Raw genomic sequence first — 72,089 nt, forward strand, 5'->3', positions numbered from 1 at the left:
GAACGCAGGTGTAAAGTCAGGGAGTGTGACTTTCTGCTCAGATGTCATTCTCCCTAAAGGAATCTCTCTCCTCCAAATCAAAACAAAATTGATCACACCTTATTCTCTACCCAATTCCCCATCTTTACCTTTCTTCATAAAAATTATCATTACTAACATTTATATCACACTTATTATGTCTTCCCTACTGGAATGAAAATGTCTGTCCTTTTGCTGTTGCACGAGATGGACATGTATTTGTCCTGAGGATGCTTAAGTTTGTTCTACCACAATAGATCTCTGTCATCTATGGGTCTATGGTTCCAACGACAACACCATTGAAGAAAAACCACATATGCTCAGGTTGTATAGAGTTCCATGCTATGCTGCTGATGCTTGAGTCATTTTTCCTCTAACATTACCCAACCTCTGCTAAAGACATACTGCCTTTCAACAAATCTAAGATTTTTCACTTTATCATGTAAATGAAGCACATTCACTTATACCTTGCTTTTTGGGCATAATTTGTTTTTTGGGAGGCAGCTTTTCACAAAATTAAGAGCAAGGAAACACTCAGCAGATCACACAATTTAAACACAACAGACAGTAACACAAGACTGACCAAGAGCTTCTTTGCATCAACTGAGCTGCCTCATGCATGTGGAAATTTAAAGTTTTGGTTTTTGAAATGTCTTTTGATTTTATTTGTTTATTTATTTTCTCAACTGTGCTTGATCAAAATCAGGTGTAATAAATTTGCAAATAAGGCAGGCTTACTATGCATTCCAGGCCCAGTGATGGTAGGCTACTTGGTCCTGGCTCTTTAGTATCTGGTTTTGGGTTCAGCTGATTGTGGTGTGTGTGTGTGTGTGTGTGTGTGTGTGTGTGTGTGTGTGTGTGTGTGTGTGTGTTTGGTGGGACTAGGATTTGAATTCAGGGCTTTGGGCTTGCAAAGCAGGCCTTTTACTGCTTGAGCTACACCTCTAGTCTATTTTGTTCTGATTTTTTGGAGATGGAGTCTGATGAACTATTTGCCCAGGCCAGCTTCAAAATGCAATCCTCCTGATCTCAGCCTCCTTAGTAGCTAGGATTATAGGTGTGAGCCACTAGCCCCAGCTAGTTTTTGTTTTTGCTGAGTAGTTCTGTCTTGGTGATGTGCAGTACTTGATTAAGATGCCATATGGGATTGAGTCAAATCAGAACATGTCCATACTCTATTGCAGTCCATTGTTGAATGGACATACTATTTGAAAAGTTCTTACTTCCTGTTGCGCTGACATCTACCTTCTTCCTACCTTCATTTACTTTTATTACCTTTATTGTCAGAAATAAAACAGAGTACATCTATTTTTTTCTAAATCCTGTCCTTGTTGCTCTATTAACTGTATTTGTCTCTTTTTTATGTTATAGCCTTTTCTTAACTGTTGCTTCATTTTGTACTCATCTTTGAAGTCAAGATTGCAAGTTTAACATTTTGCTTTTTTGAGAGTAAGTGGCAGGAGTGTTGCTGTGACTCACTTGCCACCTGGTTTCAACTGAGAAGGGCAGGGCCCATGGGAGCATCAGTGAGGCCTCCAGGGTAGTTTCTCACATCACCAGCACCGAGGGATTGCCACATCTCTCTACCTCAAATCCCATATTCCCTGTTCTAACCTCGAAGTCTGTGGGCGCACGCACGTTTGTATGCACGCGCACGCATGTGTGTGTGTGTGTGTGTGTGTGTGTGTGTGTGTGTTTGAGGTGATAAACTCACCTGGCTCAACTGTACTCTGTCCAGAGATACCAGAGGCATTCTGACTACCTCTGAGCACAAACCATTCTTGTTTTCCTGACATTTACAGCTGAGCTTGTCCACAACCATCCCAAACTATAGCTTTCTCTGTAAATTTATCTGTTTCTGTGCCACAAAGTATAGCTACTCTTATGGTCTAATTCTTTGTTTTAATTCTTATTATGCATTTATACATATTATGTGTGTATATTGATATTTTACATTTTAAATATGTAAAATATGAATACATATTTATATTTTATACATAGAAATGTAGGTCAGCTTATCTACAGGTCAGATGACTTCAAAAGCCCATTTTAGCACTGAGATTTAATGATCCTTACCCTTTGTAAGATGCTATTCACTCATACATACAGCTAGAATTTCAAGTGTTTATCTTAATACTATCACTTTCTGTATGAAGTTAGAAGCTTCATTTTTAAGCAACTGAGATTTGGGTGCTGATACATTCCTTCTTTTGGGCTCCTTGATCTCAATTGCTCTGTACATCTCCATTGGTGTATCTAGTTCCCCAACATAATCCCTGTCCAAACAAGCAAATATTCATCTTCCCAACCTTTTTACCTCACCCCTTTCCCATCTTTATCTCAGATTACCTGTCTGAGAATCTGAGAACATTCCTTCTATCCTGTCTTCTAACTGGGAAGGAGGTGCAGTGGATCCATGTATACTGGAGTCTTCTGAGTCTCTGGATAAGAATTAAGCTAATGCTGGATACCTGAGACTCAGACTCTTTCACACTCCAGCTTGTGCTGAGTTTGAGTTCTCGGGATGACATTTGCAGTCTACTCTTCTGTGATATTGAGTCTTTCCTGATTGTTCTGGAGAGTGAGCACACTTAAGGAAATGAGGAGGAAAATCAGGAGGTATGAAGCCTTCTAGTTCACCCCCACTCCTTGCCTTTCATGTTCCAACCCCACCGAACATGCTGCTGGATGTTCTCGGTGCTCTGCAGTCTCACTTTCCCCCACCTGCTCCACACTCTTCAAATCCTCTCTCCTTCTTTGTCTGCAAAAGCTTATTCATACTCTGGGGCTCAGTTAAGAATCACTTCCTGCAGAAAATTTCCTGATTCTCTTATTATAACTCTTACTACTCTGTGGCAACTGTCTGATTATTTATATGATTTCTTGACTTAATTGATGCCATCCTTTTGTCCATTGTAGTAGAGTTGTAGCAGTGTATAGCTGTGCTGACACACAATAGTTGCTCAACCTATTGAATGAATAGCTACTCAGTCTATTGAATGAACTCACTAGGGTGGCAGTCCCCACACTCATGGGGATTAAAATGTTACAGAATGCACAAGATAATCACATCAGTATATAAAATGCCTCTCATTTTACAATGCCCAAAGATCTAGTGGAGATAGCGTTGTTTCTCCCATTTTCCAGAAATGTAAGCTTAGAAGTTATATAATTTCCCAAAGTTATTCCTCAGCCAGAAAATGGAAGAACTGATTTGAACTCCACTCTTCTCTGTGCACATTAAGTATTCTCTCCATAATGCAACACTGTACAGCAAAGGTTGCAAAATTGCCACATGAGTCTATGACACTGCAGAAATGAAACAGTTCACATTTAATTAGGGTGACATTTGACCTTGAATCTGAAAGACAAATAGATTTTTTAAATTATCAAAACAAAACCAAACCCAAGTCTTTATATATTATAATAGTAAATTAAACCAACATAGTCATACTTAGTGTAAGAAGTAAAAGTTTATCCCTGTCTTCCTCTACCTTCTTAAGATACAATTATCATAAACTGTATCTATCTATCTATCTATATGTATTTACATACTATGTGGTTTTGTCTTATTTGGTCTGTAGCCTCCATTTTTTTTAGCTCAATAAAATTTGGACAACCTTCTGGCTAACGTATTTATCTGCCTCCTGATCTTAACTGCTGGATTTTATTCATTTGTAGAAATGTTTCATAATTTGTTTATCCAGTCTCCTGTTATGAGCATTTGGGTGATTTTTCCATTTTCTCCTCTATAAATAATTCTGTAATGACTCTCTCTGAATATATGCCTCTGGGCCCTCATTAAAGATTTTCTGTCCATTAATTCCTAAAAATAGAATGTCTTCTGTCAGGGGTTCTATGCAATTTAAATTGTAAAGGAAACTGACAGAAGTTCACAGAATGTGAAAAAGTTGGAATGAGAGGACAAATACATTCAAGGTGGAAAAAGTCACATAAATAAAAGCACTGAAAAGCTCAAGTCACATTCCTTTATTTTTCCCAAGAAGTTTCAGCATTTTGACCCTTTGTGTGAGCTCTAATGACAAATTCCAGCTTCTGCCAAAAGACCACAAGCTATTTGTCAGTTTGTCTATTTATCCTTCCTCTCATCCCTCCAGTGATGAAGTCTCCAGAGGTTAAACACTCTCATTATTAATCTTACCATAAGAATCCCAGAAAACCAATGTTTGCCGCCCTTTGGTTCTTCATTTTAATGACTCCTCACCACACACAGAGCCCTCATTGTGCTAGTCACAACTTTCCAGATGAAACCAAAGGCTCAATTCAACTCTAGTCAAAGAAAACCAATTCTCCACAATCTCACGCACACACACACACACACACACACAAACATCTCCTCTTTCCACTGGCAACTAAAACTTAAAATTGAATGAACATGACATGAGACATTTCTAAAGAGCTTTCTCCCTGCCATCAGCTTTATTAAAAGCACAAATGTGCAGTCACATTTAATGGTGTTTATTTTGAAACATGCAATGTTTACCCTTGAAAACCTATTATGCATCTCTCACCTTACCACAAACAAAAGGGCATTGTAACTTCAGATAGTCTGACTGCTTGCTTAAATTTAGGTCTGCACTCAAATGAGAAAAGTACTTGAGTATCAGTCATCTTGGAATCTAAGGGACTTATTCATAGAGCATGTGGGACTCTATTCATAAGTGATTTATGTCTTTGCATAAAGGAGAGTGGGGGTTGTGTGTGTTGCCCAGAGAACCATCGTCTGCCTCTCCTGAGTAATTTATACAAGATCAATATTTATCAAGGTGAGCCAAGAATTGTGCCATAACTCTCCAAGAGCCAAATACTTCATTTATGGTTCCTTCACTCATGGAAAGGAGCATGACAGATTGAAATGTTTGTGTAAAATCTACTTAAAGAGGTTCTTACTTGCTTCTTGTTATTTTAGATGCAGTGGAATGCAGATTTCTGTCATGGATGTTTCTCAATGACTAACACATAGTAGATATTTTAAAAAGGTATTCATTGAATTAACCATTGGAGGGAAATAAACAACCATTCCTGTAACTGTACCCAAAGAGAAGGGAGGACTGCCCTTCATATTTTGTTAGCATATGTTAACTAAACACCTGCTAGGCGATTTGCATTGAATAAGGGCACAGTTATTACCCAGAATGATCTCCTAGACATATGGGTAAACATTTAAAAATATGTGAGTGGAAAGTACTTGATGCTCTTTTAAAGTTTCAAGTGTGTTTTGGTGATCAAGAAGATGAATTAACTAATTCTGCTTGTGATGTTGGAGAAAGGATGAAAGAAAGTGTGAGTTAAGCAGGTAGAAATGAATGGGTGGAGATTTGGGGAAGAAGTAGTAGCACAAAGGGATCTTGAAAGGGTTTCAGATTACAGGAATGGGATAAAGAGGTTGCCATAAGAGTACAGAGTTCTTGTGTCAGTAGTAGTAAATAAAGCTCTTAAAAATTCCATTAGAACCGGATTGTAAGAGACCTAATATACTCAGCAGTGAGCTGTTGTCAGTTTATTTTATAAGCAAGAGGAGACTCTCATAGGTTTTTAAACACAAGAGCTACATGGTCAGATTTTCCTTAGAGCTATATCTCTAGTGGCACAATTTATACTATCTTGTACCATTTGGTAGAGTAGTATAAAGAGGAAATGAGAAGTGGGTTCATAATTTTCAACTCTGGTAGTGTCTTATTAGAGCACTGTTTTAGGAAAGATTTTAAAAAAATGTCTGGACTTATCAGGGAAGTCTCCAGTAATAAAGAAGTGATGCTTGTCATAAGTGCCAGGGAGAAAGAAGGGAAAGTGGCACCTGGTATAAGCTAAGCACTTTCCATCCCTGAGTTAGCAAGATGCAAGCAAAGTCTGGGTGAGAAATCAGTACTCTTACTTTAGGACGACCTTAGTGAATGAGTGAGAGTTGATGGGAGGAGATATATATAAATATCGTGTACTGTACATTCCAAGCCATCTGTGCATATGCAGTTATGAATTATGGAGAGAGATTTAAGAAAGAAGACTAGAGAGCGACTTTCTGAAGATTGTAGATTAGGACAGGATCTTTGAGAAAGCAACAACATTCAATTAAGGCAGAGAAAAGGGGCATAAAAGTAAGTTGACAGTCGTAAAAAGAAGCAGCCAAAGATGATGATTCCATTATTAAGTATTCTAAGTTTAGGAGAATGGGGGATATATAGAGAGATGTTGCTTAAGGTATGTTTGAAGCCCAGAAGAATTTTTTTTTTGGTTGGATATATATTAAATTGAATTTCACCAGACCATAGACAACTTTTTTCATGCAATGCCAGGACAATATTTCTCAAGGAGAAATCCTAAGGACCATTAAAATTCAAATCATGAACAGAAGAAAAGGAAGATCTATGGAAATGATTAAAAACATTGGAACAAAGAATATTTCCAATTTGAGAAAAATGTGAAGTTGGCTTCGTGTCTTTTATTACCACTCACAGAAAAACAGAAGGGATTTCCACTTCTAACTATGATAGTAAACTTGTGTCAGATTAAGCATCCTGCAGAGAAAACTGGTAAAGATTAAAATTTTAAAAATCAATTTAAAAGTATGGAAAGGTCTGAAAAAAGTGGTGCTTAAAGTGCTAAAAAAAAAAAAAATTCAAGGACAAGTGTAGAGGGATGAGCCTATTATCAAAGCTTTGTATTTCCTCTTGGGCTTTTGCCAATTTGTAAGTCAAGGCAAAGAGACTGAAAAGCTAAACAGAGTTTAGACTGTCTTAGGGAACTGAGAAGCAGAACATAGAATTTAGAACCCATCAAGAACAAATGCCTGGTAAATGCCACAGGTTTCAGTAGGTACCAAGGCCAAAATTAGGGTGAGACGTATCTTGTACAAAATTTAGAAGGTTCCCATTCATTAAGTCATGTGGCTGTCACTTACTTCACCCTGGTCTTGACTCGTATTGGGACACTTGAAGTGTTATCTGTAAGTAGTAAAGAAAAACTGGAAATATTTCATGCTTCATCTTTGTTAAAGAGAAGTTCTAAAACAGGTGGATACAAAAGTTTATTGTGACTTGCCTCTATTATAACTGCATGGCAGAGGCATAATTTTATCCTCTCTTGAGTGCCAAGTAAAAAAAAACTACAAAGAAACTCCAATCCATCACACCATTAACTCATGAAATGAAAATATTAAAATCAGTCAAAAAGCCAACAAAATAGTTTGGCTTTAACGAAATGGCTTATTAGAGCTAACTTCTCATCAGGATTTATAGAAGTCAAAATAAAATTGAATGATATTTTCTAAATACCCCCAAAATTAAAAAAAAAAAAACCTGCCATCTAACCTAGAAATATATTCTTCAAAAATGTTGGCATAATTAACATTTTTTAAAAAAACACAACAGAGGGAACTCATCACCAGCCAACCCATCATAGAAATGAGATCTTTGAGAAAGTAAAATGATCGCATATGAAAAAAGAAAAATGGAAAAAAATGAAGAATAACCAAGAGGCTAAATTTGTGCTTAAATCTAAATGAATGTTGGCAGCATAAAACAATAATAATGTCATGTGAAGTTTAAAATGTGTGAATAATTAAATGAAAAATCTAGCACAAAATGTATCGGGTAAGCAATTTAGAATTTCTTTCATAAGAAATAATTTAAAAATTTATATTTATATTAGACTTCCACAAGTCAAGTATTCACGTTTGAATCTCAAGGGCATATATTAAAAGATTTACAGAAGTATTTATAATTAACAAGCTAGTAGAGAAGGAAATGCAATAATCAAAAAAAAATCTTATTAATGTAAAGGGTGCTACAGAGGTAAGGAGAGAACATACAAACTAATCTAATTCCCAAATGGATTAGATATAAAAAATACCAGCAGAAATTTTCAGGCTAAAAATGAAATCCAGCTATATGCTGCTTATAAGAGAGATAATTTAAATGCAGAGCAGTTGAAAATAAAGTTTAAATAAAGATTGCACAGCTACAGAAATATCCTACAAAATTGATTTTAAAGCAAATCTTTAGTAGATAATGTTCAAAAAGCATCTCATAGTGATAAAAAGGCCAATCTACCAAGAAGACAGCACAGTAATAAATCTATATGTGCCAAATAATATCATTCCAAAATTTATAAAGCAAAAATTGATAAAATGAGAAGAAAAAAATAGACAAATACACAATGATAGTAGGAGACTCTAACATACCTCTTCCAGGAGGTGAAAAATAAATTTAGTGAGAATCAAGATCTGCACAATATAATTAGGAAATCTGGAACATTTTTAGCAACTTATTGGACTCTTTACATTCCTGAAAATAGCTCCTCATATTATTAAATCTTACTTACTAAATCTTTTGGAAGAGAATTTTGTTTTGTTTATTTTTGCATTTCAGATAGTGTTTGTTTCTGTGTGCATGTGTATGCATGTCTGTATGCATTTCTGAGCGTGTGATTTTAGAGAACTCCCTTCAATATCATTCTGGGAAAGAACGATAGGTGATGGATTCTCCTTACCCTTCTAGAAGGATAAGTTGCCAAGTGCTTGAACTGTTTTCTAAAGGGCTATCAAGTTCGTTAAAATAGACCTCAGACTTAGGTGGTACAGCAACTGCCTAACAAACATGAGGCTCTGAGTTCAACACCAGTACCACACGAAACAAAATGGACCTCAGAATTCTATTATTTAAAAATAGAAGCAATGAGAAGTTCTGCAGTCAGAAAAGCAATCAAGGAAAGGAGTGGGGACCTAGACTCAGACATCTGAACATCTGAGTGCCAAACTTGAGACTGATCCCCTAAGGAAAGTTGTCAGACCTCGTAAACCCAAAGGATCTCATGACAGTGTTGTGCTGGAGATACTGGCTCATATTCATTCACAAGAGTCTTTTGTGTGCATTTCTTTCCAATTTCAAGTTCAGTTATAAGATTGGTAGCTTAAATTCATCTGTAGGAGAATTCACAGTACAGAAATTGGCAAATACTACAAATCAAGACTGATTTGAGGGACAGCTTGTTGTTAAACATTTATTAAAACCCTATTACCTAAGAACTAAACAGGACCAGGAAAAAGCACTCTAGTATAAAATTCTAGCCACATAACCCATTTGCCAGAGTGAGTTGCCAGGTTCACAACCCTTTGGTGAACCTGGCTGCACCACTGGCTCTCAGCCATTATTTATTTAGTTATCACGTAATTGGAAACACCACTCTACCTGTGCACACAGTAAAATTCCATCAATTAGCCTGTCCTGCAAAAGGTGAGAGATAATACCCTTGCTTGTGAAGATGACTCCCTCAATATTGAGAGTCCTGTTAGGTCCCAAGTCAACCTCTAATACTTAATTAGGGCAGGAGAGATTGTTATGGGACAGGAGCCTGTCAGTATGCTCTACATATTGCACAGTAGTGCAGATATCTCTAATACAGAGTTTGTGTTGGTATTTGTATAAGATAGTCTCCCATTTCATGTGTCTTATAGAACAGAAAAAAGTTTTCAGCTTCATCATTAAAAGAGAAGTTTGTGGAAGAGACAGGGGTTCTTCCAATGGAGCCCTGAGAAATACTGGCCATTCATATTCTTGAACTCCATACAGGTCATGGATAAATGTCACTCTGTAGATGACAGAATACATTTGGTGCACTTTTCTCACTTTTCTCCACATCAAAAATAAAGATGTTTAGGAAAATTTAAAGTATGTCAGGATATGTGAAGAATAGCTCTAAGAGGAGCAGTGTTTGTGATGGTGGTAATCTCTTCCTGGTTTCCAGAATTCTTTGATGCAGGAGTTAAACCATAATGGCGTTTACACAAATGGACTGTTAATGATAGTCTAGTCCTTAAGTCAATACCATTATGTGGATGGGCTATGGTGATTTTGTTTTTTATCATTAACATGAGAGCTTCTTGGAAACCACTGTGTTTTCAGCAGCTGTGTTAATTAAGGGCTGAGCTCTGAAAAGTGTTTACAGAACCGATACAGCTCATAGATTTATATGAGCAAAAAAGTAGTCATTGGCATCCTGGCGTGTATTAGAGTCTATTCTTTTCTCACTCGGGGCTTGGCAAGATTGGTGTTTGTATTAGAATGATATGTAAAATTCTTATTGAACACAGACTGTCTTCTCCACCTTCCCACTTTCTTTGGACACAAAGAGATTTTCTAGACCTTTACCATTTTTCTCTTTATTCATAGAATCTTGCCTTATGTAGAATAGCAAATCTCTGACTGGTACCTACCATCTTAATGGAATGCACTATAGATTTGATTAACAATCTTGTGAAATCTCTCATGTGAAGTCATTGATTAATTGAGCAATCAATGTATATAGCTGACCCTTATAAATACAAGCATCATGGGCTGAAGAGATTGAAAAAATGCATTGTCTTTTCTTTTTAAGTCATCTTTCAGAATTGCTAGGGTTAAGACTCTGAAGTAACTAGAGTCAAGACAACTGAGAAATGCATAGCAATTTCCTCAAATTCAATTAATTACATTTGTAAATTATATTTCAGGCTGTACCATATTTAAAATAAATCCAAAATAAATAGATTTAAAACAAATCCCAACACTTTAAAGCGCTTCTCTGCATCTTCATGTCCATTATCTTATAATCTCTAAAGAGGCTGAGTAAATAAGGTAAATATTAGTGAATGATAATTCAGTGTTGATTAGAGCATTTGTTTAACAGTGATTATAATGATGATGATGACTACAATTTATTAAGTCCTAGGTTTATACCATGTAAACCTCCAAAATATTATGGGGTAGAGAACTAAAATTCATAAATAAGAAGTGAATAATCCAAGTTCACCTAATCCATAAATATTAGAACTATCTTTGGAACACAAGTCTTCTGGGTTTTTTGTTTTGTTTGTTTGTTTGTCTCTGTCTTCTGATCTAGACTTTTCTAAGTAGGTATTTCCAGATCTGATGCATAAAATGCTCTTCCTACTAGAATAGTTAGTATGCCTCACCTGTGTCAGAAGTGGGAATGACCTTGCCTCTGAGATGCATTTCTCCGTCGTTTAACTCATTCATCAAAAAAGAGATAAAGTATTTACCTAAGACATTGTTGCAAAGACAAATAGTTTAACATAAGGGACCTAGAAATTCCTGGAAAGTAACAGGCATTCTCTAGACTGTGGTCCATTTTGCTACACTAGCTACTAGACTCCTTATATTTTATTTTAATTACAAAGAGCATAAGCAATAAAGCAAGGGTCATATGAACCCAAGGCTCCCAGAGTTAGAATATCAGCACATTACTTCAATACTCATGTGAACCAGCAATGATCTTTTCTGTCTGTCCAAAACTCTTTGCACCATTGCACTGGACCTTAATCCTGCCTCCATTAATTGGCAATAAAATATCCTAATGGAGATGTCTTAGAGAAGGGGGAAATGAAGAACCCTGGGCGATCAGTTGTACAATGGGCCAAAGCTTACATTTCCTCAAAGAGAACAATGGAATTTATTTTTTTTTCTCCGTTGGCACATTTTACGTTTCCAAAAGGTTAGCTATGAATAATATGCTTGAGTCAATCTAATATTGGGCAGCTACACATTTCCCTCCAATACCTGATGACGCAGTGTAAAGGGAGCAAGAACCCCAGTCAACTTTCAGCCCTACATCATTCATCTTCACCAACTTTAGGGTAACAAAGAGGTTTTTGGCAAAAGACTATACAAGACTGCACTACCTTTTTTCATCTGTTTCCCAATAAGAACATGGGATTCTACACAATAATATTTAGAATTTTTCTTTTCTAATCTTCAAAATAGTAGTTGCCCTCATTTACTCTTCACCCAAAAAAATGAACAACAACAAAAACTTATAAACTGGGCTGGGTACAGTGGTTCAAGTCTGTACCATGGCTAGTAATTCTAGCCATTTGGGAGGTAGAGGTAAGAGGATAGGGGCTTGAGGCCAGGCTGGGCAAAAGTTCTCAAGATCCCATCCTAACCATTAAGTGGGCATAGTGGTGCATGCCTGCCATCCCAGTTATACAAGGAAGCATAAATTGGAAGTTAGTCATCCATGGGCAGAAAGGCAAGACCCTATCTTAAAAATAAGCAAAGCGAAAAAGGGCTGGGGGCATGGCTTATGTGGTAGAGCACCTGCCTAGCAAGCCCAAGGCTGTGAGTTTAAACTCCAGTATTGTAAAAAAAGAGAGAGGGACTGAGTTCAGTCTATTTTTCCTTTATTTGAAATGGTTCTCTATGTATGATTTCACATCTATTATCTCTTGCACTGTGATATTCTTTGGAGTAAGCAGGCCAAGTGTCATAGTTTACACTCTATAGATGGGGAAGAGAACTTAGAAAACTTTGTAATACATCAATCAGTCTTAGCTAGTAAGTTGTGAAGACTGAATTAAAAGTTGCAACTTCTAACTTTGAATTGTTTCAAAAAATCAGAGCATCCTCAGTGTTTTATCTTGCTTTTTTATTGTTGTTGTTATTTGTCTGTTTTCCCAATACACACCAAATACATAGCTTTATTTCAGAGAACCGTTTTAAGAAGAAAAGTAAAAACAATTCAACTATTACTCTCTAGAAATTTTTCCCCTGGTCAGAAGATAGATACATGATTACCTAAACAAAGTATTATTATTATTATTATTATTAATTATTATTAAAATCTTATAATTAAGTGGTAGGAAGACTGAAAAAACCAATGAGAGAAGTTTGAGAGCCATCAGAGAACGTTTCAAGGAATGAGTATCCACCCAGGTAAAAAATCTGGAGCCATAATTTTGCTAAAACACCCAGAGGTGGTGAAATGTCCCATCAAATGGCCTTTGCTTCTAGGAAACTCTCTTACTGTATGTGACTGTAATCGCTCTCTTATTACTTTCCGATGCCTTGATCATAGGAATGAACTTGACTTACTTCTTGTCTCCAAAACATTGCGGGACCTGTGATTACTTTCTGACATCCTGCTCATAAGACTTTAGTGGCTGCCTGTGTGTGTAGTATTTGGGAAAGAATTTTGTATCAACATGTTGAGTTGCTTCCCTAAGAGTCTTCTAGGGAAAGTAGTATTGAAAACGTAAAGATAGAAGCATGTGTGAAGCCAACGGGGCAAGACTAGGATAAAACAGAAAGTAGTTCAGGAGAGTTAGTGGTTGAGAGGTCAGGATAATGGAAACAAAGATTGGTACATGGAATAGATAAAATTAGATGGTTTGAATACCTAAATTAAATCTGAAAACCTTGTATTTCTCTTTTTTGTGTGGGGTTACATCAAAACTACCAGAACTCCTCAAAGCTATCAGGGAAGGATGGACAGTTTTTACCAAAGGTATCCACCATCCATAAAATTTCTTTTTCCTCATTCTATCCCTTACTTATATTTCCTGTAAGACCTCACTTTAATGTTTTCTTCTGCAAGAATTGTTTCCAGCCATGTAGGCACAGGGATCATGCTCAGTTGTCATGTATTTCAAATAGCTTTATGTCATCATTTCCACTGTTATGTACATAGTGTTTTCTCCAAAAAGAGCACAAACATATTATAGCAGAGATAAGAACATGTTACTTCTGAAGAACCCCAAAGCCTTTCACACACTAATATTATCATTATAACAACATACATCCAGCATTTACTGAACACCATGTTCTCTTCCAAGCTCTCATCGCACATTTCATATTCAGTCTGACAAAAACCCATATGTTATTTCTTACCATTATACTATTTACACACTAGGAAACTGAGTTCTAGGGAGTTGAAGTGATATTCTCAAGGTCCTTCTGCTTAAACTACTAAGATATGGACCTTTGAGATCTCCTTAAGCCCATGGCAATTTCTTACTGGCACCTTTGCCTTGCTCAGTTGCCAAAGAGGTAGATGTTGATGGGGAATCAGAATATAGCACCTGGCCAGAGAGAGGTGCGTGTCTGATGATTCACACTTTTAATTAAAAACAATAAAACCTTTGGCTAGACAACTTCATGCCCCAATCCAGTTGGGATGTGGTCACGGTGCTTCCAAAGCCACGTGGGTGATATTCTAGCTTGAATAAGCGTAATTTGCATATTCAGTTGTTGAGGTTCTGCATGGAGGTTTTATGATCACACTTCTTGTCAGGCAATTGCCAAAACTTGCTAATGCTTTGGCTCCCTGTCCTGCTGCTTTTTGCTGGAAGCAGCATAGGGGAGGGTGGGATGTCTTCTTTAGTTGCAAAGCTAAGCTAAAAAGAGCCCAGCTAGTGAGTTACCAAACCTAAATCTTGACTCATCCACTATTTACTGAGCACTTACTATGCTGCCAGCCTTTTCCTTTCCCTGTGTCTATTGCAATGGATCTTCCTAGTATCCCTGTGGGGTGTCACTTCTATATTTTACAGATGTAGAAGTAGATGCAGGTGTACAAAGTAACTTGACAAAAGTCATTCAGCTCATAGAATGGAAGATCTGACTATGGGCTCTCTGTCTTTGCCTCTACATCAAGGCGCTACAAGCTCACTTTGAGGTGCATAAAATGAAGAATAGAGGGTTAATATAGTAAAGATGATAATGGCAATAATTTCAAATACTACTAGTAATACTTGGTGAATTTTCTCTAGGGACCAGGTACTATAAGAACACTTTGTAAGCATCACAAAAGCCATAAAAGGTAGACAATAGAAATACCCCATGTTACAAAGAAAGAAAACAATGCTCAGAGATGTTAACTCATTAGTTCAAGCTAGCAAATGATAGTGCCATGATTTAAGGCCAGGCATTTTGTCATCATAGCTTACTATAACAACTCAATACAAACATGTAACATATGAGTGCTAGATTGGGGTCTTCCCCTGCCCTAGAGGGAGCACCAAGAGAACATGTGAGGTCAACAGTTTAAAAAAAATAGGTTAGATTATAAACATTGCCAGAGGAACTCATTCAGCCAAAGCTACCTTTCTCATCTTTGACCTTCGGAAAATTGCAGAAAAACTCTGAGAGTGATGGTAAAGTTGTTAGATACAGTCTTCCTTGGTCTGAATGTCAAGATGCTCAGGCTAGTTACATGTGTTGTTTAATCCTTTTTATATCATCTTATTAGGAGTAAACTATAGAGAGGATTCAGGTGTCTTGTTGAGCTTCTGAGAATTCACAATCCTGTCACTGAGATATGCGAAGATCACTTTGGTTAGTAAGAGTTCTTAGTCATCCGTTCTGGAGAAAAGTCAGTAATGTAGCCTCTGGAAGCCACACGGGCATCACTTTTCCTCAGGAGGATGGTGAGCAACCAAATCAAATTCTGTAAATGGAAGCTGCTCCCAGAGTGGCTGTTAGCAGAGATGAACCAAGTTCACTACTTCTTGGTGACAAAAAAGGCTGGATTGTGCCTAGCAAGGAGGAAAGAGAAAAAGGAAAAAAAATGGTAGAATGAGGATTAATTTTATATCCGGTTATTAACACACAAAATTAAAAACAAGCAGAGTTATTTTGTGTTTTCATGATTTATTATACCATGTTCCTTTCCTCTATCTTTAAAAAATACATTAGTTAAGTAATAAATATCAACATTAAAAGAAGTTTAACAAAGGAAACATTCACATTCCACTTTTGTTTTTATGACCCTTGCTAATCTTTGAAGATGATTCATCCATTTTTATGTAACTTACAGAATGTTTTTATGTTGTCCCATTATTCCTTAAAAACATGTCTTATCAAGATATCATCCAATATATGGGTTACCAGGCCTACTGCTTCTTTCATGTCTTATTTGCACCGATGTCTGGAGATGTTCATCTCCACTCTAGAATGTAAATTTAAACACATCCACTCTGGAGAGTGGATAAGGACTGAAAATCGGGTGAATGTAAATTTGTCATGTGTCCATTAGGAATAACAATATCCATGAGGTAGTAGGAGAAAGAGAAGGAACAAAAAATATGTAAAAAATTCCTGGAAATGTGTTTTTATTCTAGTTATTTTCAAGTTAGGAAAATCAATGGTGGAGAAATACATTTACAGCTCTGCCTTCCAGAGGTTCGGCTGCTCCCAGAAGCAAGCACCTCTGGCTGTGCCAGCACTCATGCCCAGGCTGGGTGAGGTAGGGGGAAAAGAAATACCTCACATAACTTTGGATGTCTGTAATCATTGACACAGGAAATAGGTCTGTGTCACTCCACTGGTAGTTTCATTGCTTTTGCCCGGGAGGCCAAGGGTTCAAGTACCACACCAGAAATCTGGCCATTTCCCAAGTCAATAGTTGTATTATCATGGAAGGTGGATAGCATCATGCACTGGAAAAGGGAATTTTCTCCCATCACCGTAATCAATTGAGAACATCTTCACTAATCCCCAATGAAACAGCATATTCTTTAGCCAAGACTCTCCAATCCCCCATCTCCCATCTGTAGGAAACCCTTGTCCAATGTCTGTCTCTATGGATTTGCTTATTTAAGACATCGCCTGTAAACAAAATCAAGGATTGTTGTTAAGTGTTCCATTGTTCTTTCATAGAGCCTGGAAAAAGACCTTGTACCTAGTAGGTCTTTTAATAAGGTAGCTTGTTTAGGTATAGTAGATGACATCTTTAGAGTCAATACAGCCCACGAATGGGAAACTGGATAGTTCTAGATGGAAGCCCTCATATACCATTACCCAGCATATGCTAATAGTCTGAATATTATCAGAATAGAAGAACAGCCTATGATTCAGAGCTTCCCCTAGGTCAGGTGTCACAGACTTAGCCTCCCATATTCTCAGATTGTTCAATGACACAACCTGGATGCCATACTCTCAACAAATCAGAAATCAGTTCCTTAGAAGACTGCCGTTCTCTCCTGAGTTGGCACATCACACAGCATGTTAACAGGCAATAACCCTAAAATGCACTAAAGACCATGTAATTTATTCCCAACATGCTGTTATTCTTTCTAAAACATTAGCTTTGGAGCAGAACGTTTGCTAAATGTTGTCTTTATTTCTAAAGCGTGGAGTAAAGATCATATGCAAGCAATGACTGAGAGATAATTGGCCACTTTACAGTTCCAACCTCAAATGAACTCCCCCGTCTAAGTAAATTTCCTGGTAAAGGATCCAATTTTAATAGAATGTGAAAGCTGTAAGAAGAATGGAGCCTACAGATCACAGTATGGTCTGTTAGATAAATGACCAGGAGTAATATTTCTTAAAACCACATTTTGTAGAGAGTTAACAGAAAGCCTAGGGAAAAAATACCCAGAGGTTCAGCATTCAAGCTTAAATGAAAATAACATGTGTGCCTTCAGCCCAAGTTGTGCCAAAGCTTGGAGGGAAGTTGGCATGCATTAATACCCAGAGTCTTTTGGGGGCTATTAGGCATTGTCATCCTTGTTCTGGCCTCACAGTCTGAACTTGGAAGAGAACATGAAAGGTGACTGGGCTGAAGCATTGCTCTGAGCATTGCTACCAAGAGCTCACAATATTCCTCTTCTTGCACCTGGTTTATTTTCACTGAGCTGGCATTTGAACCAGAAGTCAAATTGCTATTTTTATCTACTAGTTGAAGAAATAAATGTCTTGTGCTTTTAACACAAAGGTGGTCTTGGACCTTGACAGTAGACCCGTGGATAGGGGGAAGTGCCTAAGAAGGTCAAGGTTCTAATAGAATGTGAGGTTGCCCCTGCTCAGCATTTCACGTGAAGCCCTTGTATTCCTCCTTTGCATTACCATCTTTGCTGAGCCTGTCTCTTGGTGACCTGGTATCTGTGAGTTGTGTTTTTGCAGGGTAAGAAAAATGGTTTTGTTGCTTTAAACTCAAATTTCATAGGTTTGAGCTCCTTGGTTTAGGATTCAAATTCCTCCCCAAAAACAAAATGTCCCAATTGTTTATCTATTTGAGACAGAGAGGTAATTTGAATCTCCTAGCCAGAAAGATCACTTGTCTACAGAATTGTATCCTAAAGATTTCAGTTACTGAGCAAACATTGGGTAAGAACCTACTGTGGGTCAGGAAGTATTTTGGGACCTGGTATAACAGAGGAGAGCTACAGTTGTCCCTACCTTGAAGGTGCTCATGACTTATCATGATTTATTGATGACTAGCTATAAGGGAGAGGGAGAAGAAGGAGGTCAGAAGTATATTGAGTATTATGATACAGGTATGAGAGCATATGATGATGAAGCACAGGCCAGGTGAGTCCAAAAGGCTTTCCAGGGTAAATAAATCCTAGGTTGGATCTTGAATTAAGAATAGGAGTTGAGTAGACATTTAGAAGTTGGTAGTTGCATGGGAGAGGCAGTTTGGTTGAGGCAGAGGGACTGGCATATGAACAAGTATAGAAAGACAGATCACATGATGTATTTCAGCATCATGTTGGGGTTGGGGTGGTGTTTTCTGAAAGATGAGGCCAGACAAATTGAAGAAGGCAAAATTAATGGGAGCCTTGTATTTGAGATGAAATGAGACACACCTCTTGCTTTGTTCCTCCTGGTGACTCTGACAGCCAACTAAACAACTCCAAGAGTTTGTTGTGAGTATTGTCAGGATCAAAAAAGAATGATGTCTGGCACAAAAAGAAGTGCTCATGAAATATTTGTGGAATCCAACTGGGTACAAGAGTGAAAAGGAAATTCTACTGCCTGAAAAATAACCTTCAGCTTTCCAAACACCAGTAGTTGCCAAAGGAGTATAGGACACCTGGTAGGGGGTAGAAAATGCATCTGAGCCCCAAAAAAGAGTGACAGGAAGCCACAAACCCCAGAACCAGGAGACAGTAAGCCAGCAGAGCAGATCAAAGTGATAGGTGTGCATCTTGTGCCAGAACAGAAAGGGCACTGCTAGGTCAGAAGGGGAACAGAGGGAGGAGGCAGCAGGTGCTCACTCATGGGGCACTTCAGGGAATCTGTACATAACAGACTGTGGCTTCCTCTTTCCTGATGTTATCTTGGTGTCCTACCAGGCTCTGGAAACAAATCAAAAAAGAGAAAACAGAGAGGGAAACAAGAGGAAAAAGAAAACAGCTGCATTTTTGTATAATAACCATAACCCCCTTTTATGATAAAAAAAACACTGAACAAACTAGGAATAGAAGGAAACTTTCTCAAGGGCATCCATGAACCCATAGTTGACATATTTAATGGTGAAAAAATGAATCCCCACCCCCAAGATCAAGGTAAAGGTGTCTACTCTTCCTACCGTGACACAAAATTATATTAGAAGTTCTAGACAAGGCAATTAGGCAGGAAAAAGAAATAAAAACCATAAAAATTAAAAAGTAATAAATAAAATGATCTATTTGTAGATAATGTAATTTTGTACATCGAAAAGCAGGCTTGAAAAAGAAGAACAATGTTGGAAGATTCACAGTTCCTAATTTCAAAACTTAGTACAAATCTATAGCAAACAGGACAGTGTTATAGTGACATGAGGATACATATATAAGCAATGGAATAGAATTGAGTGTCAAGAAATAAACCGTCTCAACTGCAATCAACCATTTTCCATAAGGGATTGTCAAGAAAATTCAATGGGCAGAAAAACAGTCTTTTCAGCAAATGGTGCTGGGACAACTGGATATCCACATTCAAAAGAATGAAGTTGGACCCCTACCTCACACCATCTACAGAATTAACTCGAAATGGATCAAAGACCTAAATATAAGAGCTAAAACTATAAAACTCTTAGAAGAAACATAGGGAAATCTTAATGACATTGGATTCAGCAATAATTTCTTAGATCATGCACCCAAACCACAAGGTACAAAAGGAAAAAGCAGATAAGTTAGACTTCATCAGAATTAATGTATTTTGTGCTTCAAAGGACACAATCAAGGAAGTGAAAAGATAACCAGCCCCAAAATGGGACAGAAATTTTGCAAATTTTTAATATAATAAGATACTTGTCTTTGTCTGTTCTTGCTGCTGTAACAAAATACCACAGATGGAGTAATATGTAAATAATAGAAATTTATTTCTCACAATATGGAGGCTGTGAAGTCCCAGACCAAAGTGTTAACAGATTCAGTGTCTGGGGAGGACTGTTCTCTGCTTCCACAATGGCATCTTGTTACTGTGTCCTCACATGGTGGAAAGGAAAAAGATGAACGGTTCCATTGTACCTCTTTTATAAGGTCATTGATCTCATTCTTAAGGGTTCCACCTTAAGAATCCCTACCATCACATTGAAGATTAAGTTTCAATGTACGAATTCTGAAGTGACACATTCAGAGTATAACAAGGCCTGTATTGAGACTGAAAAATCAACCCTGAAGTTCATCTAGCAGCAAAAAGACCACAAATAGCCAAGGCAATACTGAGCAAAACCAGCAATCCTGGAGATACCACAATACCTGACTTCAAACTATATTACAGAGCCATATCAATAAAAGCAGCATGATACTGGCACAAAAAATAGACATGAAGACCAGTGAAACAGAATAAAAGACCTGGATATGAATCCATGCAGCTACACCCACCTAATTTTTGACAAAGATGCCAAAAATATACAACAGAGAAAAGACAGCCTCTTCAACAAATGTTGGTGGAAAAACCAAATATCTGCCTGCAGAAAACTGAAACTAGATCCATGTTTGTCACCCTGTACAAATATCAACTCAAAGTAGATTAAAGACCTTAATATAAGACCTGAACCCTTAAAGCTAATACAGGGAAGAGCACAGAATACACTGGAAGCAATAGGCATAGGCAAGGACTTCCTCAGAAGAACTCAAGTGGCTCAGCAACTAAGAGAAAAGATTGATAAATGGAAGTGCATGAAATTTAAAAGCTTTTGTACAACAAAAGAAATGGTCTCTAAGTTGAAGAAATCACCCACAGAATGGGAGAAAGTCTTTACCAGCTATACATCAGACAAGAGACCAATAACCAGAATATGCAGGAAGCTCAAAAAACTAAACTCCCAAAAAATCAATGATGCAATGAAGAAATAGGCAAATGAACCAAACAGAGCCTTTTCAAATGAAGAAGTCCAAATAGCTAAAAAACACATGAAAAAAATGCTCACCATCCCTCGCCATTAAAGGAAATGCAAATCAAAACAACATTAAGATTCCACCTTACTCCTGTTAGAATAACTACCATCAAGAATGCAAACAACAAATGTTAGCAAGGATGCAGGGGGAAAAAGGAACCCTCATACACTGCTGGTAAGAATGTAAGCTAGTATGACCACTATGGAAAACAGTATGGAGGCTCCTTAAAAACCTAAAAATAGATATGCATACGATCCAGCAATATCACTCCTAGGAATAATACCTGAAGGTATGTGAGTCAGCCTACAACAAAAGCATTATAACACACCCATGTTTATTTCGGCACTATTCACAATAGCTCAGCCATGGAAACAGCCAAGATGTCCCACTACTGATAAATGGATTAAGAAAATGTGGCATTTATATACAGTGGAATTTTACTCAGCCACAAAGAAGAATGAAATTTTGTCATTCACAGGTAAATGGATAGAACTGGAGAACATCATCTTAAGTAAAGTTAGTTAGGCTTAGAGGGCCAAAAACTGCATGCCTCCCTCATACGTACAATACAGACCTAGCACAAATGCAGCAATATTATGAAACACTGGTCACACTGAGGGGGAGGTCATGCACAGGAGGAGTAGGGTAAAAAAAGAAAACTAAGAACTTGAATATGGTCAATACAGACTCTATATTGGAATGAATATATAAATCTTAAATCATCTGAAGCTACCATAAGAAAGGGACAAAAGTAGAATGAAGAAAATTAGAGAAGATAAACCGATTGGGGCTATGATACATATATACATGGAAATACCACAAGGAAACTTCCTGTGTAGCTATCTTTATCTCAAACAAGCTAAAATGTCATGTTTTCCTTTTTATCTTTTCTCTGTTTTCCTCCTACAAAATTGGAGAACAGGAGGGTGGAACAGGTCCTGCTTAGGGGGGAAGGGCTGGCACCAGTAGGGAAGGGGGAGGTAATGGGGAAAGAGGTAGGAGACTGAAGAAATGTGTAAACATGTAAATGTGAAAATGATACCTGTTGAAACTATTCCAGGAATCAAGGGATGGGGGGAATAAAGGAGAATGGTAGAGGGAGTGAATTCAGTGTGATATATTTGATACATTTGTAAGAACCAGTGCAAATGCCACAATGTACCCCCATTCAGCACAACAATAAGGGAAAAAAAAAACATTTTTTTGTGACTCACAATAAACTAAGTATCTACAAAAAACTCATTAAAAAAAGACTTGTATCTAAAATATATAAAGGGCACCCACAACTATATACTGGAAGACTAAAATCCTATTAAAAAGTGAAAAATAACCAAATAGGCATTCTCCAAAGATGATATACAAACAGCCTTTAAGCACATCTAATAAGCTCAATGTCATCAGCCATCAGTGAAATGCAAATGGAAGCTTTGATGAGATGCCACCTCATATCTATCAGAATAGCTACAATGAAAACGATGGATAACAACAAGTGCTGATGACATGGAGAAGTCATTCTTACACACTACTCAAAGGAATATAAAACAGTGCCTCCACATTCAGCGACATTTGGCAGTTCCTTACAAGATTAAATACAAGGTTAACACAACTCCACTTTACATATATAACCAAGAAGTCTGCACACAAACTTGTACATGTACATTTGTTTTTTATTTTTTTTTTGCAGTCTGCAAGAAGTTTTTTTGCTTTATTTGTATTCCTCCTAACTCTTTAACAGAGAAGTATTTTTATGTTAAAATAACAGCATCCACAAAACTACAACCAGTGCAACTCTTAACAGTGAAAGACTTAAAGACTTTCCCTATTTTATTCATAGGTTAAACTAGACATTATACTATAGATTCTACTTAGGGCAACCAGCCAAGAAAATTAAGTTGGAAATCAAGCAATAAAACTATCTCTACTTGTATGTAATATAATCTCGTAGTACATGTACATTTGTATCAGCAATTGTTCATACTAGCCAAAATAATGGAAACAACCTACATTTCCAATGACTGGTGAATAAATAAATACAATGCGGTATATCCATGCAACGGGATATTATTTAGCAATAAAAAGAAATGAATGATAGAACACTGTTGAAACTTGAAAACATTATGTGGTATGGAAGAAGTCAGTCAGAAGAGCCATAAATTACACCACTGTGTTTAGGTGAAATGTACACAATAGGCAAATTCATAGATACAAAGCATAGATGAGAGGTTGCTAAGGATTGAGGGGAAAAGAGAAGTGACTACCAATGAACAAGAAGCTTCTTTTGGGGGCGATAAAATGTCCTAAAACTTATTGTGTGGATGGTTGCATAACTGTTTGAGCATACTAAAAACCAGTGAATCGTACACTTTACATGGATGAGTTCTATGTTGTAAGTTATATCTAATAAAGCTATTATACAAATAACAATGATAATATGATTAGCTGTCAATAATTTAGTCTTTTCTAAATGCCAGATCCTATGCTAAGCTAGCACTATAAAGATGCTAGGAAAGTTTTATTATCTTTATTTACAAAGGAAAAACATGAGGTCAGAGATAATAAAGAATTTTCCCGAGATCATAAACTAGTTAAATAGCACATAAGTTAACATTTTGATCCTTTTCTGTCCAACTTTGAGTTTTACAATCTTAGAAAATGGTCTTAAATATATCTTAACAGCTTTCTTGTGTTCCAAGTTTGGGGTGCTCACAATAGTGACCAATCATCCAGAAACAGAACTTAATGATCTTTGAGGATTAGAAAGTTAATAGAGAATTCTCAGCTTTCTCATCATGGAGCTAGAGAGAAGTCTTGGCCCCTAATTCCTGCTAGTTAGTGGGTATGGAGGAATCTGTGCTGAGCTAACTGTGTTCTCTGCCTTTCTGAGGACACATTTGATCTAAAGATTCCCTTAACTCCCCTGCAGATGTGTCACAGCTGTAATTCTGGTAGACTCATGATCTTCCATACACAGCACCTGATTTTACAGATTATGTCTTGTGTTTGAAACTGAGTCCTGTGTTTCCTAGTTCCAAGGAACAAAACGTGAGAAGGAAGGTGTTAGGCCCACAAAGACAAAGATGTCAAATAGCGCTCACCAAGGAAAATTTGGAAGTGCTTTGGGAAAATGACTCTGAAGCAGATGGATTACATTTTCTGTTTGGGCTCAGAAATTAAGGGAAAAGAGGAACAGAAGCCAAATGTGCTTGGGATTTTGTCAAATTCCAAATGTTGGAAAACATGTGGGGATGTTTGACTTAGTGTAGCAGAACCATACCTTTCATGTATCATCCTTCTTGGACAAAGGTGAGTGAAGAGCCTACAATGATCCAAGTCTGAAAGACGCCACAGTCATGAGTGCCTTTTATGGGATGTGACACAACGGCACCCTTTGTCATTTGGAATATTTCTTGTTTTTTGTTGTTTTTGTTTTTTTGGTGGCATTGGGGTTTGAACTCAGGGCCTCATGCTTGGTAGGCAGGAGCTCTTACTGCTTAAGTCACTGCCAGCCCTGCCATTTTTAATATTTCACTGGAGGTGTTAGCTGTATGCATGGTTATGATCACAGAGTTTTGGAGAAAGAAAGTGAAAATCAACTCAAGAAACAGAATTCAAGTCCCAAGAGGAAGCAATATTTCCTTCTGTCTGTTTCTTGTCATCAAGAGCAGAGGCTAGAAAGGAATTATGGTCTTCTATGACCACCATTAACCCTTCATTCTGTTCACTCTGGAGTGGCCTCATGCTCATCCTTTGGTTTTTGCATTGGGTTCTTTAGAACTAGAGCAGAACCAAATAGGATGTACAGAATCACAGAGAACTCTAGTTTTCAGCAAACCCAACTCTGTGATAGAGTAAGTAGAAGGAATAGAAAAGCAATGATGTTGTCAGGGGAAGAAGACCTGAGACTTTTCTGGGCACTGAAATGGATACAAGGTTGCACACGAGCATGTGTTATGCTCATAAATTGGTTTCTGTCATAAGCCCTGAATTAATTAATGGTCTCTGCATTAGAAATAGAGCAATCAATCAGACAGATAAAATTCCCTGCTGTGCTAGAGTTTACATTCTAATGGATAAAATACCATTGTCATTTGGGGGCTATACTGTTAAATTACCAAAGTTTTTAAGCGGTCAATTGCTTAATTGGTCAAAGGGGAATAGAATTTATATTTTTCTCTCATAAGTAGCTATAGCTCTTTGTTAGAATTTTTACCCTTCTACTGCAAAAATTTCTTTTTTGGAAACAAGAAAATCATTTGCTTTATTCTAAGATCTAGTGCACCAATATGAGCCTGAAAAAATGACAAAGTGGGCAACAGCCCACAGGGCTGGTGTCAATAATAGACCTTGGCTTCTTTGGCTCTGGGAACCAAGAGGGCAGTGAGGAGAAGACTTAGCTAGAGGCCTGGTGTTGTAGAAGTCAGGACCACAAGGCATCCCCAGCCTCTCAGAGGAGGTGAAGGAGGAAGAGGGCTGGAGAGTCTGTTTGGTTCCTTAGCAACTGCACCATGGGAGGGTTCAGATCACAGGTTATGCCTCACCCTTCTCAGGAGTAGGGTCCCAAGTGGCCCTAGAGGCTTGGTCTCATGGACCAGCCATCGTTCTCCCAAGGATGCCTGCCTTCCAGGTCCAGATCCTCAAACAAGCCACTGGCACCTCACTCACTATAGCTGTGCTCACTGCAGTTATTACCTTCACCTTAGTCAAGGCTGCTCACCATAGGAGACAGTTGTAGTGGCTGAAGTTTCCTATCTGTCAGGATCACCTCCAGGTTAACAGAGCTCATGTCACTCATGGTGTTAGCTCCTGTGCCAATTATCTTGGTGCCATTGGCCTCTACAAGCCCCTAGTATTTCCATCCTGTGTCCTTCGCCTGGGGTGTAGAAGTCTTCTTCCTGTGCCAGAAGACACATAAAATAGATCTCATCTTGCTGGTAGATCTCAGCATACAGATTCTGCTCCTTGACATAAGTGTCCAAAGCAGCATGGACAGTGGGTACCAGTGTCCAGGTACCAGAAAGAAGACCTTGGGACTAAATTTCTGGTAGAGGTAGATGAGCTCAGAAGAGTTCCCTTCATTCAGGATGCTATCCACCACACAGTAGTCCTCAGTGGCACCATGTAGAGGTTATCATAGTAGTCAGTGATGGAGCAGAGCTTGGGTGAGATGCTGCAGCTCTCTAAGAAAAGCCACTCAGCATGACCATAAGGCCCCATGTGGAACTTATAGGCCACACTTATAATGAAGATGACACAGGGAGCCTTGAGGTCACACCTGGGCATACAAGATGCTCTGGCTTATGTCCTGATGAGGATGCCTCGCCTCAGGCCCAGCCCTCACCTGAGCAGCCTCCCTGGAAACATGTCCTGAGACAAGTGGCTGGGGGCCTCTTCTGTTTTGTTGACAAATTTTAGCATTGATGTCTACTGCCACCCCAGATGGGATACATTTTTTTTTTAACCATTGATATGGTGCCTTATGTCAAAAGTTAAATTTTCTACGATGGGAAAACACTAAATTCATCTTTTAAAATATTTGGTCACAAATGATTAAAAAATAGAGATTGGGAATACTTATATTAATATAGAACCAAAGCTTCCTCCATGAAATTTCTTTGTCTTAACATGAGATTTTACCTATTATTAATATTCACTGAGGAAACTTTTCTCAGTGAAAAGAGGTCAACCTTTTTCCTCAGGTAAAGAAGTAAATGAGAAGCTTAAGAGAGAAGTAACCAGCAGCCTTGAATTTTCGCTTCAAGGTAAAAGAATGACTTCTAATCTCCCCTCCCTTCTGCATCTCAGTGTTGTGTATTAACTCTTTGTGGTAGGAAATGCCATTTTTAGTGAATTCCAGTCCAGATAATTATCAAGGAACTTCCTGTATGGTAACTAATATGGACAGGTCAAGAGATGGAACTTCTTCAATGCTTTGTTTGTTCCACCCTTGCTTTCAGTGCTTTGTGTCCCCAGCTGGTCACAGCTGGTCCCATTAATACTCTGCAGCTGTGGGCTGAGCTCCCTCTGAGCTATTCCTCCTGGAGATGGTTGATGCAGCATGACTCCCCATTCCAGACTCATTCTTTGTTAAGTCCACTTCCCAGGTCTAAGTGATGACCAAGGGGTTCCCACACTAACTGCTCCCAATTAGATTTGAGATCTATGAGTGATGTTGATGATTGCAAGGTACTGCATAATTTTGGGTTTAGCTACCTTCTCACTTTCTTCCCCTACATTCACCCAGTACACAGAACTATAGTCTTTATGTCTTCTCTTTAGTCCAACCAATTAACTTAGTGCACTAGTCCAAGTTCTGTGGGTAGTAGCCCTAGTGACCCAGCTACTGATCCATGTCTTCTTGCTTAGAGTAAGACCTTTGAGTGTGTGCCAACCTGCCTGTTGGACTAGTCCGTCCTTATCCACCAATCCAATTCTGGGCTCCACTTACTGCATGCAACTTGTTGGTATGACTATTTCCAAAATCGAGATGGAGACAGGTGTAGCTCCAGGGATAGTGGGAATGACCTGGCCTCCAAAAATCTCAAGTTATCCCTTGTCCTACCTCAGTATGTATGTCTCAAACTAATTCCTACTCCAATATCAGCCTATCCAACAGTACTGGAGACAACAATGTCAAAGTTTCTAAGCCTCAAGCCTCAAGCCTCAAGCAATGATAATCTACAACTGAAGCTCCTTTAGGACAAGAGGGAGGCATTTGGTATCAACATTTATTAGGCCTGGTAGACATTCTCCAGGCCACTCAGTTCCTGACCATACAGATAGGCAGACCTGGGTTTCACAGTTACCTGGAGGAGGTCAAAACTTTGGAGCCAGGAGTGGCCTGGAAGTTCTTTGGGACTAATTGAAGGCCTTATTGAACTCCTTCTTGCAACATCCTATAATCCATAGCCCCAGATTCCGTGGTACACACAGAACATGGAATAGATTTCACATCATTCCCAGTGCTTTTCACTTTTGTTAGCGTTTTCTTTCCTCCCTATTCTAATATGTCTTGAAAAAAATCCAAAATTGGGTATACAAATGAATTTGGAACTGAGAAGGAAGGATCTTGGAAAGAAAGCAAAGGTGAAATTAAACAGAAATTTGTTTAGAAAACCAAATGGCTTAAAGCAAGCTAGTTTACCCCCACCAGTTGCATAGATTATTTTTAATGTTCTTTTTTGTTGTTTAAGAAAAAGAAAAATCGGCCTAAGCCATAACTCCTTGTGAAGTATAGAGGGCACTAAATGCTTGATCTTTTTGTCCATGTCCAGGACAGAATAGACATCTCTTAATTGGAGTTCGGAGGGCCCTGTGGAAAGTCTGTTGTTATAGCTTGAGAAATGGCCTGTTCCCTGCCTTTTAAATTTCTGCACCTCTAAGTCAACTTCAAAATAAGGATTAAGACAAACTTAAGGTTTTTTCTACTTTGTGTTGAATGCATGCTTGCTTGAAATAGAGAAGCAAAAGGGAAACAAAGGTGAAATGGTTTGCTCTAGAAAATTGTTAGATGTTACTGCCATCTAGCGATGATTTAACACCTGGCTGCCAGAGAGAAAGGTAGAAAGTCATCTTTTAACTAGAACGGCAATGGCATCATTGTACAGCCTATATCAGCCTTTCAGGTTTGGCAATGCAAGTGACACCTGGAAGATCTTGGGTTACAAGGGGAAGGCATTGTGGTGTAGGATCCACTTTTTATAAGTGTAAGGACAGTGCATGTCCTTGTGTTAAATCCTAAGCCTCTCCTTATAATATTCCTTTTTAAAAGACTTTTTGCTACAACAATGAAATGGGCATCTCTTTAAATATGACTCCATATTTCTTAACATATGTTGATGCATTCGCAGAGAACAAGTTATATCCTGCTTCTCCATAATGTCTATCCATGAGCCTTGTCTCTTCATATCACAACAGAACTCTAATTCTGATCACATCCTTTCTCATCCCACAGCACTCAAATGGTAGCTGGAGATGGAAATGAGGATGGGAGAAGAAAGACAAAAAATAGAATGAGCAAGAACAGAATAGATTATTTACCTTGGACCAGGAGCTTTGCAGGCATAGTTGGCCTCACCATGACCCAAGGGAATGGAATCATCCCAATGTGAAAGATGAAGAAACTAAAGGCCAGAAACATTAGGTAATTACATAACCACACAGTTAACTGTAGAGCTGGAGTTTGAACCCAATTAATCTGGTCTCATAGTCCAGGCAGTGTTTAGCATCTTGAAAAGCATCATGATGCTATGTTGGGAAGGAGCACAGACTGTGTGATTGTAGAAAGTATTCCCTCTGCTTAGGAAGGAATTGAGTTCAAGGGCATCCTCACATGGTCTCCTCTAGTGCATGTACAAATATGGAAAGCACAGATGTGAACTTGAGTGCAAAAGGTGGACAGGTTTTTAGATGCACAAACTCACACAGAGAGAATAGCTGCTAGAAACAAAAGTCTGAGGTACTAATTCTATCCTTTCCTACGTCTCCCTCTGAAGAAACTCAATGTTTCATGGAGGCATTCATCTCTTAAGGATTACAAAGGCAACAAATTTTTTTTTAAAAAAGATCTAAGCAGAGCATCCAAAGTCCCTTTGGTGTACAGAGGAAAGAACATAAGTTGATGGACAGGTTAAAGGACAGACTTCTGTTACCTTGAAATTTGGACTAAATCCATAAAGTCGGAAACAATGGAGATGAACACATTCCATTTTCTTCCTTGGCATCAAAGAAGCTTCCTGGCTGCCTTTGCAGCAAGACAGTCACTGAAATCTTAGCAAAGTCCAGGCCAACGGAAATGATGTCAGTCACTCTAGGTCTGGCCTCTACAACTTCCTGCAAAAGCCTTCATGTTCTCTTCCTTTTTAACCTGAAAACATGTGGGATACCTACCAGATAACTCTGAGGTCTTAGAGGAAGGTGGAATCAAATCTTGGACCTTGAAAAATCACTTCAAGCAGAATTTCTTTTCTCTTCAGCACACACCAGCCTTCACTGGATTGTGCTGTGAACAAGAGAAAAGCCACTGAGACTTTGGGGCTTGTCGATTGTAGCATTCAATGTAACTTGATCTGACTAATCCACAGGAACAGATATGAAGGATTCCTACTGCAGTGGGTGATCTTCTCTGATCCTTGTATCCAAGATTTTTGCAGTTAGACTTCGTATTTTTAGCTCACCAAAGAGGCAAAGTCTATTTCCCTATATCTTGAATATGTGACTTCTTTCAACAAATAGAATATAAACAGTAACAGTGTGACACTTTGGAGTCTTGGTCCCTAGAGGTTTTACATACTTCTGTCACTCTCATAGAATTATGTTCAGTCACATGACAACACACTTTGGCCTTCTCAATGATGAGTGACGTGAGGTCAAGTCTCCTCAGCCAACCACAAGAATGAGACCATTCTAGCTTAAAATCCATCCAGCTTCCTGCTCACACACCAGCTGACCCTAGAAGCATAAGTAAGCTCAGAAAAATTAAGCTAAGACTGACTCAGAGGTGCCCAAAGCATCAGAGGTGTCCAACTGATGACACTGTATATATCAAAAATATTTTAAGCTACTAAATTTGGGGCCAGCTTTTTACATAGCATTAGCTAATGTCTACATCTATATTTTAAAGAGATTTGCTAGATGTATCCTCGCAGGACTTGCCAAAGAGGTGAGATAAGCAACTCTGCTGTCATCCATCTACTATAGTTTCCAAAAGCAGATTTCTCCAACAGAGGAGACATTCCTGGAATCAGGAGTTAGAGATGTAGTAGGAGCATTCAGTGCTCCGGATAAGAATTTGCTCCATTCTGCTTCACTGGGACATCAGAGGGGTTTCTTTGTTTGGTTGGTTGATTTTTCATCTCCATGAACAGCTCAGGCTAATTCAGGAGAAGCTCTAAGAGAACTACTAATAGAAACTGGGAGTAGGAAAGAGGACCTGCAGGAAGTGGAGCTTGGTATATCACTTTCTTAAATGCTCATTAAGATGCAGGGTCTAAACGACCTCTCCCAGCAGGGCTAAGCATGATGGGAGAGTCCTTGATAGAGGCTGGCTTTTCTGCTGTGGGGTTTGAGGGTGTATATGAATGTAGTGCTGGTTTCTGCTTCTCACTTGGAAAGACATATTGAAGTCTTAACCCTGGACATGTGAATGTGACTTTATCTGGAATAGGATCTAGATCTAATCAAGTTAATATTGAGTCACTCGTGGGTCCTAATTTAATGACTGTTTGGAAACAGACACATGAAGAGGCTAACATATTAATTATCTGTTCCAAAGGAATAGACAATTAGTGTGCTAGTCTCTTCTCCAACTAACTACAGAAGCAAGGAGGCATGGGTTGCTGTGACATAAGGGAAGAGGTAACTGTCCTATGACTGCTGTAATAAAATACCACAAATTGGGTGGTTGAAAACAATAGAAATTTATTCTCACATTTTGGGAGACTAGAAATCCAAAGCTAAGGTGACATCAGGGCTAGGCTCTCTCTGAGTTCTCTTGCAGAGGATCTTTGCTTGCATATTCCAGTTTCTGGGGCTCCTAGGTATTCCGTGCCTGGTGAAAGCATCACCTCTAGCTTGCCTCCATCTTCCCAAGGCCATCTTCTCTCCTGTCTGTGTTTTCACATGACATTCTCTTCTTTTGTACTTGTTTCTGAATGTAATCTCTTCTTGTAAGAACATTAGTTATTAAATTGGGACCTACCCTAATGACCTTATCTTAATGTGATTATATCTAGAAAGACCCTATTTTCACATCAGGTTACATTCCTAGGTCTAGGAGTTAGGACTTCAACATATCCTATTGGAGGAGACAGAATCCAACTCCAAGCCATGTCCAAAAAGGTTAGTGGCTGGCTGAGGGAGCCCATTGGTAAGAGCTGTAGAGATATGTGATGCATTGAAGGCAGAGAGCAAGAAGAGGTCATGCTAAGGCCTCCTGAAGAATGGGCACAAAGAAAACCAGAATTTGGACTCTTGCTTTACAACAAGTATAATGGCCAGCACAGAGCTAGTGATGGTCCTAGTTAAACAAACAAACAAACAAACAAACGAAAAAAAACACCTCTTGCCCCTTTCCCTCACACCTTCAAGTCTCCTATGTGCTGGAGGTGGAGAAGCAGGCAGAAAGGAAAATGTTCCAGGAATGAAGAAGACCACAGCGACATTCCCCACTCTGGACCAGAGCCTCCAGCAAAGCTAGCTCTGGAGGTAAAGGAGGAGAGAGTGAAGGAGGCTAAATTCAGTAGAAGATTAACATGTGAAACCAGATTGTATGCAAACAGAATTTGTAAAGAATTTGTAAAACCTTAGTGGATATATGGATCCTAGATTTGCTCAAGGATGATCAAGAAATACAGAAAGGAGTTTCCAAGGCCAGTAAGGTGAATACTCCACGCATTCACTTCACCTAGTAGGTAAGAGGAGTTCAAATGTATGACTTTGTCAAATCTGTTACCACCTCAGCTGCCTAAATCTATACAGCTTGCATAAAAAATACATATACTCACATTCCATATAAAACCTCTACATGCAGTGAAAGAACTTTCTAAGTTTTGAAATGCTATTGTTACTAAGGCCAGGATCCATGGTTGGAATCCAGGTTTTTCTACTTTTTGGTTACATGGTATCAGACAATGCCTTCAGCCTGTTCTTACCTCCAGCTTTTCAGCTACAAAACAGGACCATGAGTCATGGGGCTAATGGGAAGATTAAATGAGATGTGAAATTGCTTTTTATTTTGTAAAGTGTTTTATACTTGTAAAGTATTTCAGGCATGTCTCTTACTGGCTGTTTTTGCAATGCCAACTAGATGTGGTATGTTGAATTAAGTGTAAACTTTTACATTACATAATCTATTAGTGATAATAACGTGATTAGCAATCAGCTCTGTACATATGAAACCCCTAGAGAGCTTTAAATAGACTACTATCTGGGTCCTGCCACCTGAGAGCCCATTTAATGGTTCTGGGTTGTATTCTGGGCATCTCTGGGGATTTTCAACACTCCAGGTAAATTGATTGTGCAGGGTGAAGGTGGGGGTGGTTGAATTGAAAGCCATAGACTAGAAATATCTGCTGCTGGACCTAAATGCTTGACTGTTTTATTGTTACTTTTTGTTTGTTTACTTTTGACTGTTGTTACTTGTAATGTACTTTTGCTGATTTGCGTCCAATTTTCTGGATAGTGAAGACTTTCTTTTCTTGGTTAGTTTTTCTCAATTCATTTATTCTTTTCAGCTCGCTAAAAGTGCACCTGTCACCTTAAAAATGAAAGTTAGTTGATGAAATTCCAAATTCTGGAGGGAAAAATAACATGATTGTGAATCTGAAATTGGGTCTCCTTTCCACCACTGAAACAATTACTTTTAGTTTTAAAATTCTGAGATATTTTAAGAAGGTTCCATGAACACTGTAGAATAACTCAGGATATTTATCAGAATAAATGAAGTAGTGCAAAACACATTTGTAAGTACGTAGCAGAGGAACACCAAGAAAATGAATTTTGGAGGGAGGGACAGACAGGGGGCGCTATGATGAAAGAAATTTTCTGGGACAGGAAATAAATTTGCCTGGTAACACAGGAGCCTGCTCAAGGCTGGCTGCTTCCAGGCAGCAAGGAATCGCCCTACAAAGAAATATCAGACCTGGGAAAGCAGTTGCTGAAAGCTTGAGGTCAAATCCCATGGTACAAAGTCAGACATGTTCTGAACAGAAACCCTTCTTGTCGGCTGTCAGCACCTTCTCGTCCAGTCAGTTTATAGGGAGGGACAGCAGCCTCTCTCTTTCTCCAAAATAGGAGAAGACTTCGTTCATTTAACTACAGACTGTCCAGAGAGGGTTGAGACCATAAAGCTTTTTTCTTCCCCTCCTCCTTTTCCAGCAAAAGGAGCAAGGATAAAATGCCAAATTTAAAAAGCAACTCAGTTACTGACAGTTCTGTGATACTCCCAACCTTAGCTGCTATCCTGGCTCTAGGATACAATTATCCTTACACTTCATTGGAGGTTCAGAAGAGCTTATTAGCTTGCTCTAGTGTAGCAAAAATCAGAAATTCAGTTTAAGCTCCCTTAAAAGCCTCTTCTTTGCTTTGAGTCTCAAAGGGCCATCTTCCAAGTAGCCCTTTCTGGCAGCAACCATCAGGATGGAAAGAACTTTAGAAAAAGATGCAAGAAGCAAGGCTTGATGACCAGGACTGGGGGAGGGAGGAGAAGAGCTGGTTATGGTCTGTTGCTAATTCACAGAGTACAATCAGCCAAACTGACTTCTCTAGGCATCCACTTCCTTCCACACCAATGAGAAAGCAGTACTGGGTCAGCATTTCCAAAGTGTGTTCCCTACTGCCAGTGTAGTGGTACACTCATGTAATCCCAGCACTCAGGATGCTGAGGCAGGAGGATTGTGAGTTTGAGGCCAGCCTGAGCTATGTAGTGAGACCCTATCTCAAGAAAACAAAAAATGAAAAATATATAAATAAAAATCACTTGTCTCTCAAGATGCTCCTCAAGAAAATGATTCTCTGGCCTTAACTAACTTCAGGAAATGTGATGTAGAGGCTTGAAGGTGATGGATGCAATAGATTGCCTCATTCAATGACTGTTCCTACACCCCTCCCAACTCAATGACATAAATGTTCTATTTCCCAAGCTCCTTTGCTCTAGAGTTGTGACTATTATTAGGCCACCAGTAAGATGAATTTGTGCAAGACATGACTTTGAAACTGAGGTAAGTAGGCAGGGAGAGCTCTCACTAACTGGCATGGTATTATTCCTGTAGCAACCTCCAGATCCTGGTTAAATTCCCTCAGGAACCAAGCTCTCTGCTGGGGTTCTGAAAAGTGTTCCTGCAAGTCCAGCAGGGAGCTGGCTTTGCCAGTGCTCCAAAAACTTTATAAGATCCCAATTCCCCAGAATTGGATTATACAGCTAAAGGGTTGGCGGAGATAGATATTCGTAATCCTCTGGTGATGATGATACATAGATGATTGGCAGTAACATCTCTGGCAAAGGAAGCACGTACAGGGCTGCTCTCTTTTGGTGTCCTCTCATGAGCCATCAGATTGGTTTTGTGGCTCAAGAACTTGTGACATGTACTGCAGGCTTCTCATTACCTGTTCCCATCACCTGTTCTACTCGTAGGTCTGATGCCTGACACAAACAAATGCTCAGCACAAACAAATGGCCTCTCATTCCAGTGTCTTCTCGGTGAGCTCAAAAGTGCCAGAGACACTTAAAGATCTTGGGACACTCTTCACATTTGCATAGTTTTGGGGCTCCGTGGACTCTTTTTTTGGTGTTCCTCCCATATGGAGTTTCCCTCAGTGCTCTGGTAAATAGAGACAAGCTCAGGGGAGGACTAGTCTGTTCTAGAAAGAAACTCTGATGCACTCTTTAGGCCTAGAACAGTCTCTTCTGTATAGAGAAGAGGAAAAATATTTGATTTGCTTGACTAAAATGCCAGCATTTACTTGAGTAATTTTCTAGTAATGTTTGTAGCCATCTTCATCTCATTTCCAAGAGAGCATCTTGGGGAGCTAGACTCATCTTTCTTCTAAAATGGTTACTGCCTCAGGATACTTGAAGGGGCAAAGAAGAAAAACTTCTACTCCAGGAAGTCTTGGCAGGAGAAACACAAATACCAAATTGTTCTCCTCTCCTTTTGCCCCCAGTCCCAGTTCTTCAACATCTCTTGCCTACATGAGCATTTGTGTTATTTCTTTGCTTCTGGTTCTTCCAAAGTCAAGAATGCCTGAATGCCATGCTGAGTGAGCATCTCTGGCTTCAAACTGAGTGTGTTTCTTTACAACACATGTGAGTCATTGTGAGGGCAGTCCTTTGAGAGTTACGTGTGTGATGTCTATGAATATGGCTTAGACAGGCTTCTATCAAATTATATCTTGTCTGAGCTTCTGGACACAAGGTGATATTTGCTTGTGTTTGATGGGCTCAAAAGTTTTGCAATCAATGATTGTTTGTGTTGTGTTAAGCCCCATGCATAGAAGTATAATTTACAGTAGCTCATGTGTCTTGATCAGTTTCACAAGCTATGTTGAGGACTTGTGGAGCCTCTAAATGGCTGGAAGAGCTTCATCTCAATTTAGTATAAGTGGATTAGGAGTTTGAAGAAACAATTCTTCTCCTCTGGTAAATTCCTCTTGGTTCTACTTTTCTGCTCCATGTTCCCCAGAGAATGGTCTGCACTGACTGCCATGCTGCCCTCCAGCAGGATGGAGGCTGAAGAGGTTAGAGATGGTCTGTGGAGATATTCACTAGGACTTTCCTCAGCAAAGCCTGAACAAACTCATGGATCAGAGGATATCTAAGCCAAGTGGGAGTTAAGATAAAACGATTCAACTCCTTCATTTGACAGAAAAGAAATTTGAGACCCAAATACATTCTACAGCAATTATGAGGCATAGAGCCAAAGTTCCCAGTCTTGGAAGCCAGCACTCTTTTCTGAATACCACAAGTATTCAGATTTTGATTTCAAAAGACTCTATCTGGGAAGGAATGTAAATTGTGTCTTCAACATACCTCCTCTGAATTTCTTCACATGCTCTTAAAAAATGAACAATTGATCACAGTACAGTCAAAATACAGATAGTATCCTCCCATACTAAGATAAAGTCTTTAAGTGTTCTGATATACTACACAGCATGATTTCCTGAAGCAATGCAGACTTCAACATTAGTGATTCTCAAAATGTGTTCCTTAGACCAATATCATCAAATCACCTTGGGGATATTGTTAGAAAGACAAATTTGTTTCCAGAACTACCAAGTCATACACTCAGAGGTGGTCCTTGCCCTATGTTTTTACAAGCCTTCTAGGAGATCCTGATGTATGCTCAAGTTTGCAATTTTAGACTCTTTACATAATGTTATTTAGAAACAATAGAATATTTCCATCTCCCAAAAGACCTGTATCCTCTCTGCTTTTACTGGGAGCCTCCACTCTTTACTGTCTAGTTCTAGAGTATCCTAGAATATACAACATTTGTAAACCTTCAAATCCTTCACAAACCAGAGTGTATAACTTATTCAGAAACTCCTTTAAGATAGATTTTGAGCTGATCATGATGGCACATGTCTGTAATCCTAACTGCTCAGGAAATAGAGGCAGGAGTCTTGCAAGTTCCAATCCAGCTGGGACAAAGATAGTGGGAAACCCTACCTAAAAAACAAAATATAAACAAAAGGGCTAAGAGTGTAGCTCAAATGATACAATGTTTGCCTAGCATGTGCAAGGCAACTGGGTTCAATACCTAGTACCACAAAAAAAATGTGGATTCTAATAGTATATTATTAATAAATTTATAGCTTATTTGTGACTGAAGCCAGTTTTTATAAAAAGTAGGAGAATTTGGGATAATGGAACAGGAGCATCTCATAGAACTTACAAGCACAGGATGCAGCAATCTCAGGAACTTACTCAAACCAGAGACGAAATGCCTGGAGCAACCTGCTTAAATTGTGTACCCATTCTGCTCTGAAAATCTGTATTTTCTCTCTTGCTGAGCACTGGTTTTCTCTGCCTCTCAGGTGGGAAAAATGGCTCCAGTCAGTAATCCCTAAATGACCAGGTCCAGTTAGCACAACAGAGCCTGCATGTCTCTCCTAGTCTCAACTCCAAATTCTTAGAAAGGGTACGTCAGCCCAGGTAGGACCAACTCTTCATTTTATGTCAACCACCTGCGTGTTGAGTATGTAGGAGCATGACCTTTGGGAACTCCATACCTGTAATGGTGGGAGTGGGGGATAGTTTTCTGAGATGAGGGGATACTGGAAAGTTAAACTAATAAATGGAGAGACCTTGACCCTGGGGTTGGAAGGAAAATAGAAAGAGTTCTACTGAAGGATAGAGGGGTCTTGGAGAAAGGAAAGGGAACAGAGGGATGAAAACAAACAAATTTCTTGGATGGTGATTAAAGGATGTAGGCAAACCAATGTTATGGGCTGAGTTGTGTTCCCCCCCAAAATTGGTTAAATTCCCAATCTCTGGTATCTCAGAATGTGACTTTATCCAGGAAGGACATCATTGCAGATGTAATGAGTTAAGTTAGAAGGAGGTCATCCCTAAATCCAATATACTTGAGTCCTAATTAAGAGGAAAACTTGGACACAGATGCAGAGACACACTGAAGACAAGGAGGCAACCATGTGAAACTGGAAACAGAACTTGGAGTTGTGATGCCACTGTCTAAGGCTTAAGGAATGTCTAGAGCTAATGGAGCTACAAGAAGCATGGAAGGATGTTCTTAGCAACTTTGGAGGGAGCACAACCTTTGTGACACCTTGATTTTGGACTTCTAGCCTCTAGAAATATGACAGAATAAATTTACATCATTCAAAGCAGCCCAGTTTGTGGTACTTTGTAACAGCAGCCCCAGGAAACAAACACTGCACTAATTAATCCTTTCATGCCCCTTGAACTGCCACCTGCCCATGATCCAAATATCACAAAAACAAATCTTCCTGCACCCCTGCCCCATTCTTCGCCTTAATCTCAGCAGGCATTACTCTTTAATTTTCCACTCTGCTTCTGGCTCAATGATTTATTGGCCTCATCATGTTTGAGTTTTGATATCTTTTTCTATTTAATTTTTCCCTGAACAATTGCAGTTCCAAGGATCAGAAACCCAATTTAAGCAGATCTTGAAGATTTATTTCTTCACTTGATAAAATTCGGGGGTGGCCTTGCTTGGAGACCAGTTGGCCATAAGAACTCAAACATTGTCACTAAGCAGCCTGTCTTCCTTCATCTCGGGGCTCTGCTTTACTCATCGCTGGCTCCAGCCTCCCACAGACATACCTCTGGGGTATGTTTACATGCACCTATTGGGTGTAAGGTGGCCACCTGAAGTGCCAGGCTTATGCATGACCAACAGAGTGATGTGTAGGATGCTGCCTTTCTCCTCATAGTTCCAACAGGTCTTAAGGAGACTGTCTCGGTCCCAGTTTAAGACACCAGGCCTCCTACTCACCAGTAACTAGAGCCAAGGGAACATGCTATTCTGATTGACACTGTTGTGTTTTGTGTCCTTCCCTAAGCTTTGTGGTGAAGTTAGCTAAAGTACATACAAAATGCTCTTGTCAGATGAGGGGATTACTAGTAGGAAGGAAAAACAAGAAGCTTGCAGTGTCTTCAACCTCAGCACAGATTCTTTGTCCCTCTGCATTGTATTAGATGACTGAGTACTGTCTAGGTTCACCATGTCCCCCACCCCACGAAGTCCCTTAGTTTCTACTTTGTAAGATAAGCAGGAGAATGAGTGCCTTAGAAGCTTGACCAAGGTGTTTCCTTACAAAAATCAAACAATATAGTTGATATGTGACAATGCATGGCAAAACTATATAAATTAATGGATAGAATGTACAAATGTTTTTCTTCCAAAAGAAGCATTTTTGAAAACTTTGGCAACCGATACCATTGAAAATGTTATACTGGAAAATTAACCAAGATAATGACTGCTATAGCTCATGACGGATGCATTTAATGTTTTTTATTTTTTTTTAAATAATTTTATTAGCATACAATAGTTGTACAGAAGGATACATTGTGATATTTATGTACGTGCTTAGAATATATCTTATTTGGATTTATCCCCTTTACCATTCTCCATCTTCCCTCCCGTCCTCTTCTTAGAACAATTTCAACAGGTTTAATTCTTCTGTTTTCATATATGGATGCAAAATACATCCACCATATATGTTTTCATTCCCTCTTTCCTTCGGCCCCACCCTACTGGTGCCCACCTTGGAAAAGATTTATTTTAATACATTCTTAATGTAACCTATCAGGTACCCCAAAATTAGGTCAAGCATGAGGATGAGGCTTGGTTGGGTCTGTGGCTTTTGCCTGTCCATGAAATGAAGAGCCTGGCCTTCTGTTCTTGCCTTACCTGTTGCTTTAAATTACCTGTTACAAACTGTTGCTATTCATAAATACAGCTTTCTTTTACTTAAAGTTCTTTTTGGGTCTACAAATGAGCTATTGGGGAAGTGTTGCTTTTTTTTTCTTTTTTGTGGTACTTGGAATTGAACTCAGGACGTCCCACTTGCCAGGTAAGTACTCTACCTCTTGAGCCATGCCCCCATCTCGTTTGCTTTTACATTGTTTTTCAGATAGGATTTCACACTTTTCCAAGGGCCAGCCCTGAACTACAATCCTCCTATGTCCACCTTCTATGTAGCTGGCATTACAGGAGTGTATCATTATACCCCACTGTATATGAGATAAGGTCTTGCCGTCTTTTGCTTGGGCTGGTTTTGCACCATATTCCTCCTACCTTTGTCTCCCAAGTAGCTAAGATTACATATGTGTGCCACCACAACCTGTCCTTCAGAGATGTTTTTGCATATCTGTCTGATATCTACTTTATATCTATTTCCTTGGAAAATACTCAATACTCAGCTAAAATCCCACTGATCACTCCCATAAAGATTTTGTTGATCACCTTGTTGCTAAGGCTGTTTCAATAACAAATAAAGACACATTTCCTACCCTTATACTCACAATGAAAATTATCCAAATAACCCTACACTTGCAAATGTGGTGGAAGCTGGGGGAGTGCACTGAGAGCTAGCTGAGGTTATGGTAGAAAGAGGGATAGCACAGGCCTCCCTAAGACTATGGTGTTTAAAGCACAACTCGGACCGGTCCCAGGCTGTGGATAGTGTACACTGGTGATTTGAGTCATTTCTAGGGCAGAAGAAGCAGCAAGAAGGAGCTGGCATATTTGCAAAACAGAACAACCATCTGGCTGGTGTACAGTGAGAGAAAGGATTATGGGAAGAGATCACTCAGGGAAGGAAGGGCAGCCATGATAGGGGATATTGTGAGCCTCATGAAGGATGTTAGAAATAAAGATAAAAGCAGTGGATGGTAACCGCAAGCAAGAGTCTATACAGGAGACTCCCAGGTGGATGACACAGGTAAAAGCTACTCTGGCATCTTGTGTGTGATGGGCGCAGAAGACTTACAGCACTTTTGTGTGGTGTTGCATCGTCATCAGGGAACCATTTTGGTGGGTACTTACAATGGTACTTGTCTTTGGTTGATATGCCTATTGGAAGCTTCAGATGCACGTAAAACTCCACATGCCTAAAACCTACCTCACGATCCTTCTCAGTACTGCCCATACCCCACCATAAACTCCTGAGCCTGAGTTGCACAAGCCTGGGTTGCCTGCCTTGGCAAATGACATTATTGTTTATTTTTTTATTTTTATTTATTTATTGGTGACCTTGAGGTTTGAACTCAGGACCTCCTGCCTGCTAGGCAGGCACTCTACAATATGAGCCACTCCGTCAGACCCCTATCATTTAATATTTTTTTTTTTGGTGGAACTGGGATTTAAACTCAGGTCCTCACACTTGCTAGGCATGTACTCTCACCGCTTGAGTCATACCACCAGCCCTTTTTATTTTTACAATGGGTTTTTTTGAGATAGGTTCTCATGAAGTATTTACCCAGGGTTGTCTTAGAACCCTGATTCTCCTGATTGCTGCCTCCTGAATAGCTAAGATTACAGGCATGAGCCACTGGTGTCTGACTATTATTTGGTTTTTTAATCCAGAATCTTTGTGTTTCTTCTTTTATGTTTCTCTCCATCACTTCCCATTCCAGATCCCACAAATAAGTTGTTTACTTTACTCCTTAAACATTCCTCTTCCCATCAGATCTCTCCATCTCTGTCCCCCTTCCACCCTGGCCACCATCTACTGCTACCCAGAGGATGCCATCTCTCCATTCACCCAATTATCTTCCCTCTGCTCACTTCCCTCTGGCCTGATCTGCACACCAAAGAGATCATCTCAAAAATGTAAAATAATCAGACCACCTTTCATCTTAGAATCATGTAATAACTCTTTGCTGTTGAGGTCCAGACAGAACTATTTAATATGGCCTGCATGCCTTTCAATGCCTGGTCTGTAACCATCCCTCAGACTCATCTCTCTCTGGTCCAGTCACAGTAAATTCTGCTGCATGGCTTTGGCCCTGCTACTCTGGCTGTACTAATAATCCACTTAGTGTAGTCACATTACTCCTTCACCTCAGTCTGACTTCTCCAACTGAGTCAGATCCACTTGCATGTCTCTTACCACCAGGTTAGTACTTGCTGACTCAGTTGATTTCCATTTGTCCCACTAGCTAGTGAGCTCCACAAAGGATGACTTAGCACTAGCCTCATCATTGTAGCCCAGAGCCTCACAGAACCCCAATGGTATTTTTTTTAATGAAAAATGACTTTAAAAAGTCACACATCCAGTAGTGCTTCTTATTGACTATCTAATGTGAACCAAGCACTTCACACACATTATCCCACAATTTATACATATTAACACAATCTAGAAAACAACCAATGCCTCTTTCTTTTAAAGATAAGGATAACAGGAGCTCAGTGAGATGTACTTGCCAGAGATGCAGAGCTCAAAAATGCTATCTATCCAGTATTATAAACTAGGTCTACCTTTTTCTTCAGGTTGTGCTGTTTTACAGAATGTTAGGCTGGAGGGAAACTGGAAAGTATTTGATCTAATGCTGTCATCTTTCTAAGAAGGAAGCTTGAGGCTCATGGCTTAAAAAAAACATATCAATTCACACGGAGTAGACACAAGAGAGCACAGATAGATACTAAATCTCTCTTGATTGTGTTTTCTTTATTATTTAGCCATTTTAATCCTTCAGTAAAGAGTGGAAGCAGTGACAGAATATAGTTTATTTTGAGCCATCCACAATTGCTCAAAGTGGTCATTCAGACCAAGGTCATAGCCAAATTACACTGTAGCAAGGAACCTGGCAGACTTCAGGGTATAGGGGTTGCTGAGGGAGAGAAGGAGCATGACTGAATGGTAAATAAAACCAGTTTTCTTGCTACTTACCGTAAAGTCATAATCATTACCATAGCAACACAGTCTTGCATACAACATGAATATGTGGATTCCCCAGAGGGAAACAGAATAAACTGTGCCTTTGTGCACCTTCACTTGAAAAAGAAAAGGAAAGCTTGTAAAATTTCAGTTCATAGTTGCATAAGCAGGGCTCTGTGTCTACATAGATAGTTATTCCAAATGAATCCATAAACAGCAGCAATGAATGATGGGCTCCCTAAGGCAATAGAAAATAGTCTATTTGAGATGATGAGAGAGGAGGGTGGGGGAGAGAACAAGTCACAAGTGCATAGACACTTCTGGAGAGAAGTCTGTTTAAATAGTGGCCTCCTCACGGGATGAAAGTTTCCAAAGTACCCTGGTTATGGGAGCACTTGAGCCACTGATGGTCAGAGATTCTGAGTGGAGATCAGACTAAGCTGTGAATCACCAGGGCAAGAAGAGCGTTGATGCTCTATAGCTTCCCTAGGGGAGGGGCTGAAGGTGGACATCTTGTGGGAAGATTGGGATCAGGCTGGGGTAGTATGGCAGGGTCTCAGAACACTTGGCAAGTTATTTATCTGCTTCTTTATCTTTCAAATCTTAAGTACTTTTCTCTCAGTTCTAGTTTCTTTTTTTGGAGACACTAGGGTTTGTACTCAGGGCTTCACACTTGCTAGGCAGGTGCTCTACCTCTTGAGCCACTCTACCAGTCCTTCTCAGAACACTTGGATTCAAATTTCACCAAAGGGTTTTTTTTTGCAGGTGCATTTTTGCTGTTAGCCTTGGAGATGAGGTGGACAAAGCTCCCCCAAGTCACCCCTTGGCACTGTCAGTAAGAAGAGGTCCCAGTGATTTCCTTCTTCTCTACCAGTAAGACTAATGACAAGGTCTATGGTTTTGAAGCTGCCCTAAGGACAGATGGCTCTGAATCTCAGGCTTATATCCCAAGTGGGGAGGAAGTCATCACCATCCCTTGAGTGAGGTCTGAACAAGAAGTACAGAAACTATCCTGGATTTCTTGGAAGAAATGCCAAATACTTCTCTGGGATTCCATAAGTAATTATGCAATTGGATATGCTAATTTTTTGTGCAGAAACAATTGTGACCAGAAATGTGGAAATTGTGATTCTTATTCTGGCTGACTCTGATTTAATGTTCTTTGTTTCTGACTGTATCTTTTCCTATGCATTCATGTGAACCCAAATGCAACTATAGCTGCCTACTTACCTATCGTCTCACCTCCATTTAGCTATCCAGCTAGTTCTTTTTATTGAAATATAGATGTGGCTGTGTATATATGGAATGAGATGTCTAAACACACACAACTGTATATTCAGAAAACATCTATCAGATATATGTCATACACAAGTCACTTTTATTATAATCTTAAATTGCTTCAATGAACAACAAGACAAAAGTCTTTATCCTTGTAGAGCTAAGATTTTGGCAGCTGGCAAACAAGAGCCATAATAAACAAGTTACAATAAAAAGGCACACAAGAATTAGGGTGGAGCCAGGTGCTGGTGGTTCATGCTTATAATCTTAGCACTTGGGAGGTGAAGAGCAGAAAGATCATGGTTTGAGGCCCAGCCTATGCCAGTGATGGCGGGAAGCATAAAACAGGAGGGTCACTATCCAGGCTGGCCTGGGTTAAAAGTGAGATCCTATCTCCAAAATAACAAGAGCAAGAAAGGGCTGGAGGCATGCCTCAAGTAGTATGGTGAATTTTTGGCAAGTAGGAAGACCTGAGTTCAAATCCAAATACCACCAAAAAAATGAAAAACAAAGAAAAGAATTAGGGGTAGAGTAAGTGAAATGAAGGTTTTGGACAGGTTGTAGTGTTAACTAAGGTGGTTGGAGGAGGCCACATTGAAGTGAACGCAAATGAATACAAATGTGTATAATTCAGGACTGGCTCTTAACTCTCAGAACTATTGGGAACTATTTTGTTTAAGCTATATGGTTTTTCCATTGCCTTATTTTCATTGAGATTCTGGAAGTCCCAGGCACATGCGTTGTTAGATCACTTCTTGAATGGGCAGAAATTTGACTGAGAAAATCCAGATCCAAAGTTAATCAGAAAAAGACTCCAAAGAGCCAGGCTTGAGTTGAAAAAGTGAAATGCCAGACTGGAAAGATCAAGACCAGATCTTGGTGACAGCTTGGCGTCAGCTTGGAGGCGTGAAGAAATTGGACAATTTATGGCCAGCCAGTGAGGTTGCATCATCGTCCCTACCCTGCACAAGAGCTGAAGGGAAAGAACAAATAAGTGTTCCCGGTCTATTTTCAGTTTCTGCTGCTCTCTGTTTTATGATTTCAGGCTCTTCAAAGCTAACGTTAGTGGCTTTTGTTTCTAAAGGAAAACCAGAAGAACGATGCTGGAATTTCATAGATATGGTGGGTGGAAGAGGGTTCAGCCCTGGGAAGAAGCGTGGAGGCCAAATAACTGCAAAGAAAGGAGACACATAAATAAAACAGGCCATGGAAAGTGCATTCAATGTGGCCTCGTCCTGACAAAGCTGAGAAGACACAAAAAACATGGACTTATTTAGTGTTTGTAAGAAAGTGTCATATAAACATGCTGAAAGTCAGGTTATGTTACATGTACCAGTTTATTTTACAATGAAAATGGCCAGAAACTGTCAACAGCTTAAAATTATAATTACTTGTTATATTTATAATGATACATACTGTTTTACACTCTCTATAAGTCATATTATCTTATTTCTTCTAGTCTTGGTCTTGTTTCTTTCAGGTCTTAGGCACTAGAGGCTTTACAATGTTTCCTGATACTTAAGAATGATTAAAATTACATGGCATGAAATCCATTAGGTATCTTCCTATTGCCTTTAGGATAAAACACAAATGGCTTACAAAGTCCTTTTAAGCTGTCCTCCATCTCTCTTTCCAAACCTGTCCCCTGCTGTGCTCCCACAGGCATCCTTCCTGTTCTCAGAACAACTTTGCACAATTCCCTGAATAAATCAAACTGTTCCATGCAGCTTTCCTAACTTTTCTTTTTCCTTCAAGTTGAGCTGGGTTGTAAGCCCATAGGATCAGAGCCTACCTCTCTCATGGCCCTTATCAGCTGGTCACACAATAGTGGCTTTGTTTTCTTCTGCCACAGGTTAGGATTTTCTTGAAGTTGAAATGGTCTTTTGCTTCAGCTTCTAGAAAGGGACCATGATGTTTAAAAGCATGTGGAATGGCTCAGTGTGTATGTGTGAGATTGAATTGAAGCTGACGGGTCAGGAATATTGCAAGATCCACCAGTAAAAGCTTGATAACTTCATGGCAATTATTAAATTAAGTTAGGGACAGAGATGGGGCTCAATTAGCCATAACTACAATTATAAGAAGCAATTTTCTAAGCTCAGCAATTCACTGTACACAGTCACTAGGTCCTATTGACTTCACAACCCTGCAGGGGACAGATAGATTTGAGGGGGGAAGAGATAAATGGTTTTCCACCTTCATTTATTTCCAGTTTTTAAATGCTGCATTCCTACTGTTTATACACACTCCAACCAGCATGAACATTGTTCTATAATTGAAATTGATCAAATATGTAGCCTGGCTCAATAGTTTGCCTTTGGTCTAAGGCCAGCAAACAACCCTGTGTATTCAAGGCTACTATGTGTGCAAATTAAGAAGCCAATGGAGTCCGTGTAATTATAGGACACATGTCTGGACCTGGCTTCTCTTTCTTGGCTCCATTCTGGATTCTCAGGCTCTGAGTTGCATCCGTGCAAAGTTGATCTCCATCACCCATCAGGACCTTCCTATCTTGTGCCTCCTTTCAGTACTTTGGATTTTCCAATTATCATTGAATGAATCCTGGGCAAGCTGCCAAAGCCAGAGATTCATGGAAGCTTAAAGTTTTAACCCTTGGGGTCTCACGTAATCCTTTCATTTTGCAGAGGAAAATGGAAGGTCTAGAGAGAAGCGGTGACCAGTCCAAAGTCAGCAGACAGAGGCAGAACTATCTCCCGAGTTCTCTCTGACACCCTGGCATAGATCCACAGACCCACACTCTAATCCCTAGTCTACCAATTATACAGTCATGGAAAAGTTGCTTAAGCGTTTAGTCTCTGTTTCATCCTCAGTAAAATCCAGAGAATGATAGCTTCTACCTTACTGGGTTGGTAAAATATGCATCGCAGACTTGGCTCCTGCCCTGGGGTGAACATTTAATACACGCTGAACAGTTTCATTAGCCTCAGGCCAGGCTGGGGTCTTGGAGCAGGACCCTAAGGGAGATGTTTAGCTGCAGGGTCCCCTTTAGCCCTCAGATCTGCCCTCCTGGGTTGCCCATTTTGATACTTCCAGCATACTTTGTTTAGAAATCTCTCAAGGTAAACTGAACATATAATAGCTCATGTCTGGCACTGGAGAAATGAAGCCACTTGTGCTTCTCTCATTGTGCATCATAATGGATCCCACCCTTGTCAGTCCCCAGCTCCCTGTGCCCTGGGCTGCAACTGGAGCTGGCTCTGTGCAGCGTTTCCGCAGAATGCTCAAGGGGGCAGTATGGACACACGAGACAGAGCTGCCTGGGCTCCAGGAAAGCCTTGGCCATTTTTACATGAAAATGTTTACTCTGGAAATTAAATTATATTTGGGATTTTTGGTTTCCCCTCCCCCATGCTCACTGTGGGAGGTTTCGGAAAGTTACTGTGGTGACCAGCGCTGTCCCTGGGCTGTCAGCATTCAGGTCTGCACCGCGGGCCCAGCAGGCTCCTTCAGCACCATGGCCCCCAGAGACCCTGTGCACGTGAGGTCTGGGCCTCCAGCCCAGCACACTCCCCCCAACACACACACACACACATTCTCCCATCTTGGCCACTTTGGGATTGACAGTTTAGGATGAATTTCAAGCCTAAGTCTGCAGACTTTCATAATTGTACCAAACAAACAAACAAAAAATGCCAGTAATGATTTGAAAGGATTGTTTTGTGTGTTTGTGTGTTTTCCAAAATATTTCTGAGAAAGTAGCTCTTAAAATGCACCTTGTGTATCTGGATTTATGCATATTCATAGCCTTTTCCTCACTGTGGGTTCGTTTCTTCTCTGTAAAATGAGGCACTAGATTAGTTGTAAGGCCCCTCCCCCCAGTACCCAAATTCCAAAGTTCTAGCTATTCAAGAAGACAGAGAAATCTGTGAAAGACCCAATTCTGAGAAAGTCCTTTTTTTCTCTTTGTGGTTTTATACAACTAAACCAGTCACTCAACACTCTTGATAACTTAAAGATTAGCAATTCCTGTGCTCCAGGTACCCTATTCAATTAACTCATCCTTCACCAGCAAATACAGATCCATTGCACTTCATTGTGTGTCAAGACAGAGCTCAGCCCTGCATATAAAGTGATAAGGAAAACTCAATCCCTGCTCTTTTGGAGTTTGTAGATTAGTGGGGATAGAGACCCTATATATACAATCTCGGGGAGTGAGTGAAATTATAAATTGAATGAGGACTGTGTAGCATAGAAGGGTAGCTGGGATAAAGTATAAAGGAAACCTAACTTAGAATTAAGGGTCAGTGATGGGAACATGATTTTTTAGTTAAGACACAAGGGAAGGTATGGAATTTGGCCAAGCAATTGGTCTCCAGGCATGGCACATGATGCATAAAAAACAGGGGGGTTGAAACCAAATTATTGATGTAGAAGTCTGGGTGAAAATGATAACAGTTACCAGGTCTTTAGGCTTCTGTCAGTGAATGGTAATAGCAAAGACTATAATATTTCTTTCAAGTCAATGATCCAGAACAACTCACACTAAGAAGAGACTTTGAGGGCTATCTGTGATTCTCTCTCTCTTCTTACTTTGGAATCTCCTCAAAAATATGCTACATAATTATTAAGATTTTGCCATTGGACTCAGCCAGTCAAGAGTCACTTTTTCCACTCTTAACAGTTCAAATTTTTCTTTCCATTGATTTCTTAGATTTCTGTTGCTACACTGCAAATTCCAAAGGGCAGAATTTTTGTCTTCTTTGTTAAATGATCCATATCAAATGTCAAGAACAGTGACTGCCACATAGTAGCTTCTCAGACCATATTCATTAAAGGAATTAATGGAGGCTAAAATAGACATCTCTAAATTCTTCCTAGTTGGACTTAGCTCTGTTCTCCAGAACTCAAACTGAATATCTCCTATAAGTACAGTCTTATAACCATTTGAAATGTGCCTCATTTTCTTGTTCTTCTTTCTTTGAAATAGAATGTGCTTTTGAAATTCTTAATATTTGATCAGTAATTGGGATCCAATCGAACTTGGTATCGGAATATATTTTCTTCTGTTACCACCTGTCATTTCTCTAGTTTTTCTTCTGTTAATCCTTCATCTCTACAAGCATTCCTGCTTAATTAGACTAATCACAAAAATAACTGAGTTTGGGGCTGGGGATGTAGCTCTGTGATTGAGCACTTGCTTAACATGCATGAAGCCTTGGTTGGATTCCCAGCACCACAATTAATCAATAAATGGAAAAATAATTGAGTTTGGAAAACCTACTTCCAGGTCAGCTATCAAAGATCTGCAGACGTTCATACTTGTACCAAACAAAAAAAAATGCTGGTAATATCATATCATATCATATCATATCATATCATAATATAATATATATTATTATATATGGAGAGAGAGATAGAATTGGTACACACAATAATGTAGACTGAGGAGTCCAGAGATTTGCAGTTAGCAGCTGAAGATCTAACAGGACTGATGGTGTAGTTCTAGTCTGAGTCTGAAGCCCAGAGAACCAGGACAGCTGATGATAAAAGTTGCAGTCAGCAGGTCAGCAGGGTCACAAAGCAAGAAGGGCCAATAATTTCATTTCAAGACTGAGTCTGGAAAAGGTTGATACCTCAGCTCAGAGCAGGAAGGCAGGAACAGTCCTTCTTAAGCATGAAGGCCTTTTGTTCTACTTAGGCCTTCATCTGATTGATGAGGCCCACCCACATTAGAGAGGGCAGTCAGCTTTACTTGGTCTACCAATTCAAATGTTAATCTCCCAAAAACAGCCTCAAATGTCTGGATCTAAGTCCATTGACATTATCTGTCAGACTATCAAAGGAAGTCTAGAAGAACTATCTTACAGAGAAAGAGTACTTCATAAATGTATCACTTTCTGGCAGGAGAGAAAATCGTTGCACCTTGGTATAAGCAGGGGGAGAAGAGAACTCTATCTTTACTGGGTACAGGGAAAGTCACAGCGTTAATGTCAAAGATGGTAGTAAATCAGACACTAGATTCAGGAAAACTTCCTATAAACTAATAATTTTGTTAAAATAACAATGGTCTTCCATACTCACCCACATCCTAATTTTGCTCAAAAATGACAGTGAAGGCAGAATCCAGAAAGAATGTGTGCCTTCCTAAGCACTCTTCTGTGTTTTGAAGTTGGCTTGAAACCATTCAACCCGAAGATGATACTGCAGCCCAACCCCACCTGGTTTCTGGATGAACCATCCTATAAGAAGAGAAATACCTTAATTGCTAGTGCCTAGAACAGCAGAGCTAAGTGGGGAACTGTGCTAACCAGAAATGTGCCCAACTTTCTAGCTTTGGGGATCAATCTTACATTAATCTATCACATGGTAAAATGTAAACATCATCTTCTCTATTGAGCTGATGTTCATTAAAAAGAGTCTGTACTCTCAGGGATAAACCAAACAAAACAGTAGCATCACTCAGTCTCCAGAGCAATCTTATACACATTACATACCATAAAATATTGTGAGATGTGTGAAACATCTAGCGAATGCTACATACTTCACTCATCACCCCCAGAATTCAACAGGAACTATTGCACAGATGAACCAGATGTTGCAACAAGCAGATAGGAACTTTTATTATTATTATTATTATTTTTAAGGCTGGATGAAACAAGATGAAAATAAAAAGCATACAGGAAAAGAGATTTGGGAACAAAAAGAACTATAATAGAAATTCTAGAGCTGAATAATACAGTAGCTAAGATTTTTTTAAAAAATAGATATTAGAGAGCTAAACCAGAAATGTCCAGGTCTAGATGGTTTTGCTGACATATTCTACCAAACATTAAAAAAGAAAAAATATGAATTCTACATAGTCGGCCCGACAATGAGAGGGAAAAATTTAAATCATTTTATGAAGATAACAGTACCCTAACACTAAAACCACATACAGACAGTACCAAAGATATAAAATTACAACCCAAATCCCTCATTATTACAGATACAGAAATTCTCAAAAAAAGCAAATTAATTTAAGTTTATCAATAAACAACACACCACAATGCAGAAGTATTCTAAGAATGCATGCAAGGTTGGCTCAGTATTCAAAAAGATCTATTTCAATATAAAATCCAACATATCATACTTGGATTTTATTTTATATTAACTGCCTTACATTTATTGGCTTACATTTATTAACAATTTAAATGAGAAGGGCTTCATTATATCAATTGATACAGAAAAGTAATTAAAAAATAATCAACATGCTTTCATAATTTTTTAAAAAATCTCTCAGAAAGCTAGGGATAGAAAGGTACTTCCTCAAACTGCCAAAGAACACCTATAAAAAAGCTACAGCTAAAATCATACTTCAATTTGAAAGAATAAATGCTACTTAAAATTAGGATAAAGGAAAGAATTCTCTTACCACTGCTATTAACATGACTCTAGAAATCTTAGGTAGTGCAATAAGGTAGGAAAAAGGAATAAAAAGCATGTCACTTGGAAACTGTCCTTATTTATAGGCAATATGGTTGTCTATGTAGGAAATCCCAAGCTATACACACACATAAAAGTTCTAGTCTCCAAACTAATTAGTAAGTTTAGTAATGTCACAAAACTCAATGTCAACACACACAAACATATTCTATACACTAGCATCAACAATTTGAAACCAAATTTAAAACACATTTACTATGAGCAATAAAATACTTAATCCTGAAAAAAAATTATCTCCAAACAAATAAATATTTATATATAAACCTAACAAAACATGAACAGAATGTGTATGTTAAAAATTCTAAAACATTAAAATGATAAAGTAAAAGAAAATCTAAAAGCAGAGACATAGTGTATTTGCAAATGGAAAATACAACAGAGTAAAAACATCAATTTCTCTTAGTTAAAACAGAATTCCTATAAAAATTCTAGTAAGATGTTTGGAGATGATCTAAAATCTGCATTGAGTGTCAAGGGAACCAGAATATCTAAAATAATTTTGAAAATGAGCAATAAGCTAGAGGAAACTCTATCTGATTTTAAGACATAATAATCAAGACAATATGATTGTGTTGGAAGGATAGACACATGGATCAATGAAGTAGACTAGAGCCCAGAAATAAAACGACATAAATAAAGCCAACTGATTTTTGACAAAGTGGCAAAAGCCAATTCAGTGAAGAAAAGTCCTCAAAAAAATAGTGTTGAAACAATTATACATAGACAAAACCCATGAACTTGACAATCTCACTTTAAAAAAAAAAACTCAAAATGAACACAAATGTTAAACTACAAAATACACTACATGATGTATCCATGAGACTAAGATCTAACTCATAAAATGTAGACAGAGAATCACACCCATACAAAGCGTTCACAAGTGATGCTCTACACACTAGTTCTCTTCTGACTGACTAGAAAGAAATACCCTGAGAGTTCCTTGCAAACCATGTGTTGAAGATGGTGAAGCCACAAGAAGAAAGGATCTTGCGTTTTCCTATCACTATTGGAAAAGACTCACTCCCTTATTGCAACACCTGCTTATGATGGGAGAGGAAAATAAACCTGGGGGAATAATCCACTGAAATTTGGGATTTTGCACATTATAGAATTGCATATTATAGTGTATTATGTTAATAATGCACTATTCAGGACTGGAAACGGCTGAAGTGTTGTATTTCTGCTCGGTGTCTTTATGACTTGGGTGTTCTGGGGTTTGACCACTTATACATTCTGTTAAGTACTGTATCTGTTTATCACTTGAGTTTCAATTTCAAAGTCCTGATTAAGTTTGTATTTCCTTATCCCCTAGCAGTAAAACATCCCCCCCAAGTGTAGTTATAATCCAAGAGTTACTAATCTAAGAACAAATATAATTTATGTATTTATTCTCTTCCTACTCCTATTCTTGTGTCATAAGAAGATAGAAAACAGAAGGGGCAAAAGCATGCAGCACCTTACCCCAACTCTTTTTGTATTGATAAGTACACAATACAGCGATGCTCACAGGGCATCTCTGGAGATGTGGGCAGATAAGAATCAAAATAGATTCTCAATACCAAATTCCAATTTGGCAGAACTGGGAAACTCTTCCATCTTGGATAAGTTCAAGTGAAAATTGTCTACTTAGATAAGCAGTCAAGACATAGTCAAGGCATGGAAAATGGCAGCTAGAAACCTAACTTAATTGTCAGATACTGTACCCTGTAGATTCCTTTCCCCTCCATCTGTCCATGGAGAGATGCACCATCCTCTCTGCTCTGGAACCTCTGCCTTGGCAAATGGCGTTTACTTAGTATGACAGATTATTTTCCTTCCAGGTCTCATCACAGTGCTAAGAATGTAAGACTTGCTGTGCTAACACCTTTCTCTGTTGTACTGAGAAATTTTTACAAGTTAGCGTATATGTTCTGTCCAGGATAAGCAACTCTCACACTCAACTTTCTCACGCAAGTATTCATTCTCAGAGGCAATATTGCCATAACACTCCTGACGCAGATACAGAGGCCTTACGAAATGTTGGGAGAGATAAAGGAAAAGCTCTTTGAATTAGGAATTCCTCATAAAACCTTTTTTCCACAAACTATTCAGTAAATATTTCTTGAGCATTATTCACTATATGCAGAGCACTGGTGCTTTGCTCCAGCTATAAATGGAGCAGACTCATATTTGGCCCTTACAGAATTTCAAGTCTTGTCAAGTATGCTGAGAGGGAGTTAGAACCAAGAATCTTGGTGCTAGGAGTCATACTTTCCTAATGGTTATCTCAACTGAAAACACACACCTGCTTAATATTGTTAACAGTTTGACATAGGAAAGGAATATGACATTCTAAGTACATTCAGTGTCATGCCATTCACAGTTGCACTGTGTGTTAGGGTTTATGTGCCTGCCCCTTTCTTGCAAGGTTGTACATTCTTTTGCATAGAAACAATACTTTGTTATTTTCTCCTTTGCTAACCACAGTGCCTGGCACATAGTAGGCCCTTGATAAATATTTGTCAAGTGATTTCTGTAAATTGTCCTGTGAACAGGATCCCTGGGTACTATTTCTGATGATCATCTTCTGTTGTCTTTTACTTTTACATGAAAATCATGGAAATGTGCCATACTGATTGTGAAAAGGAGTCTGTCAACCCTAGCAGAAATGTGTTCATCAAATCCATTGTATTAGAAACAAATAAACAAATAAATCAGATGGCCTGAACAGCTGTGCAAACACTCTCAAAGAGTCAGTGAACTCAATGACAGTTCAATTTTTAAAATGCCCAGTATGAAGCACAGAAGAAAGACACAAAAACTGAACAGAACATTAAGCCCCAGTGGAAAAATGCCAAGCAATAATAATGTACACGTAATCAGAGTCCTAGAAAAAAAGAATGCAACGGAATAACTCCAAAAATAGCATAGAAAAAATTTCTAAATTTGATGAAAATAGCAAACCATAAACATTAAAAGCCAGCAGTTCCCAAGTAGGATAAGTACACTGAAAAGCACACATGTGCATAGCATATTTAAAATGCTGAAAAACACAGACAAGTTCTAAAAGAAGAATAAAGAGAAAATTCTAAAAGACCCGAGTAGAGGGGAATGGGGTAGGGGAAGGAAAATTTTATTGTATGTGAATGAACATGAGATTAATAATTAACACTTCAACATGTTCAAATTACAATGAATAAGTAAAAAAATTAATTTTGAATTCAGTATGCAGTGGAAATGTATTTCAGAAATAAAGGTAACAAAGACATTCTCTGATGAATAATAGGTAGAAAATTTAACATCAGCAGAATATACTACAAGACAGGTCAAAGAAAGTTATTCAGATGGAAGTAAGTTGAAACAAGCTAGAAACTTGGATTTAAAATGGGAATTGAACAATACCAGAAGTGGTAAACAAGTAGGTAAATATAAAAGAATAGAAGACTGTGATTTATTTAAAACATATTTGACTGTTTAAAGCAAGAACAATATATGAGGTTTCTAGTACATAAGATTATTTGATTTATAAATATTATAATATGATCTACTAATCTTTTGAAAATTTTCATCTTCATGTTCCTCAAGTACCTATACTTTTCTTGTAGTATCTTTGTCTAACTTGGAGACCAAGATAATGCTGGTCTCATTTGATGAGTTTGGAGGTATTCCTTCATCCTCTATTTTCTGGAAGAGATTATGTAGAGTTGATGTTAATATTTATTCCCTAATTCTTTGGTAACATTAGCCTGTGAAACCATCCTCCTTCTATCCTATTTAATTTTAATTAGTGCACATATACTTTATCTGTCATCCATTAAGTTCTATTATAAGACAATTTTTGTTTGAAAAGAACTTGGCTGCTGAAGTAGTTCTTAAAAACTACCAAATTAGAATATCCTGTAGTTCCTCCCAATTTTGAAATTCCATCATTCTATGTATTTTGTTATCAGCATCACCCTTAGTCACCCTGCAAAGGTCAAAATGATCTACTCAGGTTAATAGGATTGGATTAACCATTAAATCAATCCGGTTACATATTATTAAGTTAATTTACACATGAGATCTATAAGTGATCAAATGAACCTCAGCTAAATTTTGTTTAAAACAAATATAATCAATTATCAATTAACCAAGACAGGCATGGTGACACGTGTCTAGAATTCTAACACTCAGGAGAATATTGAGTTCAAAGCCAGCCTGGGATACATGGTAAGATATTGTCCTTAAAAAAGATCAATTAACTTAGTAAAAGATGTTAAACCCATCCTTGGGATCAGAGACACTCAGTTAAAGCAATAGTGTCATAGAATTTCATCTATTTATCAGAATGGCAAAGATTAAATATTTTATACACTACTGGTAGAATCTATATTGAAAAATAATTTGGTTGCAATATGTTACTTCTTTATGTGTATAAAGGAGATGGATGTACTATATTCAGGATGACAAACTCAAAAGCTTATAGGAACCAAGGAAGGGAAATCAGATTGACATTTCTCTTTGCTATGGCAGTATTAATTGCCAAAGCTTTCTGTAAGTTCTGAGAGTATGACCAAAAATAATAAGTAGAGTCAAGATGTTGTATAAGACAACAATTAGATGAACAATTCTTCAAACATGAAGAAGAAGTGTAACACCCAATAGCCCTTTATCACAGACATGCACAAACACTTGATGACAAATTTGGCTTATAAGCCTGAAGCCAAAAACATTGAGAAATGAAAGAGCCATAGTAAAAAAAGTATTAGTGGTGTGTACTGAATCCTTTTAAGTCTAAAATATAAGCCAGTTATACAAATAATATTTACAGAACAAATTACTCGTGACAAAATACGATAATGATAAAGATAATAAGATTACTTTAAAGTTTCTTTTAAATGTAGTATGGGAAGTAGTAGAAGATATGAGATTGCTTTTTATAGTCAATTGATAGGGTTAAATCAAAATACATATATATATATATATATATACATTTTTGGTAATATTGGGGTTTGAACTTAGAGCCTTGTGCTTGCTAGGCAGGCTCTCTAACACTTTAGCCATGCCACCAGTCTTGAAATATATTTTTTAAAATCAAAACCATAATGACATTAGTTTTAGAGGATATTTTTGAAAAGTAAGAAATAAGATCACCATACTTTTCCCTTTTTTATTAAAATCAAGTTACAGTGAAGGCTTTTATTTAAACCAGTATCCTATTTTATAAGGTTTCAAATTAGTTTCCTATTTAATTCATATACAAGAATTATATATCCTACAGAATATATTGTGAGACTCATGGATCAGAAGTTATATTCCCTTAATAACAATAGCTATTTCTTGGTAGAAGATTTAAGGTGACATAAGAGTTTTCTTCTTTGTCTTGTTTTCTGTGAATACAGTTATTTACAGAACTTGAATCATTTTTTCTTTCTTTTTCTTCTCCAAAACATTATCAAACAAATGAATAAAACCTTTTGACTCACTCCAAGAGCTAAATGCTCAATTGGTTATTGAGATTTCTATAGCTCTAAATCTTAACAGGATGCTTTCAAGTAACGAGAAATAAGAAAATCTGAGACATCTGTCCCTGCCCCTCGAAGGGTACTCCATCCCCTGACTACATGGCCTCGTGCTTAGGGCTGACCCCCTTCCCTCTTCTGCTCATCAGCTGTCTCTTTTTCTCTGCTCTGTGAGTTTCAGTTCTCCCATTGTCCCAGGTGAGTTGGAATTTAAATCCTACAGAGTGTATTGTGAGACTAATGAATCGGAAGACATCTTTCCTCCTTGCCTACTTCTCCCTCAAAGGGAATCATATTTATTGCTTTAATTAGAGCACCAAGCTGTAAGAGGCAATACAAGTCTCCAGTTCCTCTCCTGACAGCTTTGAACTGGGGAGGCAACTTGGAGAACTTTGGGCTACAAAAAACGCCAGCTGGATAATTAGCATTGTGTGGCTAATAGTTAAGAAGTTGGGAGGGAGATGAGACAAGGGTAAGCATCTTCACACACTCTAACACTCTGAAATGGGTTTTCAAAAAAAAAGGGGGGGAGTTGATGAAATGTTTGGGAGATTTTTTGTTAAATGTGACTCAGTGTATTATGCTCTCTTTGTGTGGAGGGAGGAGAGAGTTGTGTGATGTTCCTCTAACCTGCAGGAAATGTCATTGAATTGCTGAGCTGGCTTTCTCTCTGTGTTGAAAGGAGAGAATAATTCCCTACAATTATTCCTCCAGGGAGAATTAAATTTGCCAACCAATTAAGGCAAGAAAAGACAAAGTTCCCTAAGGTATTTTGGGAATCTAGCAAAATCTCAATAAGTTTTTAAGGTAACAACCTGTACTGTATCCAAGGGTGATTTCCAAAATTCTTACTGACTTTAGGTAAGGTGTGATCCAGGTCCATCAGAATAGAAGCCAGGCATTAGGCTTTATAGGTATACTAGTCCTGTTTGGCAATCTTATTTCCATATGATGTACTCTCTGGTTTGTACTGCAAGGATAGAAGTTTCTTGTGGTCTCTAGAAGATGAAACATACTTCCAGCATAATTAAACTTAATGTCTTTTTATAAATTCTGATCACAGTCCTCTTTCATTCATTTATTCATTCCCCAACCCCATCAAAGCCACCATGTGCTGAATATTGGAGCCACAATGATAAACAACAAAGACCATAAACCTGGCCCTCAAGAGGTCTAGATTTTAAAGCAGTAAATATAGCTTTATGGATATGCAGTACTTGTCCCAACTAGTCAACACTTTGTTTGGAACCCTAAACAGCCATAGATGATACAAAAGCTAGTAAGTGTAGCTATGTTCTGATAAAGCCTTAGGGATACTGGACAATGGACTTCCTATGATGTTTACATGTCTTGAAATATCCTTTTGGATGCTTCTAACCACTTGAAAATGTAGATTTAGCTGGTAGACTGTACCCAAAATGGTGGCTGTCCAGATTTAGCCTGTGGCCTGTAGGCCCCTGATGCAGAGGGTAGATGGGGAAAGGAGTCAAGACCCTAGGGACAATTGGCTGCTTTTAAAAGTGGAGGGATAAAATAGAAAATGTCATGGCTTACTGTATGCTCAAAGACACATGACTTACAGAACCTTGGGGTCAGAAAAAACCCAGGGATTCTGAATGATGTTTTATTGCTGGACAGAGACATTTTCATTACATTTGTATTTTCATTAAATACAACTATACATCCCTAAATGAGTCTAATCTCAGTAAGGTTTTCCTAGTGTCTCTATTTTGCCCTTTCTGAAAAATCTTAATAAATATAACTTTTTTCAATATTGAAAGACAGCTATCATCACTTGCAATTTATTTTTTATTTAATTTAATTATATTGTTAGCCTGTTCTGGGTCCTATAATTGAGTTGTTCTAATTGGAAAGTTTTAAAGGCACAGTTCTAAGTTTCCTGTTCTTTCTGATTCCTTCATATACTCAATATTAGATCATTTGTTTACACATGCAGAAAATTAAAAAGAGGCATAGGGAAAAGAAAATTAGATTGTTTCCTTTTAAAGTGGTTATTCAAAAACATTTGCATAATAATAACAACACATACCAATATTTCCTGTTAAAATTAATCTGCTTGTGCAATAAGATTTTTTGGAACACGGGGCATAGCTTAGTTTTGCCTTGAGAAAAAGTGCTAATTCCAAATGAGTATTAATGTCTTTGCAAAACGGATATTGCCACAACTAGATATTCTCCTCACCCTTCCTGTGTTTTCTTATCTTAATCAAATATACTGCAACTGATAAAGGATAGCTTAATAATAGATGTACTCAAATAGACCAAAGTACTAGGGCTAAGATGCATGTTGCAGTGTGTGTGTGTGTGTGTGTGTGTGTGTGTGTGTGTGATTGCACTTTGTAGCATTATATAGTAACTACCAGACTGTGAACTGTATAATGAAAATAACAGATCTCAGAGTCAGAAAAACTATATTAAATAATAGCTTCATCATATAATATTTGGGTAACTTTGGGCAAGGTGGTTCTTAAAGCATCTTTAAGTCTTATCCATTTGTAAAACGAAAGAAATAATACACAGTTTTGTATCATCGAATGAAAAATGTTAGCATACTGTTTAAGATCATTGCTAGTACTCACATATTCTCTTCTTCCTCCCAGCCTCCACCAAATTGCTTCTAAGGCTAGTAATGGGTAAAGTGGGAGTAAGAAAGAAAAATGTGAGGAGCTGGAAAACCTAACAGGAGGAAATGTCAAGCTGGAGATGCAAACACATTACCCAAGAGATTCACTTTTTGGTTTCATTAAATAAAATCTTTTCTCTAGAGTAATTAAAATATGATTGTAACATGATTAAATATTTAGCTTAAAAAGAAAAATCCCTTTCTCATTTGGAGGTGATCCCAGGGAAGCAGGTTGGTAAGGTTGGTGTGGATCTCATTTAAAATATTAATGTTGGTTTAAGTGTGTGAGATTGTCTCAAAGTCTACTGTTTTCATGTAGTCAAGGTGTTAAGAACATTTAACCAAGGCATTGGGATAATAGCTAAGATTTTTATAACAGTGCACTCTATATATTGCATCCTTTATAAATATGAATTTCTTTTATCTTCACAACAGTGATAGGCATCAGTTTTATCCCCACTTTACAGATAGAAAAACTGAGGTGGATGGGACCTTCAATAAGTCAGTGGCAGAGTCAGGCTCTGAATCAGGCCTGCTAGCTATGTTTTGCACTGCCTTTCTTGATTTCTCTCCAGTGCATTCCTCACCTCACCACTGCCCCTCATCCTTTTTCCATTTCAGTGGGAGAAAAAGTGAGCAATACTTCAAACCTGATGAATAGGGAGCCTAAATTTATAAGCCTATAAGGTCCAGCAGAAGACATGAATGAATACAGGCCATGTAAGGAGATCTAGAGACAGAAGGCCATGCAAAGGAAGCAGTCAGTACTCAGCTCCAATTAATTTTTGAAAGAAGGAAATTCAATGTGTTCACCATTTGGCAACTACTTGTGAAATATGGACCCAGTGCCAGGAAGTCTCCTTGGAGCTATAAGTACTGTGGCTAAGAAAATATCAGTACTCAGGAGGCTTGGGCAGGAGTATTGAGAGTTCAAGGCTAGCTGGGGTACATAGTGAGGTTCTGCCTCAAAGAAAGAAAGAAAACCCTTGTGTTGTGGGTTGAATGGTGACTCCCAAAATTCATTGCTACTCAGAACTTCAAATGTGACCTTACTTGCAAATAAGGTCTTTGCTGATATTATAAAGATTAGAATGGAAAGAGACCTTACAAGACTAAGGTGGGTCCTAAATCCAATGAGGGTGTTCTTATAAGAGATAGAAAAAATAAAAATAAAAACATTGACACACAGGAGCAAGGGAGAACACCTTGCAAAGGCAGAGACAGAGGTGGAAGAAATGTGCCTATAAACTTAGGACCGTAAAGGATTCTTGAAGACCACTAGAGGTTGGAGAGAGGCATGAAACAGATTGTCTGATTATACTAGTTTTCCCACTAATGTATGTATACTGTTTCATTTGCATTTAGTTGTCATGTCTCTCTGGACTCCCCTAATCCATGACCATTCCTTAATCTTTCCTTACCTTTTGTACCCTTACCATTTTTGTAGAGTCCTGGCTATTCTAGGATGTTCTTGGGCACGGGTTTATCTGATGTTTCCCATGATTAGGTTGAGGTTATGCATTACAGAGAAGGATGCTTCAGAGGTGCTTTGCTTTGTCCTCAGAGAATCATACAGAGGTATGTGATGTTCACATGTGCATCCTGGTGAGGTTAACCTTGATCACTTGGGTAAGTGCTATCTGTCAGAATTCTCCCCTGTCAATTTATTATTCCTTCTCAAAATGGCTAAATATTTGCATAAGACCATGCAAGCATCCTATTTCTGCTTAAACTTTGCTTACTAATGTTAACATTCATTGATGGATCAAACAAAACATTTCAAAATAGAAGACTTATCCATCAAGACTCACCCTATCAGATTTTAAATGTACTATAAAACTGTGACTATAGGGAAGTGAAGAATAGACAAATAGACCAATAGATTAGTGCATGACAACAGTTTATTAAAAGATCTATGAGTGACTTCAAATATAAGCATAATAAACAATGAGCAAAGGGTAGATTATTCATTAAATCATGTTGTGATAACTGGCTAACTATTTAGAAGGAAATTAGATCTCAATTTTGAATTTGCACAAACATAAATTCCAAATGTATACGTATAAAATTAAATCTGTGTTCTGGGGGAGATATGGGAGAATAGTTTTATAATTTTGAAAGGGAAGATCTTTGCTAAGCATGACTCAAAACAAGAAGCCTTTCAGCATGGCTTGAAGTATAAATGCTAGAAATGTATGTGGACCTATGGAAAAACATGGTTAAATAAATTATAGTATATCCTTATGAAATATAACAATGTAGCTGTTAAAAAGAATATAAATGTTTTATGAATCTGACACCTAGGAATTATGTCTTAAAGTAAAATCAGAATGGGAAAGGATGCACCAAAATCCATGAAAAAGTGTAATTCTTTAGTGATCATAGAAAATAAAAATAAGTACTAAGAATATAATACAACTACATGTATAAATTCAGAAATTTTGCTAAATTATTCTATCCTTATTATTTTTATCTTGTAGTAACATTGAAATCTAACCAAACTTATGAAGAGATTTTTATAAAATGTCATAAAAATGAAATGTCTAACATTTAGGGAACTTGCAAGCAAAAAGAAAAGTATTGATGTAATGTGAGGTGAAAAAGCAAAAGATACATATGCATAGTATGATCCCAACTTAGCAAGACATGAATAGAAAAAAAAATAGAAGTATCTCTTTGCCTTAAAAAGTTTATTGCCTTCAAATCAGAAATCCTACACTTGGGAATCAATACTTTACTTCCAAAATTTAGACAAAGTTTCATACACCAGAATTTTTGCGGCAATATTACTTATAATAACCAAAACACTGGAAATGAAATAAATGACCAAAATTTTAGAAATTGTTAAGCTAGAATTTGGCATATCCAGATGATACATGCTATTAAAAATAACATTGAAAAGGAATTTTAAGTGATATGAAATATAAGTTCCATAGAAGGTTAAAAAACAAAAACAAAAAGATGTCTGGTCTTAATGGTAAAAATATATGCATAAAAGAAATTCAGGAAGAAAATACAGTAAGATGTAGAAGTTATTTCTCATGGTGCTGGCTTATATGTAATCCTGATATATTCCTTTATGCTTTTCTTTATTGTGCAAGTTTTTCGCATATGTTAATATCAGAAAACAATATTTGTCTTAAAAACCAAAAAGGAACCACTAAGATCAGGGCGTTTGCCATGGGTATTCTATGCAATGTTATCAGTAATTTCCCAGCACTGAGACAGCGAAACTAAACTTGGCCTTTAAACTGGAAACAATCCAGAGATCCGAGAGGATCTGAAGGGTAGACCTTTAACTGTTGGCTTTACTCTAGCCCAGGAGGATAAGGACAGTAAAAATGATGTTAAAGATAGAGGAATAATTGGTGTTTGGGGTCTGCACTGTGCTGTTTTTGTAAGAAGAAATTGTGATAATGGTATTTCTGAGTCTATAAGACACAGATCTTTGAGTGTGAATAGAAACCTAAAAATACCATATTAGGAAGCCTAAAAGATGCAGAAACATCCTACAATTCAACAAGGGTGAACATAAGAGGTGTATGTGCCTGTGTATGTGTCTGTCTTTCTGTGATGGGCTGTTTATTTTAGGCCTGATTAGAAGAGAAGTTTACCATGGGGATACCAAGTATTACACAAGGGGATAATTACTTGCTTTTTAAAAAATTGTTAATACAGTTCATTAACAACTTGATACACATGAATAAATGTTCACTTTTAAATCATTAAGATAGTCAATAAGAACTAAATGGAAAATAGAACAATCTCACAATGTGAAAAAATCATTGCCAAATTGCAAAGACTCAGAAATGGAGACAAATGACATTGGAAATTGATAGGATTAGACAAACACTTGGTTCATAGACATTTATTTGGGGATTCAGCTCCAAGGACTTTCAAAATTAGGTTTATTCTGAGTCGTCAATCAAATAAGACCATTGAGTACAAACTATAGACTTGGCATTTTAGTTCACTGTAAAGGACAAATTTTTTTATAGCCACTAAGAATATTCTCAATTGTTTAGAACTACCCTCTTTGCTAGTGACAATTACCCCATCAGAGGTCCATGCCATTGAAACTGGTTTGATGAAACTCCTGTACCACACATTATCTGGTCACCTCATACTTCTCATCCTGAACTGATTAGTCGTCTACGGCCATACCACCCTGAACGCGCCCGATCTCGTCTGAACTGATTAGTCTAGCAAATAGTATCAACATATTCTTTTTCTTAATTTTTGAAAAAGTTTAGGGTTTATTATTAGTATAAAGGGGTTTCATGTGAAAATTCTATATATGCATAAAGTGTATTCTGAGATTTCATCTCATCTCAGACAGCATGGCTATCCTCAAGAAAACAAACAACAACAAATGCTGATGAAGATGCAGGGAAAAGGGAACCCTCATGTGCTTTTGGTGGGAGTAAAAATTAGTCCAGCCACTATAGAAAACAGTATGGAGGTTCATCAAAAAGCCAAAAGTACACCTACCTTATGATCCTGCCATGCCATTCTGAAGTAGTGTGAATCAACATACAAGAGAGATACCTGCACATCCATGTTTATCACAACACTATTCATAATAGCCAAGCAGTAGAATCAACCAAAGTGCCCAACTGAGGTTGGATAAGAAAATGTGCTATATCTACACAAAACGGTACTATTCAGCCATAAAAAAGAAGGAAATTGTGCCATTTGCAGGAAAATGGATGGAACTGAAGATCATCACATTGAATGAAACAGGACAAACTCTAAAAGCCAAACTTTATGCAGAATCTGGATCTAAAATGACACAAATAACAATAATAATGGGACTTGAGTGGAAAAGGGACACTGTGGGGAGATGCTATGAGAGGGGATGAAGAGGATCAAAGTATGTTACTTATACTTAGCTGCCTATGTGAGCAGTCTTCCTCCTCCTTCCATCAGAGCCCCCCAGCCTATGGGGATGGTCCTGCCCACTTCTGGGTGAGTCTTCTTCTCTATAGTTAATGCTCTCTGGAAACATTCAGAGACATTCATGGACACATTCAGAGATGTGCTTTAATGATTTCCTAAGCAATTCTCAATCCAGTTAAGTTGACAAGCAAGATTAATTGTCATGCCTAGGAAATGAAATCTTAACAGTGTTTAACAATGCTTAAATCACTGGCCAAATACCCTTATAGAGAGTTGGGTGTCTGGGATCAGTCACATTTATATCATGTACTTTCACAAACTAAGATGGCTATGATTTCACCAGGTGATATTATCTTATGGGATCACAGTCATATAGACGGATGAGATGCTTATTGTTCTATGTGTCTTTGGTAGACATAGAAAGTCGTTTTACATATATACATGGATATTCCTACATGTGCAATTCTGGGTAGGAGAGGTACTTTTTGACTTTAGGAAATATTACAAGTAGTTTTTCAAAGTGTTTACACTTCAACTGATATAGGGGCTAGACAAGGAGTTAGGAAATTTGATGGCTTGGATCTTGATAAGGAATCACATTCTAGACTGTTGACATTAACAGAATGGCTTGCAACATACAATAGGATCTTGCTGATTTGCAGCTCTTGAAACCCAAAGGAAAAAAAAACAGCCCCAGGTGACCATTCAAGACCAACTCCCCCTCCATGCTGGACTTGTGGGAGGAGTTGATGATAAGTCATCCACTTTTCAAGCACTGACCACCTCCATCTCTACAGAACCAATTAATGCTTGAGGTTTGGGGCCCTCCAGTGTAGTAGTGCTCCTTGGTGATCCTGCTCTCCCTCCTGTCTGGAGGGTGCCTTTTTGCTTTGCTTTTCTTCACTTTGCATTCACAAACCTGCTCCTGCTTAAGTCTCCTCTGTGTTTGTCCTTAAATTCTCAGACAAGACCAAAACTTTCTAGCCTCAGGACCAATAACCTGAATCCAGTGAAATATTTTGTTAAGCCAGCCTAGGAGACTTGAGGGGATCCCTACTCAGGAGTGGGTGATTTTTATATTCCTCTGATTCTGGTAAACCTACCTGATTCCTTATCAATATAGGGGTGTCTTTTCAGTTTTACTCTCTCATTGTAGACTATTATCTTGCAAAACTTGCACAACAGTGGAGGTTTACTCTTAGCTCTCCTATGACTAGAAAAACTAAGTAATTGCCCATTAGTTTGTCTTTTGTATCTTAAACTGTAACCACTAAGTTAATATGTAAAGATTTTGGATTTTGTGTATTTTTTCTTCTTTCTGCTCCTTCTTGCTTGTACAAAGATAGTTTTGCTATTGAAAGTCATTTGCAAGTTTTGATATCTTCATAGTGAAAGGCATTTATAAAAGTCTAAAAACTTCCCCTTAAATCCTGATAAACTTGGGATACAAAAAGCAAGTGACTGATCTCTCTGAGACTATCCTCTCTCCTCTTTAAAATATATCCTTACTTCTGTTAATAAACTTTACGGTTACTTTCACTACCTTTTGTGTCTTTCTTGAAATCTCTTGCCAGACCCAGGAACCAAGATAGCTAGATCGACGTCCAGCTAATTGCATACATTTTTGCCAACACAAGATATCCTCAGTCTTGTTAATTTTAGCTTTTGTTTTGTTTTGTTTTGCAGTACTGGAGGATTGAACTCAGTGCCTAGAGCTTGCTACGCGGGAGGTCTACCAGTTGAGCCATGCCCCCTGCTGGATTTTAACCATTCTTACAGGATAATAATATATTTCATTCTTGCTTAATATGCATTCTATCAAGTAACACATTGAGTACCTTTCATTTTTGACCACTTGGATTTCCTCTTTTGAAAAGTATTCATTCAAGTCTTTTTTCATTTTTTACTGTCAGAATGTTTGTCTTTTCTCCTATTGCTTGTAGGGGTCATTTGTATATTTTGAATGCAGTTTTAATGGTTTATGTTTGTGGATATCTTTCCCAAGCTATGGTTTGCCTTGTTGCTCTCTACAAGGTGTGTTTTCAGGAATAGAAGTGCTTAATTTTAATGAATTCTAATTTCTCAATGTTTTCTCCTATGTTTTAAATATTTTGTGTTCTGTTTTTAAATGTTTGCCTTCTCCAAGATAATGAAGACATTTCCTCAAGTTTTATTTAGAAGCTTAATTGGTTTACCTTTCAAATTTAGGTCTATTAGCCACCTTGATTTTTGAGAACAGTGCAAACTAGGGGGTTATTTCCCTGTTTTTCCATACAAATATCTATTGACCCAGACAAGGTATCTTCTGTTAACATCCGTGTTTAAAGCTTTACAGGAAGTCCTAGCCAGCAGAGAGACAAAATAAATAAATAAAAGTTATAAATATCAGAGTAAGATGTAAAACTATTTTGTTCACATGTGACATATTTGAGAATGAAATCCAAAAGACCAAAAAGCAAAATATTCAAATTAATATGTGAATTAGCAAGGTCACTAGATATAAGTTCAATATACAAAAATAAATTTTGTGTCCATGTATTAGCAGTAGCAATTCAAAGTTAGAATTTTATAACATTACCATTTGCAACAGTACCAGAATCAACAAGTACTAAGGAATAAACATAACAAAAGATATGGAAGACCCCACCCCCACCCCACAGCAATGATTACAAAATTGCCAAACGAAACTAAAGACAACTGAGTAGCTGTGGAGATAATACCATGCTCATAGATTTAAAAATTCAATAATTTTAAGATTTAAGTTCTGTAAAGCTGATTTATGGATACAATGTAAAAGTTTTGTTGGGGAGGGATGTGGACATTAAAGAACTAATTCTAAGTTTAAACAGGTCCTGTCTCGGGGTTGGTACCAGTGGGAGCTGGAAGTTTATAAGGAAAGGGTGTAGGAGGGTGAACGTGGTAGAAATACTGTGCACTTGAAACGAGTTTTGGACCCAAGGCCCAAACTCCTGAGACTCCATATGCCAGGTCTGGCCACCCGCCCCTAAAGGCCAAAAAAAAGAGACTTGGTGAAGACAGAGAAAGGAGGTTTATTACACGGCTTTCAGGACATGTCACGGGAAGAGGCAGAGTAAGCACTCAGCTCATCCTTAACTATCTTCTGGGTACAGACATGAGCTATAGGGTTTAAGTAGATAAAAGAACTGGGGGCAGGGTACAACAGGTATATATAGTTAAACAGTTCAGCCACAGGTGTGGTCTGATTGGTCTCATGACTGCTGGGGCTGACAAGCAATCTTGGTCAGGCAGGTGGTCTGGTGGTCTGATCCAGTTTTGGGAAGTTATCAGATGGAGGGAACAATCTGGTTCCTGTTTGAGAGGATTCTTGGGATAATTGTCCTTACTGGGAGGGTAAAAGCTCCAGGTGGCTCCAGTTCATTGTCATAAGATATTATCAGTTTTGTCCTTTTTGGATATTGTAAAATAACTGTAAAGAGAATGGTTTGAAGCAAAGACAGATACAAAGTGGAGACAAAGATGCCAAGCTTTTCCTGTTTTTAGTTAATTTGTGGGCTCAAGTCAGTGCTTTTCAGCAAAAACAACTTGAGTGCCTCTTACATACTCATGTATGAAAAAGGAAAAATGAGACATATTGAACCTGTTCCAGGAATGGCGGAAGGGACGATAAAGGAGAATGATGGAGGAGGTGAATTCAACTACGATATATGGTAAGAACTTGTGCAAATGTCACAATGTGCCCCCTGTACAACAATATCTTTTTTATGATAATAAAAAAGAACAAAATAAGAAAAATAAAATAAAAATCATATGGAAATGCAAAGAGTCAAGAAAAGTCAAAACAATCCTGAAGAACAGTAAAATTAGAGGACTTACATGACTGCATACCAAGAGTTACTCTCTACCATCAGTAGTTACGACATTGTGGTATTGATACAAGAATTGACAGATTGAACCATGGGACAGAATCGAGTGACTCACACCTATATAATCAGTTGATTTAACCAAAGGTACCATCTGTAATTTGTTGGGGAAAAATGACCTTTTTAATTAATGTTGCTTAGATCAATTTTGGTATCCTTATGAAATTAAACCACGTTCTTTTTAATTAAAAAAATGACTTCTCATAGTAAAATCTAAAAACACTGAATGTATAGAAACAGACAGAGGTCAGAGGGTGAGGAAAATGGAGAGATGCTGTAAAGTGTTTGTTACAAACTTGCATAAGATGAATAGATTCTGGTTCTGGACATGTAATGTATGGCATAGCAATGATAACTAATAATACTTGAAATTTGCTGACAGAGCAGATCTTAAAGCATTCTCATCCCAAAAAGGTAACTATGTGACACCTCACATATATGTTAATTAGCTTGATTGCGGCAATCATTTCACACTGTATAGGTATTTCAAAACATTATATTGTACACCACAATGGATATAATTTTTATTTCTGAATTATATTTCAATAAACCTGCAAATAAAAAGAACTTGTTTTTCCTATAGGTCCTAAGGTAAGTGTCAAGCAAGGAACAAATTCTGATAAATGGAGCATATTCTAAATCATGGTTACCCTTTTTTTTGTGGTGCTGTAGGTTGAACTCAGGGCCTGCACCTTGAGCCTCTCCACCAGCCCTTTTTTGTGATGGGGTTTTTCAAGGAAGGGTCTTGCGAACTATTTGCTCAGGCTGGCTTTGACCCAGGATCCTCCTGATCTCTGCTTCCTGAGTAGCTAGGATTACAGGCATGAGCCACCTGCACTTGGTTTATATTCTCATTATCTTTATACTGATATATGCTAGTATTTCATCCTAATATTTCCACGTGTTATCTTTCCCTCTTCGTTCAGAGTAATATTTCTTTGACAAATATTCTCACAAGAAAAATTCATCAAATAAGTTGTCTCTGTATAGTTTCTTTTGAATATTTATCTAAATTTAGATGTGGAAAAATCATAAGCCTCAATTTAATCTATTTTCAGCACCTCTTAGAAACTCATCTAATCCATCTAAAGATTACTTGCAAATATAATCAGAATAAAAACACAAATACAGAATTACAAAATGAATCCTTGTTGGAGCACTCATCATTTAATTTGTTCTGTTTCTCCCTTTCTCAGGCATTGGTTTCACTCTCATCCTGTTTGCAAATTCTGTTTTCAATAATTGCCATTTGCTCAAAACTTCTAACAGCTGAACTTGAAATTCAACAAATTACTCTTCAGTTGTTGAATACTTTGATAAAAGATTTTTAGCTGATTCTCAAAAATCAAATGGACTTATTTTTAAGAAATTAACAATGTCATTGAAAGAAACACGTTGATCCACAAATTAGTTCTTTAAAGGCTGAAATCTTATTAATATCTGATTGAGGATGGGCTGAAAAGAGACAGACTATCTCAAGTTGTTGATGTGGTTCTTTTGTAGTCAATATTCTTTTCATCTCAAAAATAGTTTAGTTCTGTTATTCTATGTGTGTGTATATAAAATTACTTAAATTCTTTCACTTGTGGCTTTTAATTTTGATTAGTAGGTAATCATACCTTGTTTGAACACAGCAACGTGTTAGTGTGCATCCAACCAATCCAAGAGAACCGTGCTCCATGTGTTTTCTAACTTTAGTATGATACTGTGTTCCACCAAAATTAGTATTCCTAGCATCTTCACAAAACATAAATTTTTATCTTCAGTGTTGAAGTTTTAACTTTATCAATGGTTAGATTTTTCACTTTTTTTTTCATACAGGGTCTTGCTGTGTAGCAAAACCAGACTGGCTTTGAACACATAATCCTCCCACCTTAGCCTCCTGAGTGCTGGAGTTACAGGCATGTGCTATCATGCCCAGCTGATTTTTTTACTTTTAATAGAATGAACTCCCAAACACTTTGCATTGCATCCATTATTTGGTCAGAAAAAAAGCTGGAATTAAGTTAGCTGACTTTATTAGTTGGATCATCAATGATTCTAATATAAAACTGATATTGCCAAGTCTTTGTGAAGTATTTTGCTTACGGAGCCAATGCTGTCAACAGATATCACATCACCTTTCCTACCTTCTCAAGAAAATCTGAATTAAGGAGTTAAAAAGTTTAATCATTTGCCCTGACAGAAAAGTCATGCTTTACAACAAAGTGTTGTATAAGATGTACAATGTACCTTGTATAGCATCCAATGTTAAAGTGTTTTCATTCAACACAGTCCCCTTGGAAAACCTACAGCCATCTGAAAGAGAGATCAGTGCCTCCTCGGCCCTGACACAGACCTGTGTCTCGGCTTTCCTTGTGGTGATTACCATCATTATAGCTCCCATGGTGAATCATAAATGTCAGTATTTTGAATATGTTACATACTTAGTAAGAACTTTCTTGAGAAACAGAAATTCATTACTTCAGTTTTATTAACTGTGTACTTTTATTATTTAATCTCATTGATGGAATGGGGTTTGTATCCAAATAAATAAACATTATAAAATTAAAATACTTGTAGATTTATATCATATAAAAATGGTAAACCACCCTGCCAAGAAGATTTAGATTAGTCTCTAGATGTTTCCTATTATCCTCACATATTTCATGTACATCTAACTTATATTTTCTTACATTTTTCTTTGACTCAGTCTTGTGTAGTCTGGCAACCTTCCACATCTCCCAGGCTAAGCCCAGCCCATGATACAAACTGATCTCTCTGAGCCCACTAAGGGACTAATAGGGACAGCAGAACTGAATACTCACCATCCTCAAAGATTAGAAAATCTAGGCTGTCTCTGGCTTCATGAACACAGTGGATTTTACCAGCAACCACCCTGTATGGTCTTCATGAAAGGGTTATGTTACATCTGGAAAGATTTGGGATAGCAGTTGCTCCCAACTTTCCACACTGATCCCCATCTGTATACCACTTTACTTCACAGCATCCCAGATTTCAATAGCTAATTCCTGTATCTTTTTGCCTATTTCTTTCCACTGGAGCCTATTTTGCTACCTCAGTAGGAGGCAAAGATATATCCCACACTCCTCTACTCTCACCTTGGGAGCATCTCACCACCAATAGTTGCCAGGCAGTGATATTTACATACCCTTGCTTCTCTTCCCTTGGTAGGGGGATAATTCCAGGGTATGTTTTACAAAGTTTCCCTAGATTTTTACCAACATAGTTAAGCTTTAATTTGCCACAGGTGGATAGCATATTCTTTATTGAATATTTTCTCCTATTATACGTCCCCAATCACCTCCTAGTTTTTCCTTCACCCACCCTCAAATAAACTACTTTCACTTGAATTCTCTTAGAATCCGATTTGGGAGGAACCTAAGTAAACATAGTTAGTATCAGAATTGATCCAAGGACGTAAACCCTTAGAATGAGATTCTATAATTGATTACTCAACTATCAAGATTACTACAAATGTGAAATATCATAAGCTTAGAGGCACTGGTCTAGAAAAGAAGTATGTGGAGTGGGCATAGAGCACAGAGAATTCCTCTATATCAATTCCTGAACAGCAGGTACACATTGCAGAAGGCACTGAAGAAGAAGTTAGGCAGATAAGATGTTCACTTATAGTGACCAATCTGTTTTGAGCCCTT

General features: G+C 38.1%; 1 pseudogene; it reads right to left on the reverse strand.

The window, feature by feature from the left end:
* Positions 1-25,504: 25,504 nt before the first annotated feature.
* On the reverse strand, positions 25,505-26,203 carry LOC109696458 (testis-expressed protein 264 pseudogene; annotated as a pseudogene).
* Positions 26,204-72,089: the final 45,886 nt, after the last annotated feature.

Source organism: Castor canadensis, chromosome 11 (genome assembly GCF_047511655.1).
Source record: "Castor canadensis chromosome 11, mCasCan1.hap1v2, whole genome shotgun sequence".
NCBI classification, from domain to species: domain Eukaryota; kingdom Metazoa; phylum Chordata; class Mammalia; order Rodentia; family Castoridae; genus Castor; species Castor canadensis.